Genomic DNA, 61,076 nt, shown 5'->3' on the forward strand with positions numbered 1-61,076 from the left:
AAATTAATATAAATTAATATATATATAATAATATATATTAATATATTTTAATCTATATATTTATTTATTTATATATTATATTTTTATTAATATATATAATTAAATATTTATAAATTTGAAATTATATTTATATATTTAAAAAATATAATATTATATATATATTTTAATTTATATACATAATTGTTTTTATATATTAATATTTAAATAATTTAATTATTTTAATTTTTATTATAAATAATGTTTTATATAATTTTATAATTAATTTTTTTTAATCAAAAAAAATATTTAAAAACCTATATGTAATAGTTATATCAATAGAACCTCCTGATGGTACTATTCCTTATTTAGGATGAACTTCGAAAATTTTACTCTAATTATCCCATTTGAATTCTCCTTCAGAATTACCTGAATTTGTTATTTTGAGAGTTTCTATTGCTTACATATTTGTACTTTCTTCTGAAAATTAGAATTTTACAATTTGTTTAGATAATTCTAGTTTCACTTTTTATATTTTGGCTTTGACTTAAAATTCGAATTCATGTCTATCATTAATTATGAATTTTACGTTTTATAAAAAATTATCATTTAAAACATTACTTTGAAGTTTTATTTCAAATCTTGCCATTTCACTACATGGAATTATTTAAGCTTTTTTATATGTACCAGATAATTCAGGTGCATTTGTAAATAGTTACACTTTAATAAAAATTCTTAAATCGTTTTTAATACAAAATGTTTTCGAAACTTAACTTTAGACATAAATTTCACCGAAATCTAATACTCGGGGATGAATATTTATTTTTTGTAGCATTTCACCTGTTAGCTCTGTTTAGACGTCTCTAATTTCTTTATGAGTTAAAGCTTTTTCATTAAAATATCTAAAAAAATGTCATATATTTATATAGTTTTTTTTTTTTTGTAAGTTACTTTCTAACAGGTATGTTAGGATCAGGATTAAATAATTTACCTTATTCTTCTTTTTAAGGTTCGTAAATACCAATAGGCTTTAATACAAAAAGAGAATCTTTAGTAAATGGAATTAAATCATTTGTGACTTTTAATTTAGTATCAACCATTCCTAGTTCATATTCAATATCTACAGGACAAGTTTTTCTAAAGTCTTTTTTTATTTTTTTAATATAAGATATAATAAATTAAAAAAAATTAAAACCCTTTTCTTCCATTTCATCATTTTCACTTCTTTAGAAATGAAGCCCTTTTTCTTTTAATTTTAATTCCATTTAAGTAAATCTTTATTGAACAAGTTTATCTTTTTGTTTTAAAGATCTTTAACTTCTTTATTCTCTAATCATATTTACATATTTTTATTTATTTTCTTTCATAGATTTTAATTATAAAAGATTTTCTATATTAGTCTCTTAATTATCTATACCTTTAGGTATATCTACTCGATTCTGAAAATCGTTAAAATCTAATAATTAAAACAATCTTTAATTTGAGTTTTCGTTTACAAATTTTTTTTCTAATTAAAAATCGTTAGGTTAACTTTCAGGGCCTCTTGTTCTACGCCTATAAAAAATATATATATATATATATATATATATATATATATATATATATATATATATATATATATATATATATATATATATTTAATATATATACATTTTTGTAGTTAAATCAAGTGCATTTCCGAATAATTATATAGGAATTTAATATTATCCGTTTACAAGACTAACAAATAATTTTTATTTATATTTTCCAACTGTATTTGGCATATAAGAAGCTATAAACGAACTTTTCATTCCTGGATCTAAATTGATAAAATAGGGCTCTACATTACATTAAGGTATTCTGGGAATATTAATTTATATAGATGCAATTGAATTTTTATTTTCGATTGTAAAAGTATCTTCTCTATGATCATTTACTTGGCAATCCTAAAAATCTAAAATTTATTTACTTATTCTTATACGCGGACATATTCCTCTTCCAATTAAAGAAATAAAAATAGGTTCTTCGTTTATTTTTAATTCAGTTGAAAACATATCAAAAATAGCAGTATACGTAAATTCTTCTTCTTCTTCTTTTTTTCTTTGTAATTCACCTGATAATGCAATATTTTTTGTTATAATTAAATGCTCATATCTTACTTTACTTTTGCATATAAATTATATAGGAAACTATATAAAATTAAAATATAAACATATATATATATTAATAGATACAAAAATATTTATATATTTATATATTTATATATTTATATATTTATATATTTATAAATTAACTATTTAATTTATAATACTTAAGAATATGCTTTAATAAACCCTTTATCAGGTACACATCTTATTATTTATTCCGTTTATTCTAATCCAACTTCCATAGGTGTTTATAATTATACTTTTTCATTCTTTATTTTATTTTTTTATAATATTATAGTTATATATATATATATATTATATAAATTTATATATATTTATATATATATATTTATATTATAAAATTTTAAATACAGCTACTGTATGATACCCGATTCTCATTTTAACTTTAAAATTTGAATTATTTGGTGTATTATTAACTAAGAATACTTTTATTGTTTTTTTTTCCCCGAAGAACATTTCTCCGAAATCAAAAGATGTCGAATTGCTTCCTTAATCATCTATAAAAAACTTCGAAAACTCAACAGAAGTTGCATTAACTTCTATAAATCTTTAAACATTATTTCCTTCTTAAACAACTTCTATTTTTCCCCTAAAAACTCCATTGCTTCTACTTTTGAATATCATTTTTACTTCCACTTCTTAATCTGGTAAAATCGCAAAATTACTAGGATCGCATGTAATTTCGTTAATATAATCGTATTTAAGCCTTACTTTTCCTCCTGTTTTTCCTACATTTTTAAATTAGATTTTTTTTACTACAGCATGGTCTGTTTTTACACACTCAATGTTTATAAAAGGCTCAAAAACGATATTTGCTTGAGGGAATAAGGCATGTAAGTGTACTTAAAATTCCTATTTTTTATCTTCAGTCTCATATTATATTACCATTATGTCATTTTAATCCTCTACGACATTTGAAAAGAAATAAACTTGCAGTTTAAGGGATAATCCGGCTGCTATAGAACCTTAAGTGTCATAATCAACCCGAAATTTTTTTGTTTTAGGTTATATAATTTTGATCCTCTTGGGAACTTTGCATAGATTTTTTACTATTACAGTGGTTTCGTATTATTAATTAACTTTTATATCATTAAATACTACTTCGGAAGGAATTACTTATATTTATTCGCCATTGCTTATATTTTTTAAAGTTGTTAAGTTTATTTAAGGAAGTGTTTTATGCATTGTTGATTTGCCATATGCACTCATTTAGCGAGAATATGTTTTTTGGTTTATAGTGTTTATAGTGCGATTTAATTGGAATGAATTTAATTTAGGGTCGTTTGTTTAAAATTAAATGGGTTATATGGGAAGTATTTATTGTGGAATTTTTGCGGAATTTGAACGGTGGAATTATACTTCTTTTTTCATACTTTTTATTTTTTATTTTATTTATCTTTTATTTATTTATTTATTTTTTTAAAAAAAAAAAAATTTAAATATTTTTTTTTATTTTTTTTTTTTTTTAAATTTTTTATTTTTTTTATAAAAAATTTATTCTTTAATATATATTTAGAATTAATTATGCAAAAAATTAATATTATTTTTTGTAAGTTATATTTAATTTAATAGTCTTATTAAAAATTTTAAGAATTTCATTAAACTTTAGTCAATTATGTGCATAAGATTAATTTTTATAATTAATTGTAATAATTAGTTTTAAATATTTTAATATATTAGTTTTACCAATTAGTTTATTATTATACATATATTCTATTTATTAGTCTTATAAAATAAATAAAATCAAAATTATAATTATAATTTAAATAAATAAATAAAATTTTATGGTTTATGTAGTTTTATTCATCCAATATTTAAAAAAAATAAAACTTAATAATAAAATTAATATATTAACATTCTTTAAATATGGTGGTAGTAAAATAAAGATTCGAATTCAAACGTTAATATTTCCAATATTAGTGTAAAAAAAAAAATCAGAATAAAATATGTTCAAAATACTAAAACAAATATTATTTATCAAAACAAATATACCCTATTAATAAAATTAATGAGTTAGATCTTTTTATTATTTTAAAAACACTGCGGATATATAAAATAAATTCAATAAAAATGCCTAAAATATATTTTTTAGTATTAAAGATTAAGTAATAAAAGTTATAAAAATAACAATAAAATAGGTAGAAGAAAATAAATAAAAAAACATAAAAAAATATAAAAAAATAAATAGGAATTATAAATTCAAATTATTCTAAAAATAAGAGGGTTTTATGAATTATTTAAAATAATAAATAAAAAAATGATTTATTTTAAAGTATTTTCATTATAAAAAAACACATTAAAATTCCTGAAAATAATTAAAAATGTTATTTTATATTAAAAAGTGTGTATTATCATTACTTTTTTTAAAAGAAAAAATAAAATAATATTATTATTTCAAAAGCATTGAAATCCAATAAAATGTTAGAGCAAATAAAAATTATAAATTATATAATTAATATAGAATATACACTGAATAATGGCAATAATATCTTTTTAATATAAATTTAAAAGAAAAACAGGTAGACTACTATATATACATTAGATATTTAATAATATGATTAAATACTAAATAAATCAAAGTAATAATTTTAAAATATAAAAGGGAATGAAGAATATAAAAAATAAAAGACTAGAATAAATAATCCAAGAAGAAATGCTTTTTTGTAAAATTTACGAATTGTAGTATTATAAATTGAAACATATTGTTTTAAAAAGAATTACAATATATTTATATAAAATTATAAAGGATTATTACTTAAAAGTAAATAATTAATTATGTTATTAATGAAAATATTTAAGTATTTTGCATTTTAAGATAAAGAAAAAAAGTTTTTTAATAAGAACTTTTTCAAATAGAATTTATTATATTAAACGTGAATATATAGTGAATAGAATATTAAGTAAATAAAGAAGAATTGTTTATATATATAAAAAAATATAATTATAAATAAAATATTATTTATGTACATTTTAACTAATTATTGTAAAATTAATTATTTGAAAAAAAGTAATATAATTAATATCTATTAAATAAAATTAATATTTTAAATATATTATATATTAAATTTGAGAAAAATTTATTAAAAAAAATTAATTTAATTAATCAAAGAAAAATTATTTAATTTATATATATATGTATTTATTTTTAAATATTATTTTATTTTCAAAGCTCATCATCAGAATTTTCACTTATTTTTGTATCTTCACTTTAATTTTAAAATTTTTAATTATGAAATATATATATATATATATATATATATATATATATATATATATATTATATTTATATATATATTTACCTATTATCATATACTATTTAAGAATAATTTGTTTTTTAACCATTTATTGAATTAATCCAGCCGATCAAAGAAAGAATTGCTGCAGCAATATTTATTCCTTAATATATTTTGTATCTAGAACTAAACTTACTTTTTTTTATTTAAAATATAAAATTATTAATTAAAAAAATACCTTTAAAAGAAGTCAAATTCGTTTTTTCTATATAAATAAATATTTAATATAAATATTAAGTTTAATTAAAAAATAATATAAAAAATAATACACATATAAAGATAATATAGATACAAATTCATGATTGTATATCCATATATAAAATATTATAGCATAAACTTTTTGAAAAATCAAATTTTAAAAATAATAATAAAAATACTGAAAATATTAAATAAGGATCTATTTGTATCTGATTTGTCTTAATTTACACTCGGAAGTCCATTTCTTTTGCTATACTAAACTATATATATATATATAAATTATAAACTAAAATGTCAATAAAAATTTACATCTATTATAATTAATTTTATGAACATAAAGTTATCCAAAATAATTAATTAAAGAAAAAATTTAAATAATTTAATTAATTCTTAAAGCACTATTTCCATAAGTTTTTAATAGATTTTACTCATTTTCATCAAAATAAAGTGAATAAGTATGCATAATAACTAATCCTTTTATTTTAAAAAATAGATATCTTTATATAAATATATATATATATATATATATATATATATATATATATATATATATATATATGTGTGTGTGTATTACCGACAACTAATCCTTAAATAAAAATTAATAATTTATAAATAATTGAATTAAATTCATCTATTAATTTATACATTTAAGCATCTTAATTTTCAAATGTATGTTATTATTCATTTTAATTTTTTTCTTATAAAATTTTATTCATAAACTTACTTGTTATATTTATAAATTTTCCAGTTTTTAAATCTAATTTTTTTTTTTTTATAAAAAAAAAAATAGCAAAAAATACTTTCTAAATATGTATGTTCTTATACGGGTAATTCTTTTATTAAATAATTAAATTATTCTTCTTTAAAATCAATATTAAAATCTTCTTATACTCTTTCTTCTTAAGTTATTTCTGGAAATTAAGTAATTCTATTATTTGAAATATTTCTTTTTACGGCAGTTCTTTTTTCTTTTTTGACTTTTTTTTCTTTGTTATTGGCTTTTTAATTGTCTTTATCTTTTAATTCAGATGCATTTCTTATTTAAGATAAAGGAGTTTTGATTTGACTGTTTTATTAATCTTAATTAAATTAGCTTTGGGAAATTACTTGTAAAGGTTTACGTTCGATATTATTTTTGGAAACTTAATTTTAATTTTCATTCCAAAATTGGTTTTAATTTTAATTAGTTAAATTAGATTAACTTTCTTATTAATTATTATTTAATGGTGGAAGCTTCTTTTTTCTTTTTTTATTTTTTTGTAAATATTATATTTTTTGTTTTTTGTAATTTTACAAATTAAGCATTTATTTTTAAGCTTTTGTTTTTTTTTTTTGTAATTATAATATATTTATTATATATATATAATATATATATAAATATATTAATTATTACTTTTTTTTTTTAAAAAAAATAAAAAAAATATATTTTTTATAGCCTTTTTATTTTAAACTAACTTTATAAATTGGTAAAAATTTTTCTGAAAATAATTTTTATTAAATTTATTTTAAAAGAACAAAAAATTAATATAAAGTTTGAATAAAACAAAAAAATTAAATAAATAATTTATAAAATATTTTTTTTTTTTTTTAAAAAAAAATAAAAATTATATAAAATATTTTTACTTTTATATATTTATTATAAAAGTTATATTTAATTTTTGAACAAAATATTTTATTAAAATTTTTTTGTGTATATAAAAAAAATTATAATTCATAATTTAAAATTCAAATTTTACAAATGCACCAAAAAATGTCTTTATAACTAATTTAACTATATTAAAATCAAAATATTAATTACACCAAATAATTTATATTATTTTTTTTAAAAAAAAATCTCAAAAAAATATATAAAATCTATTTGAAAAATATAATTCTCACAAAATGAAAACATCTATATAAAATAATTATTTTAATAATAATTCTTTTTATAAGAAAAAACATTCTTAATCTATATATGTAATTTAATTTATAATATTTTATAATTTATATTATAAATATAAATAAAAGGAAAGAGCAAATTAACATTTAGAAGTATTCTAAATTCATCAAAATAACTAATCTATAATTATTTAATAATTAGTAAATATAATAAGAAATCTTGAATAAAAAAACAAAGAACTTGAAAATGAAAATTATTAAATAAAATAATAAATATAAATATAAAATAATGTAATAAATTAATATATTATTTTATATAAATAAATTAAAAATAGTTAGTATAATCTCCTCTATAATAAAACTTTTTAAACACAAATTAAAAAAGTAATGACTAATTATTATTTTCTAATAAATAATATTCTCAAAAACTAAGGTCATTTAGTTAAAGTCCTATAAATTATTAAGATTCTATATTTAAATTAAGTGATATAGATATTGAATTATTCCAAAACTAAAAAAAAAAGGAAAATTCTAACGAAACATTAAAATAATAACATAGTTTATAAAACAATGAAAATAATTTAGAAAATTTGAATAATAATTCTATTACTTTCAATATTGAAATTTCTGAAAAAAACAAAAAAAGAAATTATATATTTACACCGGCAAAAATGAAATGCATTTATTAAAATTTAGGTTAGAGAAATAAATCAAATTTAGATAAAACACATAATATATACAATAAATAAATAAATAATAATATTAAAAATAGAAGTTTAACAAAAGATAAATTACTAAGTTTTATATAAAAAAATAAAATATAAAGTTGTCCTTAAAAAAAAAAAACATAGAAAAAAACTACATAATAAATTAATTATAATAAGAAAAAAAAACTATTAAAGTTTAATTTTAAAATGAAAATATTGTAAAAAATAAAGAAATTAATTTACGTGTTAATCTAAATAAATAATATTTCTGAATAATATAATATATATATATATATATATATATATTTATATTATTATATATTTATATATCTATATTTAAATTTAATTATTTTTAATATGTATTTATATAACTTAATTTATTTATTTTTTTTTCTTAATATTTGTTATATTATTTAAATTATAAATAAAATTTTTAAATATAAATATTTATAAATATTTAATATTATTATTTTATATACAAATATTTTTTTAATTTTTGTAAATAAAAAAAATCCTATTATATTTGTATAATTATATAAAATTACATAATACATATAAGCAAACTTCTTTAAATAATAATCAATTTTATTATAAAATTTAAAGTTAATTTTTTTTTATTTTTTTAATAAAATATTTTTATTACAATAAAATATTTATTGATACGTAATTTAAAATTATCAATATAAAAGAAATAGTTTTAAAAAATATAAATGATTTATAAGAAAACAAATATTGAAATAATTATATTCTAATAAAAAAAATATCATAAATAATAAATATTTATAATTTAAATATATATTTTTTTATATACGACAATTTTTATTTTTAATTTAAAAAAAAAAATATTAAAAATTAAAAGAAAGAAAAAAAGAAGAAAATATATATTATATATGTATATGTATATGTTTATGTAATTAATTATAATATATTTTTTTATATATATTTTATATATTATATATATAATCGTACTACTCTTTATATTATTTATTGAATTTTCAATTTTATTATTATTTTATAATGTTTTTTTCTTTATTTTTTTATATTCACAAGATAAATTAAGTATGTTTGTTTTCTTTTCTTAAAATATAATTTAATTTTTGTTTTTAACTTAATATTATAAATTAAATTATATATTATATCGAGTTATTCCATAACATATTGTATATATTTATATAATTATATTATTATATTTTTATACTTGATTTATTTTTTTAAAAATGAATCATTTTATTTTCTGATTTAAGAGCTATGTTTAATATTTATATGATAAAATGTTTATTATTTAAATTAAGAAAAATGATTAATAGCAAAATCGTTCATTAATATTAAAGTAATTTTTTTTTAAATAAAAAAAATAAAAATAAAATATCCAAATATAACATTTATTTTAATATATTTATATATTTTATTTTTTTCTATATAAAGATATAAATAGTTATAAATGTAAAAACATTTTCAAAATTTTATAAATGCTTATGATAATTAGAAGTTTAATATTTTAATATTAATATATTAAGTAAAAAATCTATTATAAAGAATAATATTTAAAGATTGATTATATGTATATAATTTTTTATATTTACATAATGTTTATGTATATATATATTATTTTTTATATATAAAAATTATATATAATAATTTTTTTAATTTATAAAAACATTTATTTTTATCATATATTTTAAAAATTTTATTAAATATGAAAAAATGTTTTTTAATTATATAATTATTATGAATTAATTTAAAATTTATTGTTTTGCAAATATTTTTTTAAATTAATGATTTTATTGAAATAAATCAATTAATTATTTATAAAAAAATTTGCAAATTATTTACTTTAGCAACCTTACGACCCGATAAAACATTAAAGATTTACCAGGAGATACAGGCAGCAATAAGATATTTATATATTTTTATTTAAAAAATAAATTATTTTTGCTTTTTTTTTTGCAAAATAAATATAAAAAAAGTTAAATTAATTAAATAATATATATAATATATCAATAAAAAAAATATATATAATATAAAATAATTTTAAACATAAAATATATTTATCCTCATAAAAAAGATATATTATATATAAAAAAAAATATATATAAAAAATTTTATTTTATTTTCTTAATTAAGTTTCTTAATAAAATATTTTTATAAATTACTAAAAAAGAAATATTAAAAAAAACAATATATATATTTTATAAATAATAAACAGATTTTAATATAATTATTTAATTTAAATATAACTATTTAAAATTTCTATTATATTAATAAAAAACAAATATTTATTTAATAAAAAATCATATAAATATATTAAAAACTAAAATACAATATTAATTTTAATATAATAATAAAATTTAAATGTAAATGTATAAATTAAATTAAAGAAACTAAGGAAAATTACTATATTATACAATATAATATACATATAAATGTAAAAAATAAATAATATATTTATCAAAAAAACGCTAAAAATTATAAAAATAAAACGTCTTTTAATTAAAAAAAACATTTATCAAAATATGCCCAAAAATGTAATTTTTATTTCAATAGTAAGCCAATTTTAAAAACTACATAATACAAATCTATATAATAAACTGAAATAATTTTAAACTTAATAAGATTATAATATATATATAGAAATTTCTCGTATTTTTTAAGATTATAAATACTTAAAGAATGAAAAAATGAAGATAAAAATATAAAAACTTGATTATAAAAAATGTTTTTTAATATTTTAATGGCTTTTGCGAATTATGGTACTAAAATTTAATATATATAAGGGATTAATTTGATTGTGTCTTAAATACTTTTATGATAAGATTCTAGTTAATATATATATATTAATGGATTTAAATATTTATAGATGATTCTTTTGGAAAAAAAATAAATATTCCGGATATTTTCTTAATTAATGATAAAAAAATTAAATTAATTTATATAAAAATACTAAGTCAAAAGTTTAAGAATAAATATAATATTTGAGTTTTAAAATGACAAAAAAAATTAGGAAAATTGTTTGCCATATATATTCTTTTAAGATTAAATTTTGTTTATTTTTTATTAGTTTTATTTAAGTTTATATTAATATAATAAAGCTGATATATATCCGTTAGATGGTTTTTTATTTTAATAAACTGATATAATAAATAAAATTATAATTTATTTTTTTATAATAAATTATGAGAAAGTTATGTAAATTAATGATTATAAAAAATCGTTATAATTTATTTATCGAAAATATGTGAATTTTTGATCATTTATTTTTTTTTAAAAAAAAAGAATATTCTAATTTTTTAAATTATTTTTTTATATTTAATAATTTATATATATAATAAAAAGTATAAATGTATTTTTGTATAAATTTTATATTTTAAAAAAATATTAAATAATTTTTGTTTTTTTATAATTATTTTGAAAAAAAAAAAAACAAAAAGATTCTATTTTTTATTATTTTATATTATATTAAATATATTTATAAATAAAATTAAAATATCTTTTAAAAAAAATGAATAGCTAATTTTTTAAATTTGCGAAGTAAAAAATTAATAAAAATAAATAAATAAAAAAACATAATAGGTAATGTTCAAAATTTTAGAAAAATTGCGCATTCAATAAAACTTTTGATAGTTTTAAATTTAAGAAGTTTTCGTTTCTACCTTCATATAGTTTTTCAAATTATTTGGAGTAAAAAATATATATTTTTTAATATATATACATATAATTATTTTTAATAATTATAAAAAATAGAAATAAATATGCCAATAATGAAATTACTTTTAAAAAAAATTGTATTATGAATAATATTAATTTAATATTTTGCGAAAATATATATGAACTTGGATATATATTAGACTTAGAAGAAAGTATTATTTTTCGAATATATTTAAAATATTTTTTTTATTATTATTATTATTTTTTTAACAAAAAAAGCTGAAAATACTACTGAAGATCAAATGTAGAATAATACATAATACATATATATAAATTATTTTTTTATTTTAAATAAAAAAATAGAACAAGAATGACATTGCCATTACAACATTGGGTTTCTGTAAATTATAAAAAGTGATTATAAAAAAAGAATTAATACATATTAAATACGAACTATTTTTTATTTAAATATATTAGAATTTTTATAAATTAATAAGTAATCATTTAATAATATAAAATAAAAACAAGAAATAAATCAATTATTTATATTATGAAATAATTTTATGAAAAACTTTAATTTATATTTTTGGTATTAATTTTTTTGTTTTTTTTTAATTTTTAAAAATTAATCTTTTTTTTTTTTATTTAAAATATAAAAATAATAAACTATTATTTATTATAAATATTATTAAAAAATAAAGTAATAAATAAACATAAAAAAATAAAATATTAATTTATCAATTAAAATGATCATTTTATATAAAATTAAAGTTATTAAATTATGCATTATTTTAGTTTTACAATATCCATTCATAATTAGAATCTTATTATTGGCCTTAATTATTTTAATGTACTTAAGAATTATCTTAATTAGAATTTAATTAAGACGTCAAATTATCGAGTTCTGATTTGGTTTGGGATAGCATAAATTCAAGAGTGCATAATTAATTAATTAAAAAACTCATTTTTTAATTTTCTCCTTCAAAATTATATATTTGATTTTAATCATTAATTATTTTTTGTAATTATATTGAATTTAATTATTAATAACCTTAATTATTTATGTTTTATTATTAATTTAAATTATTATTTAACTATAAATTTTGGCTATTTTCTTTTAATTCATCCTAAGATAAATTATTATTTATTAATAATTATTATTAAGAATTTATTGATTATTATTATTAAGTATAATCTTATTCTAATTTTTGAATTTTATACGAATCTTAATTATTTATATTTTCATATTTATTATTTAAAGCATTTTATTTATTATCATTTTAACTATTTTGCTTATTATTAATAATTTATTAATTTTTATTAGAATTTTATTGCTTATTTAAAAGTATTTCTTACTTATTATTCAAAAGTTCATTTTAATTTAAAATTTTTTATATATTAGAAACATCTTCATTGTCAAAGATTTATTAATTTATTAATATTTCTTCTATATTTTAAATTTCTTTACTATTAAAAAAATCTTATATATTTTAAATTTCTTATTTATTTATAGAATCTTTTTTATTTTAGATTTCTGGGTTATTTAAAGTATTTTTATTTGTATTTTATTCATTTTACTTTTTATGAATAATAATTTTTTAAATAAAATATATATTTTTATTTTACATCTTTTTTTTTTCATTTAAGAATTAAATAAAAAACTAATTCATATTTTTTTTAAAATATTTCACAATTTTTTTTTATAATTATGATTAATATTATTTTTCGGAACTATAAATTTCCTATTCATTTATAAAGGGAAATTCGAATTCCAAATTTGCTTAATCTGGATTAAAAATGATTTTTTTTTATAATTTTTTCTTTTTTTTTCAAATAATTATTTTTATTATTCTTAAATATTTGCATTTATTTTAACATTTAATGTATCTATTTAATTTTCTTTTTCCTATGTATTATTATTATCACAGTCTTAAAATTTAATTTATTAATCATCTTTAGATTCTTATATTTATTACTATTTTTATTAAAGCATTTTAAGTTTTTTATATTTTTTATAAAACAAAGAATAATCTTATAAACATTTCGTACTTTTAATCTCGACATCATTATTTCTTAAAAGCCTATATAATAAATTAGATTATGAATATTCATTTTATTATTTTTTTCGTATATATTTTCTTTTTTAAGTGTTTAAGGCTAATTAACTAATTTTAATTTCTTGAGTTGTACTTTCAATTTATAAATTTTCTCTTTTTTTATGATTATTTATTATTTAAACAAAAAAATAAAAAAATACAGTTTGTTATTATTTAATTTGTTTTCTATAATTAATTTCAATTAATTTTAAGTCATTTTATTTATTAGATTTTTATCTGAGTCACTTAATAATTTCCTAACAGTGCTATAAAATCTATTTTTAACAGAATTTTCAGTCCTTCCTTTATATAAAAAATTAAATACATATATATATATATATATATATATGTATATATATACAAATATTTATACATATATATTAATTTTAGTATGTTTTATTTGGATTGTTTTTTATATATTTATTGTAAGTTTTTTGTTTGTTTAATTACTAACTATTATATAAAAAAAATTTAAAATCTATTTTATGATTTTTTTTTTTCAATAAAGTTTTTTTAAATAAATACAGTAATTTAAAATATAATAATGTTAAATTTAATTATTTTTATGTATTTTTTTAAAAAAAAAAAAAATTGAAAATACCTTATAATTATTTTGCTATATTACTCCAACATGATCCGTTTGTTAAATATCCTCGAAAAATAATATCATCTTCTTCTGGACTCCATAACCCTCTTTTTACATCTGGGCTTAAATTATTAAACCATCTCTCTCTACATTGTTTTCCACTACGACCTTTTATTGTTTCAGAACATAAAGACCATTTTTATGCACCATGTATTGATATCCAATTTTTCAATAAATTATCTTCTTCTTAAGTCCATGGACCTTTATTTTATTTATTTTATTAATTTAAGATTTTTTATTTTTTTAGTGTTTTTGATTTTTACCTTTTCCTTTTTATTTTTATTTTTACATTTAATTAAACACTATTTTTAATAGGAATAAATATTTTTTTTTGTTAAATTTTTTATTTATTTTTTTTAAAGATTTTATAAAAATTTTTTTCTCAATCTTTTTCTATTTTATTAATTTTGTTAAAAAAAATTTTTAAAAACGTATATTTTAATTAAAAATGTATTTGAAACATTAAATAATTTAATTTATAAAAGAAGTAAAGGAAGAAAAAAAAAATCTTTATAAAATTGTAATTATAAAACAAATTTAACTTTTATCATAAATTTAATTTATTAAAATATAAACTGTATTATAAAAATAATTTCTCTTTTTTTAATTCAATTAAGTTATATCTAAAATAAAAAAATAAGAAAAAATAGATAAAAAATAAACATATTAAATTAATTATAATAAAAATTTTATTTATATAAAAAATTAATTAAAACTAATATTTAATTTAGTAAAACAAAATTATTGTTTTAGTAAATAATAAAATTATAAATATTTAATAGAATTTATAATTATAAAATAAGTTTTGCCCTATAATAAAACATCATATGCAAATTTTAAGGTGTTAAATATTATATAAAAATTTATAAATGTATAAATTAAAAATATGAATTAATTTTATTTAACAATAACAAAAGAATAATTTCTACTTAAAATATTTTATATATATATATATATTTTCTTAAAAACTATCAAAATAATTTATAATAAATAAATAAATATATTAATAGTAAAAAAAATTGATTTATAAATATTAAGATACATATTTTATAATTACATTAAATTGAAGTAAAATCTATAAAAAATTTATATAATTATAGATAGAAAAAAGAATATAAATTATTAATTATATATTAAAATTAAATTTAATTTATAATATATAAAATATATAATTTAAAAATAAAATTAAAATAATTACGATTTATTTGATTAATTTATGCAAAAATAATAAAAAATTAATAACTCATATTTTATTAAAAGAATCAATTATTATAAATAAAAAACATTTATTTTATATTATAAAAAATATATAAATTAATAAAAATAAATTGTATTTTTATAAAAATTATAAATAAAATAATATAGTAAATTTTAAAATAAAAATATTAAATTGTTATTATTATTAATAAGAATTTATAATTTATAAATTTTTAATAAAAAAAAATAATTATTTTATAATTGTATATCAAAGTAAATAAAAAAATATAATAAAATTATATTAATTGTAATAAAATAAATGGATTATTATAAATATAAAATAACAATTTAAAAATATATTTAATTAAATATAAAACTTTTTAATTATAAATATATATATATGTATATATATATATAAATATATTTATATATATTATTAAAAATTATTTAATAACAATATTTATATTATTTATATATTTTTTTTTTTTATTATTATTATTATTTTGCATTATATATGTTTTTTTTTAATATTAAAATAATATTTTTTTTTTAAATATTTTAATTTATATTAATTTTTTTATTTTAATTTCTAATTTTTATTAAGTTTTTAAATTTACAATTTTTTTTTATAAAATAAATGTTTATTTTGTTTAAAAATCTAAAAACATAAATATTTAATGACAATTATAACTTTCATTTAATTTATATATTATATATGCATGCAATTTATTATATAAGTTCTTATATAATAATAGGTTTTGTTACAAATCCATCACATCCAGTATTTAGACAATCTTATTTATCAGATTAATCTGAAAAAGCTGTTACAATAATAACTTTATTTTATTTGTTTATTTTTTTAATTTCTTTAGTTGCTTATAGACCATCCATTACAGGCATATTAACATCCATAAAAATAATATCATAATTATTATTTTTGACTTTTTCAATAGCTTATTATCCATTATATGCCTCATCAATTTATATATTATTATTTGTTGCTTTTGATATTAATAATTTTAAGGCTAAAATATTAAAAAATATATCATCTACGATTAATATTTTTTTATTTTCGAGTAGTTTTTGTAAAATTACATTATAGTTTTTTTATTTTATTTCTCCTTTTATTATTTTTAATGGTTATTGCTCATTATTTTCAAATATGATATCCTTATTTTATTTTTCCACATCTAATATAAATTTATAATAATTTAAGTTTCTTGGAGATGAACTATTTTGTTTTTCAATATAATTTAATTCCGAAATTTATTAGGATTCTTGACTATTAAAGCTTTATAATATGTCTGTACTTTTATATGATTTTTGATTTTCTTAGTATATTTTCTGATTTTAATAATATATTTATTTTTAATTTTTTTCATATATTTTTTAGTTTTATTAATTAATATTTTAAGGTTCTTTGTGTTTTGTAATATTTATAAATTTTTCTTTTTCAGATTAAAGTTACTATTTTAGGTTTTATTTACTAAATTAAAGACTTTAAGATATGCGTTGGATATTTTTATTTTTTGTGTCTTTTAGTGTATTAATTTCTCTCGTAGTATTCATGGGAAATTAAGAGTTAAAACATTTATTGTTATTTATTAAAGAGCTAAAACGAAATCTTATTTATTATTAAATAGCATTTAAGTTAAATTAATAATTCGTTTATCTTTTTCTGTATATGTTTTTATATATATAAAAGGATATTTTAGTCCCTTAATTCTCAGTCGATTATATGAATAATTTCGGATAAGGGCCTATTTTAAATATTAAGCATTAACAAATATTAAGTCCTATACCTGCTCCTTTTATATTTATATTATTATTTATATTTTGTTGGTATATTTTTATTTTTTACCATGCTTTTTGTTTAATTTAAATTAATTTGTAATATCTTAACCTAATTATATTATATTATATTAAATATCGTAAGGAATTCCTACTCCCGTATCAATGACATTTACTTCGACTATATTTTAGTCTACATGTGATTGTTGTATAACTATTTTTATATATCCTTCTAGGGTAAACTTTAATGCATTTCCTACCAAATTTATCATTATTTGTTTTAATCTTTAATAATCAGTATTAAAATTGATATTATTTAAGTTATTTATATCTATTATTATTAGTTTCAATTTTTTTTTTTATGTTGAAGTTTAAAATAATCTTGTTATTTCCTTTAATAATTTTGTTATTTTAAATTGTTTTATAAAAAGTTAAAAATCTCCTTTTTATATTTTAGAATAATCCAAAATATCATTTATCATCGCAAGTAAAAGTTCACTATTTATATTTATATTATGTAGTAAATTATTTATATCGTCAGGCAAGCGTTATTCTTATTAGAAAATGCATTAAAGCAATAATATTATTCCATTTAATGGTGTTTTTAAATTGTGAGTTATTGTAGATAATGTTTAGTTCTTATATTCTTCTATTATTTGCTGTCTTTAATTTATTACTGTTTAGCTTATATTATTTAATATACATAATATCGCATTACTATTATTCCATTAACAATTTACTATATTTATATCAAAATAACTTTTTTTTTTTAAATAATATATATTTTTTTTTTAAAAAAAATTATTTTTTATTTTTTTATCTAAAGTAAAATATATTTTTATTTATTCTTTAAATAAATATACCTTTTATTATTAAAATTATTTTCAAAAGTAATGTTTAAATATGTTTCTATATAATTAATTTAGTTAATATTTTCATAGAATTCATAATTATTAAATTTATTTAAAATAATTTATTGAAGATTATTTTAATTTTTTTTAGCTTTAAAATCAATATAATAGAATGACTTTGATTTAGAAGTTAATTAAGTGGAATTAATTTTTTATTTAGAAATTATATTAATATGATGATTTTCTTTTAATTACTTAATATTATTAAAAAATTTTAATTTTTAATTAATTTATTCGGCATTTTCAGCATCCAAATCTTCCAAACATTTTTTATTTGCAAATTTAATTTAAAGGTTTTATTCTTTAGTTTCTTTATTTTCGTTTTTTGTACATATAAAAAGTCCACAAGGCATAATGTTTTTTAATAAAACTCTAAAATCTTGATTTATTTTATGTTCTTTTAATAAAACATAAAATTTAATCCTAATTTGCTTTTCATCTAAATATTATCTTCCAATGTATTGAAAAATGCAAAAAATCAAAATAAGTCTTGGTTTGATTTTTTCGCCTCTAAATTCCAAATAAAAGATCATTATTATGAATAAGAACACTTTAAGATGCCATTTGTTTATATGAGATAATATAATATTTAGAAAAGTTACATAAACAATCGCAAATTCTATAGTGTCATCAAATTTATTATATAATGAACTTAAGTAATAATATTCTACGAAAAGTATCAGGCTTATACAGTTTATTAAGTCTATGCATATTGTTGTGATTTTAAATTACGTATTGAGTTTTTTATACAAAAATAAAAGAATTATTATATTTCCAAAAAGAATGTAAGATATTATTATTTATTTTTAGAAAAAAGAAATTACTATTATAGATATAATTAGATATGATATCATTTGAATTTGTAAGAAATATTTTAATTATTCTATATGGTAGAATGATTGAAGTTTTTAATATTCTTCTTCTATTTGTAAGGATGTGAATGCGAGTGAATATTTTTTTAAAAATTTAGTGTTTATTTTTTCAAAGTCTTTTAATATGTTTGATTTTAGCATTTTTTAAAATATGTTACTTCTTGAGTTATTTTTTTTTTTTCTTTATATAAAAAAAAAAACTAAAAAAACAAAACCAAAACAAATTAAATTTATAATCTTTTTTCTTTATTAATATTTTTTTTAAAATTTTTATTTTATATATTATTTTTTTTATTAAAATAAAAAACCAATTAAAAAATTAATTTATAATAAATTTTCAAAAAAAAAATAAATTTCAATCATTTAAAAATTTCTAAAAAAATTAAATTATCTAATTCCATATATCAAAACTAAAATATACAACTACTCCTAAATGATCTGTATTTCCTTTTTCATAAAATTTAAATTTTTATATGTTTAATATTCACAAAATACTACCAAAATCCCTCATATACGCAATAACTCACTCTAAAATTTCAAAAGATTAAAAAAAATTATAACCAATAGTAGTTTAGCTTAAAACTTCAATACATACTACTCCTATTAGACCACAAACACTGGCTTAAAGTACTTTTTAAGTGTTCATATTTTTATTTTTATTTTTAAAAAAAGCTAATAAATTTATAATCCCAAAAATATAAGTACTTATAGTGATTGATATAGGTAAAACTTCAGGAATTCAAAACAAAAAATATCGATGAATAAAGTCCAAAACTACTCATATTAAGTGTATTGGAAAATATTATTGGAAGAGTATTTTTGGAAATATGATAAATTTCGCCTCTTTATTATTATTATATAATAAACTATGTTTGTGTTTTTATTATTTAAGGGCTCAAATACTTCTTAAACATACTGTAATTCCACCGAATCCACACAATATAAGATTCGAGAGGACTAAAACTTTTTTTATGGCAATACTGGAGGTTTTTAAGGCGGTTAATAGACCGAATCCTGTAGATTTATATATTCGATAAAGAAATGCATTTCTTCTAGATATTTATGGAGTAGAAGTTTGCTAAAAGATATCAATTTGTAGTATATTTGAGTAGTTTTTACTATTATCTAGTATTATATTTATGTTATTTACATATTCTAAATTTAAGTTTTTTTGGTTATTTTTTATTGTAGATTAGAGTTTATAGAAATTCATTTTTTTTTTTAATTTTAATTTTGATTTTTTTTTTTAATTTTGATTTTTTTTTTTTTTTAATGTATTTTGATTACATTTTTTAGGGAAAAATATTTTTTAATTCAATACTTAATTGCTATTCAGTTTTTTTAAAATTAAATCATAAAAATAAAAAAAATTATATATGTTTATTTTTATCTATTATAATCTAGTTAAAGGCAATAAATAATTTGCTTTTATTTTTAAATAATATTTTCTATTTTTTTTTGTTAGGTTAAAAATAAAAAATACAAATTTTTAATAATAATAAATATAAAAAAAAAATTATTTAATATTTTTTTTTATTTTTTCGATGTAATCAAAATTAAGTTATTTTTTTAAAATCTATATAATTTATATATTATAATCAAAAATATATAAACTTAAGTTTATTTTAAAAATTTATAATATTTTATTTTTATATTAATTATATTTTATATTCATTAAAAAGTTTTTTTTTTTTAATATTTAACATAATATATATATTAAACGTTTCGATAAAAAAAAGTAATTTTATACTTAAATAATTTATTTATCAAAAATATTTTTATTTCTTTAATTAATTATTACAAATAATTTTTAAATGAAAATAGTTTTTTATATTTATTTTAAATTTATGTTTTTTTTATTATATATTGCACATATATAAAATTTTTTTTAATTAATTAATTTATCTTTTTCAAAATAAATTATTAAAATTTTTAAAATAAATAATAAAAACTTAATATTATATATTTCTTTCTTTCTTTTTTTCTATTAAAAGTAAATATATAAATCAGTTATTTAAATATGTAATCAAATAAAATAAAGTCAAATAAAATAAATTAAAATAAAATAAAATTAAAAAGTCGCTTATAATCAAATAATAGGTTTTATAGCTGGAAAAAGCAAAACTTCTTAAATATTAATATTATCAGTTAAAAGCATAATAATCCTATCAATTTCAAATCTACACCCAGCCGCAGGACATAATCCATGTTCCAAACATTCACAAAACTCCTTATCATATAGTATAGCTTTATTATCTCTTTTATTTTTATCACTAATTTATTATAACATGTTTTTTCTTTAGACAAAAGGATTATTGATTTCAGTAAATCCATTACAAAGCTAATAAAAATTGGCAAAAAGTTAAAATTTTTCATTAACAGAAGGTTTATTTCTATGATATTTAGCCAAAGGAGACATAAAATTAGGGTAATCAGTAATAAATGTGGGATTTCTGCAATCTACTTCTATAAAATTATTTACGAGTTTATCAATAATCTTTTAAATAGTAAGAGGTTAAGAACAGAACATTCTAAATTATGTTTTTTAGCTAAATTATCAAAAAACACTAAAGCTTCTTTACTTTCAAGATTTTCAGGAAATTTTATTGCACCTAATTTTTCACTTAAAGCTGGCATAATTGGAAGTCTTTTAAAAGGAGGAGTAAAGTCTATTTCGTAGAAATTTTCAGTTTTATAATTTTTCTCTTATGGATGAAAATTAATTTTATAAGAACCTGTTATTTCCTTTACTAATCCAGAAAGGAAAGTTTCGACAATTTCTATCATATATTCATAATCTGCATATGCTTGATACAATTCACATGAAGTTTATTCTGGATTATGGGTTCTATCTATAGATTCATTTCGGAAACTTTTTCCTATTTCATATACTCGTTCAATACCTCCTACTAATAGTGTTTTTAAATAAAATTCAGGAGTAAGTCTCATATACATGTCAACCTAAATCATTATGATGAGTTATAAATTGTCGAGCTTTATATTTAAATTTAATATAATTATTTTTATTTATTTATATTTACATGTAGCCTCTCCTGCTGGAATCATGTTTATTTGTGGCGTTTCTACTTCAAGATAATTTCTATTATTTAGGAAGTTTCTTAAGTATTAGATAACTTTAGTTCTAGTAATGAATATATTTCTTATTTCTTGATTAGTAATTAAGTCTAAATATCTTTTCCTATATCTTGTATCTTAATCTTTAAGGCCACTCTGTAAAGAAGGGAGCATATGAAGACAGGGAGAAAGGAGAATTATTTTATTTACAAAAATTGAAAGTTTTCCATTTTTATTTCTGTGGGGTCTTCCTGTAACTCCTATAATATCTTCTGTTTTGAAAAGTGAATTAATTTGGTTAAAATCTGATTCTTTTTCATAAAATTGCTTATTGCAGAGAATTTATAAATGTACCCCTTCTTGTTAAACATCGTAAAAAATAAGAGATTTTCCAGAAGTGTGAATATTTGTTATACGAACTCCTAACTATACTTCTTTTTCAATAAAAGTATTATTTTCTATAAGTTGTGTAGAAAACTCTTTTACAAACTAAATAATAGTATGAGAAATTTAAAATGAATGAGGATAAGGATTAATGGTTTTTTCTTCTAAAAATTTTTATATTTATTTTTATCGATTTTCGAAATAAACAATCTGACCTTATTAATTGTTGTTTTTATTTTTAAATTAATTATTTTATTCTTATTTTTTTTCTTGATAATTTTATTTTTAGTTTTCCTTTACATTTTTTAAGTTTTTATTATCTAATACAAAATTTGGAATTTATTCTTCTCTTTTTATTAATTTTCATCCTATAAAGGTAAAGAATACAAAACTCGAATTTTTTTCCTTTTTCTTAAGCTCTTTAATTTAAACAAAGCCAATATCTCTAACATGTTTTACATGAGTACCTCCACAAGGACCTCCTTCATCAAATGAACCCAATTTAATCCACCTAATATTGATATTTTTAGGTATATAAGACGGAATATTAAGATTATTTTTAACAGCTTGTTCATATGTGTAGAATTATATACTAACAGTATCTTCTTAAGGAGTATTAGTGATTATTCTATTTATTTCTTTTTGTAGCTTTTCTTGTAAATCTTTTATGTTCTCTTCCAATTTTTAGAATGATTATTCTACATAAGGAGAATCTTTGAAATGATAAGCTTTTTCAGAAATCCAATTTAATCCTATATTTCTAATTACCGAGTCCATTAAGTGTCTCCGGAATGTAATTGCGCACACTATATTCTAAAAATATGATCTATTTGTAATTCTAGTTTTTATCCTATTTATAAATTGGGATTTAGGATATTTCGTGCCAGGTTTAGTTTTTTTCTCGTTCAAATATTAGATTTTAGACTTATATTTGCACACCCGTAAGAGTTTTCAAGTATCCTTTATCGGCAGGTTATCCTCCTCCTTAAGGATGGAAAATTGTTTGATCGAAAAGAAGTAGTGTTTTGTCATTTTCATGTACTATTTGGATTATTTCTACAATATGAGTGTATTTTTAAGAGTCTAATAGATATAAGTTAGGTATTTAAATGCTTTACATAAAAAAAAATTAGATTTATTTTAATAAATTTGATTTTTTTTATTTTGAATAATTATCTGATAAAATAAAATTATCAAATTTATTTTTTTAATAAAATAGAAAAATATAATTTTATATAAACTTATATTTATTATAAAAAATCTTTGAAGCGATATTGATAAATTTATAATTTTATTATATTAGTATTATTTATTTATAAATTTATAAATAATCAAAAAATAAGTAAAAAAATTAATTTAATTAAAATAAATGGCAAATATTTATAAAAATCATTAATTTGGTGAATAAATACTTTAAAAAATAGAAAACTTAAGAAAATAAAATATGAACAACTATTCTGGACTTCTTTAAATTCTTGAAGATTATTTGTATGTTTTAATTTCTATTATCGTATCTGAATACTTTTATTATAATTTTACATTTAAAATGTTTTTATTTGTCTACTTTATTAGCCTTATCATAATAGGGGCTAGATAAAGAGGAATAACTAATATTTTACATTAATCTTCACATGAATGCCTTGCACGAAATCCTCTTTTAAACTATATATTAGGTACTTATTTTTCAGCTTATTTAATAATGTAGACTTGGACTGGATATAGAGTTTCTCATTGTGAAAATCATCATCCTGAATTTAGGAAATGTAAACAAAGATCCTGATTTATAAGAACTTTCTAAACTCAAGTTATACAATAAGAACAAATAAGAATAAAGAAAAGTTGTTATAAATTATATGATTTAAATTATTTCGCCTAAATATACTTTTAGGTATTTAAAATATCTTATTAGGCATAGAATATTATAGAAAAATGAAGATAAAAAGGAATCTTTTAAAGAATAATTTACTATTTTTTTTTGTGCGTAATTTTCTAAAAATTTAAAATATGGAAATTCGTCATTTTTTATTGGATTGTCCCTTTTTTGACTTCTACAAATTGGTTTGGAAGTTTTATTGAGCTTATAGAGCATTATCCATTACTTGATTATACAGTTTTTGATATGCCTCATATTGAACTTAGTAATGTTTATAAAACTAAAAATAGAATTATTTCTCCTTTTTTTAATTTCTTTATTGGTATCCATTGGGAAAGCTACCATTTAGTCCACCATCTTTTCCCAAGAATGCTTTCTTGGGCATATGAAGAAGCTCATAATATTTTAATGAAGGATTCTGTTTATGAAAATCTTAGTTTTCATAAAAAAACTGGATTTATTAATATGATTAAGTCTATTTTGGAAACTCCTTATAAATAATTAATTGAATAATGAATGTGACATGTGACATGTTTTAATTTTAATTTTTATTTTAATCTAATTTTAATTAAATAGACAAAAAATATATATTATATTATAAATAATTTTATATAAAAAATTATTATTTTATTTTAAATAAATATCTTTTTAATTTATATTCTATTTATATATTTTTTTAAATAAAATTATATGTAAAAATTTATGCTTGTTTAATATTTTATTATATTATTATCAAAAGTTTAAAATTTTATTAATTTCTTATTGCGGATTATTTAATTATTATTTAATATTATTTAATTCACTACTATTATCAATAAAATTATTAATAATTTATTATTATTAATTTGTATATTAATTTTTGGCATAATTACTTATTTAATTTTCATATTTCTTATTATTAGTTAAAATATCTGACTTATAAGCGTAATACTAATTTTAATTATGTTACTAATCTAAATCCTGTACACTAAATTTCTTATCTTTTCCATTTGGTAAAGAGTTAATTTTGAAAATCTTTTACTTTTCAATTTAATTGAATTCATCAACATTATTTAAATCTTCATTTTTATTTTTTATTTTTTTAAATCTAATTTAATTATTATTTTAAATATTTTATTTCTTAAAATAATCACTAGACTTTTATTTTTTTATTTTCTTAAGTTGTTTTTCCTTATTTAAATCCTATCCTTAAATTTAAAACTAAGGAATAGATTGCATTATAATCGACTCGTTTTTTACATATTATTAATTATTATTCCTTTATAAAGAAGCAATACCTAAATTAAAATTTTATTATTAAAATTATTATTATTTAATATTTATATTTTCTTTTGATAAAATGAATAGATTTTTATCAATTTTTTTATCGAAGATTCTCAAATTCATATTTTTTCTATGATACTCTAATTAATGAATTAACTCTTTTTAAAAAATATAAGAAAAACACTTCTAAAACTATCTCCCAATACACACACTCCCCACAACTAAACCATAAACAAGCCAAAACTTAAAATTTCCAATAAAATCATTCAAATAAAGCTACAAAGGACCCTCAAATTAATCCCAAACATATGCAAAAGAAGGGAAAAAAAGGACCACAGTGCCTAAGATATAGGCTATAAAAGTCAATGGAGTCCAATATTTCGTATCTAAAAAATTAACAGCCCAAACTACACCTACTGTGCAGAAAAAACATGAAATAGAAAGCTACCAAATACCATCGTTTTTCCCGTTTATGTTTATAGAGAAGTTTTAGTAGGAATATAGAACAAAAAAAAAAGTGAAGACCGATAAAACTACTCCCATAGAAAACCAAACTAAAAATGTTTTATAAGAAAAGGCTTTTTTAGTTTTTTGGCGTTTGTATAATTTAGGTAATAGGCCTTAAATGTGTTCAGATTCGTAAGAATTAACATCTTACTCAAATGAAGCGAAGTATACAGGGGCTATGGCCGTTATTATGCTATTAAAGTTTAATAAATAACCATCTTCCCAGAAGGTTTAGCCGGAAAAGCCTGAATAAAAGCCAAAAAAAAACTACTAGAGGGTAAAAACAATGTTTTTAAATATAAAATAGTTCAAGAAATATGATGTCCTTAATAAATTCCATCTACCATGTACAAATAAAAGACGCTATAAAAAACGGAATTAACCGAAATAATAATCACTACTTAAAGCTGCTTAATTTCCTTCTTTTCCTATTATTCCTATTTTTCACATTTTTTTTTGTAATATTTATTGGATTTTTTTTTACCTACTCCTATATCAGCTTCTTGTATCATATTAACATCATTTCCACCATCTCCAATTGCTAGAACAGTTTTTCTTAGGTTTATTTTAATGAATTTAACTATTAAGGCTTTTTATGTTGGGGTAGATCTACAGCATATTACCGTATGACATTCTTGGATTAAATTTAGGAATTCTTATTTAGAGTTTTAGTTTGAGAATATGAAGGAAATCGCATCTCCTTGAATTATTATAGCGAATTTTCTATAGTTTTTGGATGGTTTTTTACTATTGAGAATTTTTTAGTCAGTTTCAATGTCTTTCATTTAATTGTTTAATTTTATTTGGCTGATTTTTTCTTTTATTTTTAACAATTTATTTCTTACAAAAAATATTATTTTTTATTTTTATATAATAAATATATTTAAATATATAAAATTATTCAAATACAATATAAACGAAGTATTTTCTATCTAAATTTTAAACACTTTAGTCTATTTAGTTAATAAATTACATAAATATCCAATATTTTCAGATGTTTCTAATTTATCTCCTGTCAACATCCACACTTTTATATTAGCTTGATGTAATTTCTATAATGTTTAAGGTACCCCATCTTATAGTTTATCTTCTACAGCTGTAGCACCTAATAATTCGAATCCATTTTCTATTTAATTTTCAAGCTTTTATTATTTCTTTATTTTTGTTATAACAAAAAAAATACTTCCTGGAGTTTTTATTAATTGGTATCGTTTTGTAAATTTCCAGTTTCGATATTTGTTTGAAGACGATTGTATTATTAAAGCCAGTCTTCATATACTTTTTGAGGAATTTCTTTTTTTCCAAGACACAATGTTCTTAAACCCTTTTAAATATTTTATTTTAAAAGTATGACTTTTTACAAATATTTTTTTAGTTTAATTTTTTTTTTTTATATATTATAAATTTACTTTTTAAGAATATTTTTGTAAACTTTATTAAACTATTTATATCTATTCTTAACTTGTAAAATTACTTAAGTTTTACATTAAAAAAGAATCAGCTCCTTTTGTATAAATTATTATTTTATCATCATTAATTCCCTATATTAAAAATAAACTATAAGTATATATAAGGGTATATAAAAGTTTACCTAAATTATAATACTCATTCTTTTTCTTTCACTTGTAAAATCGATTTTCTATAATAACTTATAAGTCAAAACTTCTCCTCCGACTTTTATAAAAATCTAATTTGAAGTTCTTTTCAAAAATTTAAAATTATACTTAGCTGCAGCCTCAACTAAGCAAACTTCATCAGGAGAAGAGCCTTAAAATTATATTTTTTCTTATTTTTCTTCTACCACTACATCATGACATAAAATAATACATAACCAAAAATCATAAAATTCCTTATATTCTTCTCCATTATGAAATTAATCAGATTCATCTATTTTTGAAAAAAGACTTTTTAATTCGCTATCAGAATGCTCATTTCTTCCTATAATAGCATATTTAAAAATCATATTATTACATGTAAGTGTTCCTGTCTATTTTATAATATTTATTTTTATTTATTTTTTTATTTTACTTTATCAGTAAAAATATATTCTATTTTTCCCAAATCTTCATGGATTAATGTATTTATTACTTTAATAGGATATTTAATACCTTCATTATAATAAACCATTTCAGAATCAAATTCTATTGTGGTAGCTTATATTACTTTTACAACTTCTAAAGAAATAATTAATGATATTGGAATTAGAGAATTTAAAAGTAAAAAATAAGTGAAATAAATCAAAATTCCTTATACTTCAGGGTCAAATAATATATATTTTTAATCATTACTTGATTCATAATATAAATAATAGTGATCTTCTTTATTATCATATTTTATGTTTTTTTATTTCTTTAATTATTTTTTAGGTTTTATTTTTATTTATTTATTTATTTTTTTACATAAAAACTAACTGATAGTATAGAAGAAATTAAACATAAAATCGTTTAGATTATAAATGTGATAATAATTATATTATTTAAAATTTTTTCAACATCTGTTACTTTTTATTTTACCTAACTTTTATTTATTTTTTTATAAAAAAATAAATTAACAGTATATATAATATATAAATATACCCTTGATTCTACATTATTTTTGTATTCATACCACTATATACAACCATTCCTACTACCCATTCTGTATTTTTAAGTGTACAACCCTTTAATTTATTTTGTTATTTCTTCTTTAAAAAAAAATACACTTAACAAAATATTGTTATTATTTAAAATTAAAGGATGAGATTAATTTTCGTCAATATAAATAATTCCTTTGAAGTTATGTACTCTATTATTTGGTTTTTCGCAAACTAAATGTCCTTTAAAATCTATTAAAGGATATTCTCTACCAAATTTATTTATTTATTCTAAAGAATATTTTGATTTTAAATTATTTTCCCTTTAAAAATATAAAATTAGTATATATAAATATATACAAAATATACCCATCTAAATTTGATGTTTCTACAAACGCAATTCCATTCTCATCACTTGAAGTAATTAATAGTATGTCTGAAGGTATAATCTATATTTTTTTAATTAATTTTTATGAAAAAAAATGCTTTACTTATCCATTATTAATTTTTATTATATCTCCAATTTAAATATCTTTCCACTTAATAGAAACAAAGTTTTTATTGTTAAAAACATAACATATTTAGTCATTCACAATATCATCATTTCTATGCCTTTTCTAGATTTTTTTATAAAAAAAACATTATTTTTGAAAAAAAAAAAAATACATAATCTTCAATTGCTTCTCTTGATAAAGATACACATAAAACTAAAACTAAAGGACCTATAGCTGAAAAAGGAGATAATGGAGAAATTATATTTATACATTAGACTATAGTTGCTGATAAAAAATAAAGGTTCGCTGCTCGCATAAATTATAGAATTAATGATTTTGGGGCGAAATTCCACCATGTGTATTTCGATGTACGGATTTCGTTTGTAAAATATAATGAATTTTATTGATTTTATAATCTATTGTTTAAATATACAGTAATTTTATTTGATTCTTATTTTTAAGTCCTCATTTACTTTTTATATATGATATTGTGAATATTGATAAATAAAATTTTAATTAATAATTTATTTATTTAAACACATTAATAAGTATTTTTAAATATATATACTACTTATTCAGATTTTTTTATTTTTCTCTAATTTTTTTTATATATTCAATCAATAAAAAAAGGCGTTTACATATTATTTCTGGCTTTTTTTGTTTATTTGATTATATTTTTTTTTAAAAAAATATATATAAAATATAAAATCAAGTTAATAGATGCATTAATATATTAATCATTTCATTATTTATTTTATATTTAAAAAAAATAAAAAATATTTAAATAAACAAATTTATAATACATATTAGTGATACACATATAATAAAAATTCATTAATAAAATCTTTTAATATTATATCCTTAAAATAATTTTGGTAGACATTTCTTTTAATTATTCCTTTAAAACTAAGGATAAAAATAAAGCATTTATTAAAAATATTTGAGCCCCCCCATTTATTACTTGATTAGATATATATTTTTAAAAATAAGTTAGATATTTTTTTTTTAGACACATTTCTTTAATATTGAATTCTATATTTACATCCTAATCTATTTACACAGACATAAATCATACTACTTAATAATTTATATTTTTAACAAATATAAAGGAATGGAAAAAAATTATCTATAGGACTTCTTAAAATTATTCATTTAAAATATTTCCATACACAATAAAAGATTTAAGTTTTATTCTAAGTAAGTTCTTATTTGAAATAATCAAATGCAGGTTTATATTTAATTTTTCGAATTCAGTTCTAGTTATATTTTCAGGAATAAGTACAAAAAGCCTTTTTATATAAAAAAAGCAAATTCCAAAAAATAGAAATCAGTTTTATTTTTACTTAAAATACTAACTATTTGGAAAATCTTCGAAATTCTTTTTAAATTATTTATATACCAAAGTTTTTTTATATTTATAAATATTTTAGTATGTAAATGTAGATAAAGTTTGTTTATTGTTTGGGTAATTTATTAATGGATTTTCTTTATTTTTTTCGATAGAATTTAAAAATAGAAATTTTAAGGGTTTTTTTATTATTTAAATATGGGAGGGAGAGTTTAGTTATTATATTTATAGATTTTTTTAATAGCTTTTTGCTAATACCTGTAATTTAAAATTTTAATTTTTTTTTTATATTAAGATATTATTTATTATTTTTTTAAGTTTATTATCTTTTTAAAATAAATAAATAAACAATATTATGTATATGAATTCATTTTTAAATATAAAAATAAATATATATTATTTTATTTATTGATATAAAAAATTCAAAATATTATTAGTATATATTATTATTTAGAAGAAAGTTTAAATAAATCTTTAATAAAAATAATAATAATACATATACAAAACTTATTTATTAAATATTATTATCACTCTATTGCTTTTTTTATCTCTTTTAAAATAAAAAACAACTACTTTTTTTTTTTCAATTTTTAACTTTGAATGCACATCCAGGAGTAATTTAAGCTTTACCCCCACTTGGTTTACATAAAATTGCAGAGCATCTATTTATATTATAATATATATATATATTAATAAAAAAAATGAATATACTTTTCACAAAGAATAGTTGATTATGCATGTGAAAAAATCATTTAAACGCTTTAGCAGTTCATACATTTAATATCCATGAAATATGAATTCGGAGTTTGAATAATTCTTTTAAATTTATTTTTTTATTTTTCTTATTCGTAATGAGGGTTTAAAAGATCTCTTTCCATTTTTTTTTTTTTTTTTTTTATAGAATAAATAATTATAATATAAAGGCTTTTTTGTTAATAATTTTATTTTATAATAATTTTATATATTTATTATTTTAATCCTTTCTATGAAAAAAAAAAAAAAAGATATTTATATATATTACAAATTTTTAAATAAAATTTTATTATATAAATAATTTTTAAATCATAAAAATAATTAAAATTCAATCGAAATTATTTTCTAATTATTTTTTTAATTTATTTTAACAAAATTTTCCCTATTATCATAACCCAAACTAAGGTTTCTTAAGAAAGCTAAAATACTCCAAATTTTATATAAATCTTTTATAAATTATGAGAAGAATATATTCCTAAAATTCTATTTTTTAATTATTTTAAAAAGGCAAATATTTCAAGTAAAAAAAATAGATAATTATCATTTTAATTGTCAGCATATTATACTAATTCATCTATTAATTCCAAAATGAAAATTTTAAAAGATAATTATATATAATTATTGCATTTTTATTTATTTATTTTTATGAAAATCTTAAATATTTTAAATTATTTGATAAAAATTCGAAAAAACGTCATATTCATATTTTTTTTTCATTTAAATATCTTCTTTGTAAGTTTTTTTAAAAAACAAGAAATTATTCACTATTGTAATATTTTTCTAAGTTAATTTAGTTGTTTAATTTCTTACTTTTTTTCAAATAAAATTCTTTGATTTAGTACAGTAAATATTTTAGTTTTCTTCCTCTATTAATGAGGCAATCATTAAATTCACTGTCTTATTGAATTTTAGTCCAGTTTTAATTATGGTTGTAAGCTAAATTATAAAGAGTATAATTCTTTTCACATTTATCTATAAAAAACACTATTTTGTCAATATATAATATATATTGTTTACGTTTTTTAGATTTTAAGCCATTATAGGGCCATTTATTATTGCTTAAGGCTAATTAGTTTGTGCATTTGGCTTTTTTTGTTTTTGTACTCTTCTAAGTCTTTTAAATTCGGATTAAAACTGCTTAAGCTGGACAATTTGGTTAATTTTGATACTATTTTTTAACAGTTTGAATTGAATTTATTGCTTTATTAATTTAAGCATTTATAGTTTGTGATTTATTCCCATATATATTTTCTATGATATTTAAAATTAAATCATAAACAAATTTAGATATTATAAATTTATTAATTGGGAATTTTATTTTTAAGTATTTAAGCCTTTTATATATATGTTAATATAAATAACATAATATTCTTAAAATAATATATAATAAAGACAAACACCAACTGATTGAATTTTTCTTTTTTTCAAATCATAAGAAGGATTTCCTTCAAGAGCCTATGGAAACATAAATATTGCCAATCCAATAAAAGTATGGGATTTTTAGCAAGAATCTAGGTTATTAAGTTCCTTTGCAAATTCAAATTTGGTGATTTTTAATTAGCCGTTTTTTAAGAGGATGTGTTAGCTAATTTTAAATCATAACGAAAGATGTTTATTTTGGCTAACATTTACTATGGCTTCTTCTATTTGTTTTAAAAAAGTCTAAACATAAAGCCTTGGTTATAAATGAGATATATTTTAGGCATTATTCTTGCAAAAAAATAAACCTTGTATTTTTATATTTTTTTTTACTAATATTTCTTTTTTTTTATATATGAATTAATTTCTGTTTTTTAATAATCATAAAAATTCATAATACATGGGCACATTATATATAAGATAGTCATGTTTTATTTAATATATTATTAATTTTAATTAATATTATAATTTTGCTTAAATTAATCGATTTTATATTGTTAACGAATTAAATGATTTATTATAACTATTTCAACTACGGAAAATCATATTTGGCAGTTGGTTATACTTTAATAAACTTAATAAAATTTTCATAATAATTTGTTTATTATTCTGTAATTTGTTTATTTTCTTTTCTTGTCATTTCAATATTTTTTTTCGTTATTTTATTTTTAAAAAGATGTGGGTTTGCCAATAAATATTTTATATATATTAAATATTTTAGATTAATATTTTTTTTATATTTAAATAAGAAATTATATTAAATTTTTTTGTTTATATTTTTATTAAAAATTAGTAATTATTATTTTTTAAAAAATAATAATTAGAAAATATAAAATATAAAGAATTTTTATCACAATTTATATTATGTGTAATAATTAAAATTTAAATATTTAATAATTATTATAGTATATAATATTAATAAATTAAAATTTAAGAAATTAAATACAATGCAAAAAATAACTTTGATATATATTTATTAATAAATAAAATAAATTAAAAATAATAATAAATAATAAAATATAATTGATATTTTTAATAAAAAAAATATTTATTAAAAATAAAAAAAATTATATTATTTGTAATTAATTTAATATTAAAAAAAAATTAATTATTAAATAAAATTTATAAAAAGATAAATAAATACTTATATTAATAAGTATTTAAAAAAATATTTTGCATTTATTATTGATTTAATAATTATTTTAAATTTTTTAAAATATAAGTCAATATATATTTAACATAATTAAAGAAAAAAACTTTTATTATAATTTTTATAAAAAAAAATAACATTATTAAAAGATATTATAATAATTTAAATTATATTTATATATATATAAATATATTTAATAATTATATATATTAAATATATATATTTTATATAATTAGTTAAATATTATAAAATTAAAAAAAATAATTTTATATTAATAATAAAATAAAACTTATAATGGAAGACGTAGAATAAGAAAAATTTTTAGACTAAGCTCGTCAAAAAGTAAAAGAATAATCATATTTTATGAAAAAAGGTTTAGAACAGGTAAATCTAAAGGAAGGTTTGCGACATAGTGCAATCATGTTGGAAGAACTAGGCGTAAAAGATCATTAATCATTAAATCCTAAAAATTATTATATACTTTTTATGCAAATATTTGATGAATTACGTCTATTGGAATAATACTTCAAAGAAGACTACCGCAGAGGTCGCAAAATGATTTATTTATATGAGCAAGTTTAACATTGTAAAAAGTTAATTCCTAGGCTATATCTTTTGATTACAGTAGGTTCCGTATATATATAAACACATGAGGTCGGGGCTAAAGAAATTCTTATGGACCTTTTAGAAATGATAAAGGCTGTATAACATCCAACTAGAGGGCTATTTTTAAGATATTATTTCCTTAAAATGTGCAAAGATAGATTACCTGATAAAGATTCGGAATATTGTGGGTAATATATTTATTATTAATATTATTTTTTTTAATTTTTTTTAAATATATAGAGACGGCGGAGATATTCATGATTGCATAAATGTAATAACGAGAAATTTAGGAGAAATGAATAAATTATGGATAAGAATGAGCGGTAAATCCAAAGGTAAACCGAAAAGAGAATAAGAAAGAATCGATTTAAAACTCACAGTAGGTGAAAATTTGCATAGACTAAGTTCTTTAGAAGGAGTCAATTTAGAACTTTACAAATCAACTGTTTTACCAAAATTAATAGAAATTGTGACTTCTACAAAAGATGCGATTTCTTAATAATTTTTGGTTGATTGTATTATTTAATGCTTTCCTGATGAATACCATTTGTAAACTTTATAAGATATGCTTTAGGTATGTACGAATTAACTTGATGTGAAAGTAGATACTAAGACTATTTTTATTAATCTTATGGATAGATTAGCTGAATATGCGATTAGGTATGAAGAAGTTTAAAGTACTTTTTATTCAGATAACAATATCTATGTTATGTTTAAAAATAATATTGATAGTGTAAATTAAATATATATTTATTTTTATATTTTGTTTTTTTAGATGGTTGAAAAATCTTAAAATACAGAATTTAAAAAAGTGTTAGATTTAATGGCAGCTTTTTTGAAATTTTCATTAAAATGCTACAAATCAAATTCAAATTATGTTAATTAAATTCTTAAAACATGCGCTATTATTTGTGAAAGATAATAAGAATAGGATTTTTAAGATGATTGTTTGAAAAATATTGTTAAGTTTTTAACTATGCCGTTAGAAACTATGTCTTTATTTATTTTAACTATGGATGAGTATCCGAATTTGATGAAATATCTACCATTTTCGAAAAGAAGATAAGTTGCTATTAAAATATCTTAAGTAAATTTATATTATTTTTATTAATATTGATTTATTCATTGGTAAAAACAGGCTGTTGTTAATTCAAAAAAACATATATCTGATATAAATTTAGCTAACTAATTAATTTTATTCATAAATCCACTTTTAGAAAGTTGTAAAGACTATGAAGAAGTAGAATAATATGAATTTGAGCAAGAATAAAATTTAGTAAGTAGAATGGTTCACTTAGTTTTGGGAGAAAATGCAATTGATTATTTAAAAATATTGCAATTATTTTTAAACAAATTTAAACAGGGAGGAATTAAGAGGCAAAAATACACTTATCCAGCTATTATGTTTGCTTTGGCAAAATATACACATTACGTATATGATTCAGGATTTGTAGATGAATAAATTAATTTCTAAACAATTTTTTAGACTATGAAAATTCTCATAGATGCATTGGTTAGTGAAAATCCTACTTTTGCTATGAAACTATATTTGTAGTTTTTGTCAATTATTAATTAGTTTGATTAATAGAAATCAGTAATATTTTATTTTATATTATATATGCATATAAATTACATATATAAAAAGTTGGATGAATTTACATATGAAATAGCATCTTAAATTTTGACTATTTTCCAAGATGAGCTAAGTGATGCAGATATTAAGCTTTAAGCTTTGTAGATTATTATAGGTACTTTATCTAATATTACATGCTTAGGAGATGAAAATTATGATACTTTGGCTACTAATACAACTTAGTATTCCTCTAAATTATTAAAAAAATAAGATTAAGTTATTTCGATTTTGAATTGTGCTCATTTATTTTTTAATGATTAAATTGTAAAATAAAATATATGTTTTTTTTTTTAATTTTTTTATTTAGAAAGATTAAGATTCAGTAATGAAATGCTTTTAAAAATCAATAAAAATTGCTGCTACTTTATTAAAAGCTAGCCCAAAAAATATTGGAGTTTATTTATATATCCTTAATAGATTTTTCGTGTTTTGGAATCATTTCGAAGTATATATAATTTAGTATTTTTATAATTTACAAATTTTTTAAGGTTAAATATGATGAGATATAATAAATTATTAATTTAATTAAAGATAATTTTGGAAGTTTAGATGATTCTGAAGAATCTTAATAATTAAAGTTATATTGGAAAAACACAATTACTTATATTTAAGAAAAAAAAGATAGCAATGTTTAAGGATTTTAATAAATAAATGTTTGATAATTTTAGTATGAATTTTATACGATTTTATTTATACATATTTATTATTTAATAAACTTTATTAAAATAATGTATATGATAAATATGATTTTGTATTATTAATTTAATAAAATATATTATTAATTTAATCATTTTTTAAATTTTTTTTTTTATTAAATAATATATTTTTTTTTATATATATATAATTTATTTTTACAATAATTATTAGCCTTAATTTGTATTATAAATCAAATTAAATATTTTTTATGTATTAAATATATTATTTAATTTAACTTTTTTTAATTTAAATTATTTTTCTCCAACCTAATATAAATAATTATATCTTTTTTATAAAACAAAATTTTAATTGTTTTGAACATTCAATCTTAAAAAATAAAAATTAAATAAATAGCGGAAAGTTAGATTGTTTATTTATTTTTAAATGACGAAAATAAAATATTTTGTAGTTTTTTATTTTATTTTTTATTAATTTATAGAATAAACAAAGAAGAATAATTATAAAAAAAACTAAAAATTAAGTGTATAAAAAAAGAATAAAAATATATATAATATAATATAATATAATATTAATGTAAAAAATATAAAAAAAAATAAGAAATTTAAATTATTTATATTTTTTATGATAATAATTAATAGCAATAAATTTATTTAATGAATCAAAAAAAATATTAAGAAGACAATATATATTATAAATTAAAAATTATTATACATCATATATATTTATTTCCATTTTATTATTTAAATTAAGAATTAATATTAAATTAGTAAAAATTTAAATTAATATATTAATTCATACTTATTAAAAATACATATATTTAATTATAATTATATATATAAAAAATTATGTATATATATTGTTTTAATAATAGTTTTTATATTAGGTTTAAATATAAAAGTAATAATTTAATAAAAATATTTTTGTATAAAATTTCATTTGAATTAATATCTTTTTGATAATTAACATATTATTTATAATAATATACTATACTTAAATAAAATATTTTTTTATATAACATTTTTATAATGATTTATTTTTAATTTGATTTAAAAAACTTTAAAATTGACCAAAAATAAATTAAAATAATTAAAATATGAAATATCAGCCAATATTTTTTTTTGATGAATTTAAAAAAAATTATAATAAAATACAAAGAAAAAATAAAAAATTTATTTTATTAGATATTTTAAATATAAATATAAATTTATATTTAAATTTTTATTTTTATACAAACAAATAATTTTATTTATACTATATTTTTATATTAGTTACAATTTAAATTGATATTTTTTTTTTCTTTTTTGCATTTGTATATTTTCTCAGACAAAGAAAAACCATTAATTTATTCATTTTTTGAATTGTAGCAATGATTAATATTAAATAAATATTTATATAAATAAAAAAAAATCTTTTTAAAACGAGATATACTATATTAAATATAATAAAGTAAAGATAAATTTATATTACTATTAATTTTATAATTTATGTAAATATACTACATCAAAATTTATTTTAATTATTTTAAATTAGATAAATTTAATGGTTATTTATAATAAAAATGTTTACAATGTTAAAAAAACATTACTATATAATAAAAAAAATCATAATAAAAAAAAAAAACTTAAAGTAAAAAGAAGAGAAATTTAAAACTATAATGAAATAATAAAGTTCTGTAAAAAATACTTTCATTTAATCAAATGAAAAGATATTCAGTATAAATATTAATTAGAAAAGAAGATACAAAAGAATATCTACGGTAAAAAGATAATAGTTGATTGAAAAAGTATTTTTCAAAAACAAGAAAATAAAAATTGTAAAAAATTAAATATTTATATAATTAAATTTTTATTTTTTATTATATTAGGCTGCATAAGAATTAAAAATAAATTATTCTTCTGCTAAAACTATTCTTCATGTACACAGAAAAAAGTTTAGAAAATTTGAATAAAGCTAAAATTAATAATAAATTCAATGTTAAATTAAATCTATTGAATCCAATGGTAGTAATAGAAATATTGAAATATTTACTACATAGGGTGGTAGATTTATTAACAAAAAATAAAGATTATTTTTATAATAAAATATTATTTAAAAAAAAAATGCTGAAAATAAATAAATGAATAATATTTAATCTAAAAATTAATCTCATATATTAATACCTTAATAACAATAGGTTTAATAATAATAACCATAGTATTTTTAAGCAAACTACTAATATGTATTTATTCCTATTTTTATTTAATAATCTCCTTTATTAAAATAAAACATTAATAATTAATATTAATACTGATTTCCTTAAAAAAATATTAATATTTAAAAAATTCTAATCTTTCATAATTAAAAAACATATAAAAAATAAGTTTAGTATTATTATTATATATTAGAAAAATGTTTAAAAAAATATATATAAATATATTATAAAAATCTTTAGTATATTTTTTACTTATTTTCTAATTAAAAAAAAATTAAATAGAAATATCTTAGTATATTATAATATAATATATAATTATTTTATTTACATAGTATTTAAAATTTTTAATTATTTTTGCTTAGTAATATATTTTGATTTTCCCTTTATTTTTATTTTTATTTATATTTTATTTATATTTATATTTTTTATTTTATTTTAATTTAATTTTTTTTTAAGTATTTAAAAATAAATTACGATTAATTTTATTTTTTATGTTATTATCTATTCTTTTTAATTAGACAGAAATAATAATAATAAATAAAATTAGTATAGCATTTTTAATCCAGATGTAAACATATTTTATCAAGTTTATCTACTTATTATAAATACAGTAATTTTTTTATTCTTATTTCCTCTAAATATCTTAAATATATTTATAATTATATATTTAAAAGTATCTAAAATATTTTTTTCTTTCTTATTCACATGAGTTTTCTTCTTTATTATATTTATTATAGTTTTCTTTATTACATATATTATATTTTTCTTATTAACATAAATTTTCTATATAATTTGTAAAAACCATTTTTTGATAAAATTTGTTTGCAATATTTTTATTAGAAAAAATATCTTTGTTATAAGAATCTTTTTTTAATAAATAATATATTTGAAATAATTTTTTTTAATAATACTATGGATAAAAATATGTTAATTAAGTTTTTAAAATAGATATTAATACTATTAAAATTTAATTATAATTAATTAATAATTTTGTAATACTCATAATTATTAGTGAAATAAGGAATTAAATATCTAGAATTTCAAATAATTTTAAGTCAATTTTAATTTTTTTTTGCGACTTTTTAAGGCCTTGTATGCATATTTAATTTTTTCTAATTATACAAATTCTGGATAATTCTTATTATATTATTTTAGGAGTTATTCACTATTTTTTCAAGATAATACTATATTTAATTCTTTATTTTTTTTGAAAAGTTATTTAGGTAAATAACTAAACATAATTTAATTTAATCTTTATCTAATACTATTTTTAGTTTATCTATTTCAAAAATTTTATTAACTATATATTCAATATCTAAATGTCCAACTGTATCAAACTTCGATTATTCATTTTTTTTCTTTTTTAATTTTTTTCTCACAACCACCTTTATTTTTAAAAAATTTTCGATTTATTTATTTTAAATTTTTTTATTAATTAATAATATTATTTTTCTCATATTTCAGTTTGCCTATTCTATATTATTTTATTATTTAATTTTACCAGCATTCTTTAACTTATTTTTCCATTTACTAATTAAAATACAAACAATAGTCAATGATTAAAACTTCATTAATGCATCTAATATTAGCCATAAATTCTTATATTTTTAAGATTTTCTCAACTATCTCGTTTTTTTCTCTTTTCAGACCTTAAAACAATATTTATGAAGCTCTCGCTTTCACATGCTAAATAGCTATTTATCTTAGTAAAAAAAAACTAATTAAGTCTTTAAAAATATGCCCAAAATCACTATAAATAGAAATATTTATCATATAATGCATAATATTTTTAATGAATACTAATGCAACTTTCTTGTGTTATTTAAAAAAGGTTTTTAAAATTTTAAGAATCTATATTTATTCTATAAAATAGACCGCAATTTTGTATTTTTTAGTTATTTATCGATTTCATCTTATGATTTACATTGATTCTTATAATCATTTATACATTTTCTTACTTATAAATAGCAAAAGAATGTTATCATCTGAAAAATCATCATCAATATAAATTTCTTTATAATAATATAAAAAATACTTATTTTCAAATTTTTATTTTTTAAAATATTCTTGTATGTTATCTGTTTAAAAATCAGAAAGCTAGTATTTTTTTGGGTCGTAAATCTATTAGTTTTTATATTTATTTGTATTCTTTTTTTCTTAATTACATATTTTATTCAAGTTTAGTTTGCTTACCTTTGTTTTTTATATTTGAGTGTTTATGTGCTGTTCAAAATATGAATTTTGTAAAGCGAAAGCCAAATCAAATGCTTAATTGCTTATTTAGAATTTTCGGGATGAAGTAAAAAGGTATTTAGCAAATATTATGATTAAAATTAAAATTGTTATATTTATTTAATATTGAGAGTAATCATCTTAATAAAGTTTTGTTATTGCTAAATTATTATAATTATATTTTAAAACAAAAGTATTCTGATTATATGAATCTGTTTCTTATATTTTGGTTGATATTTATTAAAAATTGTTTAGTTTGTTTTGAAATTTGTTAATTATAAAATGTTTTTTTAAATAATTATTTTTATCATTTGTTAATTATCTAAATATAATTATAAATTTTTGTATATATAAAAAAATTAATTGAATTTTAAATATTATAATTTTTTGTTAACAATATTAAAATCGAAATATTTTAATTATTAAAGTATTTTATAAATAAATGATATTAAGTAAATATAATAAAAATTATATTTATTTATAATAATAAAAATAAATGTTTAATTATTACTTAAAAATCAATCAAAAAATTGATAAATTGAATTTTTTTTACCATTGATTTACATAAATATAAATAGCATTATTCTAAATATAATATAATTTTACTATAATATATTATGAATTAATATTATATTTATGAAATTAACTTATAATTAATAAAGAAATCTTATTTTATTATGCCAAACTGTAAAAATAAATTATATTTTAATAATAAAATATTAAATAAATTTATTGCCATTTTGCTTTATATGATATTTTTTAATAATGTATATTTTCGAAAATATATTTTTTAAATGATAAACATAAAATCAAAATATGTTTCTTTTTTAAATTATTAATGATATAAAAATGCAAGATTATTTATATATTAATATAAATACATAATAAAATCTATTCAATCATCTTCCTCTTCACCTTCTTCTTCTTCTTCTGGTTCTTACCAATTTAATTTAGTTTTAAATTAAGAAATGAATTATGATTAAGTTTTAAGAACATTTTAAGCGCATACATCTAAAAATAATATATAATTTTATTTATAATTTGTTTATTATTATATTTTATTTTAAAAAAAAAACCAAAGCAATCTTGATCTTGTTTTGATAATAATTAGGTCTTGCTTGCGAAAATATTACAACTTAAAGCACATATTTTACTTAATTTTAAATTAAGTAAAAACTTATCTCTTATTCTTATTTAATCTTATACTTCTTCAGTATATATTCTTTCTAATGACATTTTTAATTTTTTTTGTTTAATTTAATTTTTTTCCTCTTTTTGTAATTTTATTTTTGATTGAATATAAATTATTAAAATATTAGATTTTTTATTTTTATTAATAAATATAATTATATATGTGTTGAAATTTATTAAATCATAAAAAAATTATGTTTTTTTACATTTTATAGTATAATATTTTATTTTAAAAGTATTAAATATCTAAATTATTTGTTTTTAGTCTATTAAATTTTAATTGCTATTTTTAAAGATTTTTTTTACATGTAAATCCTCAAGATAAAAATAAATAAAAAAATTAAATTAGTAAAAATATAGTTGAGTTATTGATAGAATATTTAAATATATTTGCAAACAAATTTATTAAAATTATATACTATTTAATAAAAATTATGTAAATAAGTATATATAAAAACACATATATATATTTATATATTAAAAAAAAATTATAATATGTTTTTTTGAAATCAAATAAATTAATAGGATTTAAAATAACAATGGATTTTTATAATATTTTATTTTCAATTAATTTAATTTTTTTAATTTTCATTTAAACAATAGCATATAAATTATTTAATTATCATCAAAACTTTATTTAGAACAGATTTATATCCAATCATATATTAAAGTATTTCTTAAAATTTTAAAACTATTTTTATTTTAAAGTCCTCTATCTTTTAAAAACTCATCAATACTTTTTTCTGTAATTGTATCGTATCCATGAAAAACAAAAGAAATGTCTTATTTTTTTATAAACTTAATTTACTTTTATATTTAATATTTTAATGTCTCACATTTTATAAATTCTAAAATTCTTCCTATTCTATTTATTCTTAATATTTTTTATATTGTATTTGTACCTGTTATATATTACATACAAAGAAATTTACATATGTTTTCAAGTTCTTAAGAATCGAAATCCAAATAATTTAATTTTATATTGTTTAAGTTTTATAAAAATATATCTCTTTATAGTAATTAAGGATTATATTTTTTTAAAAGTTAAACTAAGTATTTATGTGCCTCATCTTACTATGTTTCAAACTGCTCTTTTTTTATTTCATGGCCTAATGCAAAATATTAAGGAATTGAATTTGGAAATAAATATAAATAAGCGGGTAATAATAAGCTAGAACCTGGAATAATAATAAAAAATGAAAAGGGAAGCAATTTAAATAAATTAGATTTTATTTTTTATTCTTCTTTTAATTAAAGAGGATCAAGTTTTTGATTCTTTTTAATTTTTATAAAATGAATTAATCTATGTGTACTTTAATAAGATTAAACACATCCTCTTATAAATAATTTTATTTAATTAAATAAATTTTATTTGTATTTTTAAAATTAAAAATACATTTATAAATAATTATAATATAGTTTTATGAATTAACTAATTAAAATATGATAAAAGCTAATTAATTTTTTTTAAAAAAAAAAAAAAATTAATATTTTAAAATATATATTCATAAAAAAAATTAATTTATAATATTAAATAAATGCAAGTAAAATATTTAAAAAATAAAAATAAGTTATATTTAATTCACATATTTATAAATTTAAATAATTATAAAAATAATAATTAATAATAAAAATAATTTTTTTTTTAATTAATATATAACATAAAAATAATTTAATTTGTATTTTTATTATATTTTATGTTTTATATATTATATTATTAAATTAAATGTATTTATGTTAATATTTTTATTTAAAAATAAATAGCTCTTAATTATTTATTATTTACTAAATTTTAGTTTTTTATATATAAAATTATATATTTTATATTTTGGTTTTTATTATGAATATTATTTGTATTTATTCAAATATATTAAAAAAAAAGTGAAGAAATATTAATTCTAATATAAATATTTCTAAAATTTGTATTTCAAATAATTCAAAGTTTTTAAGTATTATTTATTATCTAATAATTTTTTTTTTTTAATCAAAATACTATTTAATATTAACTGAATTCTAATTATTTAAGTTTAATAATCTTTAAAAATCGCAATATTTTTAAAACTAATTCATATTTTCAGATTTTTTTAGTATTATGCGACTAATAGAATAAATGAAGATAGTTTTTATCCAAAACCAAATCAAAGTGTTTAAAATAATTAACACTAATACATTATAATTTAATACATGATAAAGTTTCTCATAAATCCAATTAAATAATGAAAATATAAAGACCTATCAATTAAATTCAAAAGGAAAATATTTAAAATTGCAAAAGTTGAAAAAAAGACTATTTTATTAATAGTCGAATATTTAGATATATTTATCTATAAGATTTTTTAAATACTATTCCTTATAGTACTTTTAATAATAATTTCTTGAAAAAAAATAACTTTAGCACATTTTACTAAATCCTATAAGTAGCTATATTATTTTTAATAAATATATTAATAAAAATAAAATCATTTTTTTTTTGAGAATATTTAATAATGGTAAAGAAGTAAATAATATACAATTATTTACAGAATTAATTACTTTGTGATTCAATTTTTATTATGTAGTTTGATTATTTATATTATTATTTAACGTAAAGTATAAATACAATTTTTACGTTTTATATTTTTTTTGCTTTAATTTATTTAATTATTACCAAATTAGAATTTTTAATTAATAAAATGATTTTACAAATAACACATTTTACTCAACTTTTTATCTCATATTTTTAGATTATTATTACTGTTATTGTGCCTTATAACTTGTAAAATTAGACTTGAATATAAATAAAAATATTATGAATATTAAAATTTGGACTCATTTAAATTAATATTATTTTGTTTTTGGTACTATTATAACTGTAGGATATTGAAATATTAACCCTTATAATGATTATGAGATGGTCTTATGTTTGTTTATTATTTTTATAGTTTGTTTCCTTTGCTTTTGTGTACACTTTAAATAGTATAGGATATATATTTAATGATTTCTAAATAAAGTTAAAATAAAGAAAATAAAATATAAAAGTAATTTGGAATAAAACTTCTATAAGAAATACAGTAGATTAAAAAACTTTAAATAAAAATATTTAATTTTAAAAAGAAAAAATATATATTTTATTGTATAATTAAATATATATATTTTTTTTGTAAAAATATATTTATAAATTATTATAATAATAAATTTTTTCTAAATTATTAAATCCTAAATATAAATACTAATGTTTTTTTTTAATCAATTGTTAAATTTTTAAATCATTCTAAATTAAATTTAAAATTGAATCCCCTTTTTATTATCTCGTATAACATAGTATTTTCCATATTTGCATAAACAGAATTGTTATTAACATTATCATATATTTCTATAGATGGTTTTCTTTTTAATATATATATATATATATATATATATATATATATATATATATATATATATATATATGATTAAAAGAATTTTAATTCTTTACTTAAATTCCACTTAATATTTTTAATTCTTATGTTCAATTTAAAAATTAAATTTTTGACGTCTATATTATTCTAAATTTTCTATTGAAAATTCCTCGAAAGAATCAATTGATATTTATTACTCGTTTTAAAATTGTAAATCTACTTAGTTTCTATTTTTTATATTTTATATTTATACGTTTTATTAAACTATTTCTTCGATAGTTTTTTTATTGTTTATAATATTTTTAAGTATAGTATAAAATTAATTGAAATTAAGGACTATTTTTGCATTTCCTTTTAAACTCTTATTTTTTAATAATATTTAAGCTGAACTTTTATTTTATTTAAAAAAATAAAATATAAATAATTTTTAATAAATACCAAAATGTAGCTGTATAATATAGATTATTATAAGAAAAACTTTATTTATAAACTTTATTTTATAATATTTATTCATTAAATTGTTTAATTGCTTTTTTTTTTTTGGTATATAATTTTATAATTTTTTGTTTTATTTTTTGCTTACAATCTTCAATTAACAATATAGGAAAAGCTTATTTTTATTCATCATATTAAGTATATTTTATTTTATAATTACTACTTTCTTTATTTTAAGTTTAAACTTCATATTATTATTAGATTTGAATATCTACATTGTCTTCATAACTTTAATATTAAATTTAATTGATATTATTTTTTTATATGTATTTTTGGCTTGGTAATTTTTCATTTTATGCTTTGAAATTTAAATATTCTTCATAAGAAAAGTATGAAAGCTTTAAAAAAAAATATATAAAATAATTTAACAAAAAAAATTACTATCTATTTTTAATCTTAGAAATTAAATTTAAGTAATTAGATAATTTGATGTTTATTTAAAAAAAACTTTTGCGAATAATCATTTTCTTAAATGTAAAATTCTAAATAAGGAAATATAACATTAAGCTCATTCTCTTCTGTTTAAATTTAAATTTATTCAGGAAATTACTCATTTATATTATTATTTTCATCTTAATTTGGGAGTAATTATGAAAATGCTTAGAAATCAAAAATAAATGAATTATGTTTTATATTTGTACAAAATTTAAATAAATCTAATATTTCATGTAAATTAAAATTATCAATTAAATAAAATAAATCAGAAAAATTTAAATATTCTTCAATTTCTTCACCTTCATGTTCAACTTTAATTGATTTGAAAATAATTTATAAGTCAAATTATTATTTATATATAGTTTATAATTCAAACTAAATCCTATTATCAATTTGTTCCATATTTTTTTTTGCTCTGGTTTTCGCCTATTTTTAATTGCCATTTTTTAAAAAAAATTCTTTATAATATTGTAATCTTTTATTTTATTTATCTTTTTCTCCAAATTTTTGCTTTTATGATATTTTTGTAATGTCTCTAAATGGTCTTTTTTAAAATAATAATTATCTTTTATTTTTAAAAAATTATACCTATCACATAAATTTCCAAAATTTCTTGAAGTATAATCAAAATCTTAAAATATTGACTCTTTTTTTAATATATAATAAATTTTATATTTTCTTAGTATTTAATTTAACATCTAGGAACATCTAAAGGAGAAATATTAAAATCTATTTATTCAAAACCTCCTTTTGTTACATGTTTATTTGATCTTTGTGATCTTTTATGTTTTTTGAAAAAAAAGAAAGTTTATTTTTAGAAGTTTCATAAAAAATTTGTTTTTATATTTTTTAAAAAAGTATATTTTCATCCAATTTTTAGTTACTTTTGTGAGTTAATCATAAAATTTCGATAAGATGAAGATTCTAATAACTTTTTAGTTTATTTTAGTACATCCAATAATTATGAAGAATTGTGAATAAAATCTTAATTTTACATTTTTTTGATATCGTTATTAAATGTTAAAAATATAATTTTTAATAAAATAAAATTTTTTTGGAAATTATTATATTTTTGTGTTTTTTTATATTTGCAATAAAATTAAATAATAAATATTTTAATTAATTATTATAAAAAAAAATATAGATAAGAATATTAATTTTGTAATTATATTTTTATATAATAAACAAAGTTTATTTTATAAATAAATTTATTTAAATATATTTTTGTATGTAAAAAGTTTTTTATATAAAATAAATACTTAAATATTTTAAATAAATAACTCATACAGTAAACAAAAGCTTATTTATATTATGCTATTTTTTTTTTAATAAAATTTATTTTAATATATTAATATATTTAATAATTTTAAAATATTGGCTATAAATAAATAAATTCAATCCTTCATATTAAAGTATGAAAATACTTTTGATGTCTTTATTTCACTTTTAAATAGTTTTTAATTAATATGTTAAAAAAAATTTTGGTATTTTTATTTATTCTCTTTATAGCTTTTTGTAATGCTTTAGAAGTTTCATTTTAATTAAATCATAAATAATTTAGGCTGTTAGGAGTATAGGCATTAATAATGCAAAAACTTTTTTTCGGTAATTGTTTTTGTTAATAATTATTTTCTCCTAATAATATTTAACATTATTTAAAATCAAAAAATTTATAAATGTAATCTTACTCTTCATTTTTATTATTTTTTAATTTATGTATATTTATATTTTAATTAGAACTATAATTATTCACATCTTCATTTTATTTAAGAAATTAAAATTTTATTTAATTAATTCTATTTTAAATTTTATTGATTTTTATATTTTTAAGTTAAAGAATTTTATTATTATGAATTTTTTAATCACTAATTTACGTTAATTTTTAAAAATATTTTTCTTTATATTCATTTTTTTCTTTATCTTGCTTTTTTAACATTTTATAATATTTATGATTTTCAAAATGTAGAGTAAATTTTATTGACTTTTAATTATTTTTACTGAAATTCTCCATCAAATTATTATCAACTTCTTTGTTTATTTAAGTTTAAAACACATAATAATACTAAACTTTATTTTTTTCAAATTTTTAAATAAAAATCTAAAGATGAACTTGTCTATAAATTTAATTTAAAAATAAATAGTTAATCATTATAAGCGTAAATACAAACTTTTTTTCTTAATAAATTTATTTTCTTTAACTAAATGATGTTTAATTTAATTCATATTTTATTCTAATATTTTTTTAAAAATTTATTAATTCTTAATAGGTAAAAAAATTAAATTATTTATAAATAATTTTTAATATATATTATATATATTTAATAAATATTTTTTTTAATATTTTTTTATTAAAATTTCATATTAAATATACTTATATTTTATATATTTAATTGTATGTCTAATGCATATTTAATTATCTATTTATTTACTTGTATTTATAATATATTAAAAATTAAATATTAACTTTAAAGCATGGTTATGAACAAAATTTAAACATACAATGCTTTACGATAAATATTTTATTTACCTTATTTTATTTTACCTCTAAAACAATTCGTGCACGTCAAAATTTTATCTGATAAAAATGGCTTATAAAATATTGTTTTTCACTATGATGTTGTGTTTTTGGTATTTAAAAAACAATATCTAATCTATTAGAAGAATAATTTATGTCAAGTAAAAATCTAATTTTATATTTAATTATATTAAATATTAAGGCTAACTAAAAAAATTGAGATAAAAAAGAGCCTTTTTAAAATGAGTGAAGCTGAACAAAAAAAAATATAAATATCTAAATATCTAAATTAATAAAGAAAATTTAAAAATAATAAAAATAAAAAGAAACAAAATTAATTATTTATAATTATAATGATTATATGAAAACTTAAAAATATGGAAACTGAAAAAATTATAGAGATAGAATTAAATTAAGAAGATTAACAGAAACATATAAAATTTAAGAACTTTAAAATCTTTTGTAATTTAAAATATCAAAAAACATTAAAAACTATAAAAAATTATTTAATATTATTTAAATTAATAAAAATGAATAAAATAAAACTTTCGATTAATTTACTTAATAAACTATAGAAAATTCAAAGATATAAACTCCTTATAGATAATGAAGAAATAATTTATAAAAAAATATTAACATTTATAATTATATTTTAAATATTATTTTAATTTATATTTATAAGAAAAGTGAAAGGAAAAATTATATTTTTATATTTTAGAAGAAAAAAATTTAATATAAAATAAAATAAAAAAAAAAATTTTAATGTAAAATAAAAAATAAAAAAAAAATATTTTTTTTTCTTTTATAAACAAATAAAATAAAGTAAAATACATTAATAAAAATAAAATTTAATAGTTTCAATTAAAAATAGAAAGAAATAACAAATATAAAATATGCTAATTTCAATAAATGAAATTTAATTTATTTCAAAAAACCAGAAAACAAATATTAGTTTTTATATATTAATTTAAAATATAAAGAAAAAATTGTTTAATTATATAATAGAAATAATTTAAAAATATAAAAATTTTATTTAAAAAAACTATAATATATAAATAAAATTCTAAAAAAATATATAATATTTATATGAATAAAATATTAATTAATTAAATATTGAAAAAATATTAATTTTCGTTAGAAACTCTATAAGGATTAAATATTTTTTTTTTTCATTCTTAAACAAAAGAAATATTTAATTCTTAAAAAAGTTCATTTAAGTTCCAAAGTTTGATACGTAGATGGAATTTCTTGTTTAATTTAAAGAAAATTTATAATTTTACATTTCATAATCAAAAAAAAATTCGGTTATCCTATTCCCTATTCACTTTTTTATATAAATAAAATAATATTATGGTAGAAAGAAATTTCAACAATGATAGTTAAATTCTTAGTAATTTTAAGAATTTAAAATATTTTAATTGAAAAGTATATATTAATTGTTAAAAATATTTCTTAAATAGTTTGTTTTTTATATTTTAGTATTTTATGATACGATGAAAATTACCCATTAAAATTAAAAAAAAAAAATTGTATCACATATAGCTATTCGTATTTTTACACATATATTTATGGAAACTTCGCATTTTATGTATTTCTACACTAATTATAAATTTAAATATATTAGAAAGTTCTTAAATCCCAAAGTTTTAGAATGCCTTCACCATCATTTGATATGCATATAGGAGTGTTTGCTATATTTAAAATGCAGTTTAAGAGACAAATATGTCCTTTTAATTAAGAAATATGTGTATAAATTTTATTTTCATTTTCGATTTTAAAAAAATGTATAGTATTTTCGAAATCTGAAACAAGTAAATAATTAAATTTTGGGATTGTCATCAAATACACACGTTTTTGTTAAAAATCAATCCTATGTTTTAAGAAATCTATTATATATATATTTTTTTGTTCTCAAAGAGACCAAATTTAAATTCTATAATGGAACAACTTATGCTATTTTTCCAGAAAAACCAAAATCATATGCTTTTTAAATTTTTTCATATACTATTTTAAAATTATTTTATTTCTTTATTTAAATGAGAAATATAATCAGTTAAAAATATTCTTTTACAAATTCTTGCAACATTTGTTTAAAAATATTTTTCTTACATTATATACATTATATTTTTTATGGGTTTAAATATAATTAATAATTGAAATCACAAATTGAGTTTTTTATATCAGTGAAAGTTATTTATTTTGAACGGTAAAATTAAAGGTTCAATTTATAAATAAATATTATATTATTAAATAATTAGTTTTTAATTTTAATTAAAACAATTTAACTATAAAATTATTATAATTAATTAAATAAATGATTATTCTTATAATCCTTTTTTATATTTTAAATATGATAATTTTATTTTTGTTTTACTTTTCTATGATCTATGATATTTTGTTAACTATTCATTTCTATATTTTGATATTAAATTTTTATTATAAATTAATAAGTTTTTTTCTTATTTATTATTTGCTATATGGTTGAATTGAAATAATATTATTTTCGCACTATTTTATAATTGAAAAATTTAAATTAATTTCTAAAATAATATATAATGTATAATAAATTTTTAAAATTCCAAACTACCAAATTTTATTACATAGAATCCTAAAAATAAATAAAAAATACGTATCATTTTATATTTTAGAAAAAAAAAAAAAAGAGGAAAAAAAAAATCTAAATTAGAAATAAAATAAAAATTAAAAAAATAATATTAAATGACTCCGCCTAAAAAAGATAAAGACAACATAAATAGCAATCTGCAAACACCCTAAATAATTGAACAAATACCAAAATCCCCAAATTTAGATTGCGATTCACCTCTTCAAAAATTTCGAACACATTAAATAACTACCTTAACAAAAGACTTAAAACTAGATAACCAAAACCTAAACAAATATCAATTTATTCGAGAACCATGTACACGTAAATTCACTCCTGACTATTCTAAGTTAGTTTCCATCGACAAAATATATAAAGCATATAAAAATATCAGAAATACCGTTGTAAGGACTCCTCTTACACATAGTTATTTCCTAAGTTAAAAATATGGAGCCAATATATATTTAAAAAGGGAAGATTAGTAGGTAGTTCGTTCATTCAAATTAAGAGGAGCTTACAATAAATTCCTTTAACTTTCTAAAGAAGATAAACAAAAAGGCATTGTATGTGCCAGTGCGGGTAACCATGCTTAAGGAGTGGCTTATTGCTGTAATAAATTGAAAGTATAAGGAATTATTTTTATGCCAACGAATGCTCCTAGTATCAAATTGAGGAGTGTACGTAGTTTTGGAGGTGATTATATTAAGATTTAATAGGTAGGTGAAAATTTTGATGAATGTTCTAAAGCTGCAAAAGAATATAGCAATAAAAATAATTCTACTTTTGTTCATGCATATGATGATGAAGCAATAATTGCAGGATAAGGAACAGTTGCAGTGGAAATACTAGAAGATTTTAAAGGAAATATTGATTATGTATTTTGCTGTGTAGGAGGCGGAGGGCTTTGTGCAGGTATAGGAAGCTATTTTAAGCATGTTTCGCCAGATACCGTACTTGTGCCATGTGAACCTAGTGTATATTTATATATAATAAATAAGTTTCTATTTATTCTATTTAAAAATAAAGGGATGCCCTTCGATGAAATTAGCTATAGAAACAGGAAAACCGGAACCTTTGCAAAAAGTGAATCCTTTTGTAGATGGAGCAGCAGTGGGAATTCCGGGTATCAGAACTCATGAAATTTTAAGTAATTTAGTTGATTCTATTTTGCTTATACCTGAAGGGGTTGTCTGTTAATCTTTATTAGAATTATATAATATGGAATCTATTGTATGCGAACCTGCTGGGGCTTTAGCTATTTCTGGAGTATGATTTTATTTAAATATATATATATATATAATATTCTATAAAATAAAATAGTTAAATTATTATTAAGATGAAATTAAAGGAAAAAATGTTGTATGTATAATTAGTGGGTCAAATAATGACCTTTCAAGATTGACTGATATGAAAATGCTTTCATAAATTGAATATGGGATTTTGCATTATATGTTGGTAGATTTTCACTAAAAACCGGGATCATTAAGAGAATTTATTATGAATTGCATGGAAAATGAAGATGATATTGTTAGTATTGAATACACAAAAAAAAATAATAGGGAAAGAGGACCAGCTGTTGTAAGTATTGAATGCCCTTCTAGAGAAAATTTTGAAAAAATCAAAGAAAAAATGGCTAAAATAAATATTAATTACAAAATTTTGCTTCCAGGAGACCAAATGTTTAATTTGTTATTATGAAAAAAATTAAATACATTATAAGAATATGAAAACAAAATAATATAATTTTTTATATAATCACATCTATAATTAAAATCTTAAGAAAAAAAACATAGTCTTATTATATATCAGTTCAAATTTTATCTTAGGATTTTTCTTCTTCTTCTGGCACTTCTTCAAGTTTATTCAACTATTAATAAGCTTCTTTTTTATCTTAAGTAATTGAAACATTAAGTATTCCACTGTTTTCATTAAGCATTCCAGTATTTTTCGATAAATATTCCCATTATTCGATGGAATTATTTAAATTATTAATATTAACTTACAGTTCTCCTTCATAAAAGTCATTCAAATTCTACCATAAAGGCAATACTATTACATTTAAAAAACTTTTTTCGGCTTTTGACATAATTGGTAATTAATCTAAATCTTTCATAAAGGCTGTTTATGAAACTCCTCTAAGTCCTTCTTCTTAATATTACATAAAAAACTCTTAATTTATTTTTTCTGACCATTGTTTTGACAAAGGGAATTTTTTCGATGCTCCAGTGAAATCGGCTGTATGAATGATCATTCCAGTTAATAATTCTATTTCATTTTCATTATTTTCTTTATTCATTATTTCTGTTACTTTATCTCCGGCGTTTTTCCAGTATATTTCGAAGTCTTAAAGAAGCTTAAAATGCTATTTTATGTCCGTCTATAAAATGTTAGACACCATTTATCGCCTTACATTGGCGTATTATAACGTATTCAACCCTCCCAGTACATTACATTATTATCTTTTCATTATTTTAAATGTTTTGGCCAAATGGTGTTATTCCAAAACTGATTTATCATGGTATCTTATCGCCAATTTGGATAATACGGCGATTTCAAAATTATTATTTTTGCCTGTATGTCCCACATCATGACATAATCCAGAAAATATAAGTGCAAAAGATTCTAAATTTTTTAGTATTTATTTCACTTTTTGGCAATTAGCTAACATATGGCAACATTACATGACTGCCAGACCATGTGAGAAATTATGGAATTTATTTTTATTTTTATTGTATCCTTTTTATAATTATACAATAAAATTTACAAAAACAGATTCTTGAATGTTATAAAGAGAAACAAAATTTCCTTTTTATAAAATTTGCCAGGCAATTGTGTACATTTGTTCGTTTGTTTAAAGTTCCAAAACATTAAAATCCCATTCATCTATACTTGAAGAAGTCCTTATATTTTCATGTAAAGATGTTTATAAATTATTTAAATCTATTTTTTCAATAATCTGAGATTATCTAGTATTATTAGTGTATTCATTTAATTTAGTATTAAAGAATAAAGATTTGTTTTTCTGTTATTTTTCTGTGAACAATTCTATTTGTGTATTTCCATATTTTTCCTACACTTTTTCTTCAGTAGTTTTAGTATTAAATTTCGAGTAAAGTTTCTTTAAAATTCCCTTTAACCTCGGATCATTATATTCTTATGTATTTAAATTATATAAAATATCATCTAATTAAAAATTAGATTCCAAATTAGCACATGTTTCTCCAAAACTGTCATCTTACATATTAATAAAAGCCCCTTTTACAACCATATATTCATTACTGGGTACTATCTACACATATATTTAGGCTTCAGGGAGGCTTTGTAAACTTATCCAGGTATTAGGACGTTTCATATAGGATTTCAATCTCGAATTTTTGCTTGTATTCGATATAAAAGACTTATTATTAGAAGCAATCTCATTATTATTTGAATGAATATGGCTTAAATCTTCATCTTGAAAGAATATGTCCTCTTTTTATTTTTTTTCTTATTCGTTTATTGATAGGCCGAAATATTCGATAATTTATTCGAATTCATTACAAAAATATTCCTTATTTTGAAAAGCTTCTCGTATAGAGAGCATTCTTTCTTGTAGAATTTTACTGGAAATCTCCATAAGAGAACTTTTAGAACTTGAAATGAATTTAAGAAAACCTTTTTTAGAAATATCAAGGAAAACCTAATAATTTGATCTCAACATCATTTTATAAATGAAAGTTTTTTCTTATATTTTTATTCTGAATTGTTTGAATTTATTATAAAAATGTTACATTTCTAATAAAACTTCATATGTTTGGTCATCTTCTTTTTCCTAAAAATTAAAAATAAAATTAAAATCTAAATCTTCAAAAATATTTTCAATTTTTTCAACTTAATCTTCTTTTTTTTAATTTCTATTTGACATTTTATTCCAAAAAACTCTTTAAAACATTAACAAAAAGTATCAATTAGTAAATGATTTCCCAAATTTACAAAATTAACACTAATATCAAGAATACATTACTAATAATAATTCTAAGGCATCAAATTCATATTCGAAATGAGAAAATTAATACCAAAAAACGCTTCTTTTTAGTTTATTTCTAGAGATAAATCATTTTTTAAAAAACCTGTTTTAAAATCTTTTTCGAAGTCTTTTTTTTCTAAAAATTTATATCCAATTATTGATATTTCTCTATTTTTTTTAAGTTTTATTATATATGTTTTGTAGGCTTTTTCATCAAATAAATATTTATAAATTATTGGGTATTTTTATTATAATTAAGAGTCAATTAATATGAAATTATTTTCATTTTAAAAAGCATTTATTTCTTCCGAAAGATTTTAATTATGCATTTTTTCAATTTAAAAACCATTAAAATGCACTATTTCTTCAATTAGTGAATCATCTGAAATCACTAAAGAATTAGAAATTTCAGCTGAAGATATTTTTTATGTATTCTTGCATTAAAGGAAGACGAATAAGTCAGCATTTGTTAATTTATTTATGAGAAATTTGAAATTATGTATTAAAGATTGTTAAGAAATATCTTTTGTGAATAGTTAAGAAGCACAGAGAAGATTTTTGTAAATTTACTTGATTTTTTTGTAGGATTCATATAAAAATAATATGCTTTTTTGAGAATTGGATGATGTTTCAAGAAGTTTTTAGAGCTTTTTATGTATATTTTCTAATAATTAAGGATTTTATTGTAGTTTTGCTCTATTTATTTCTATGTATTTCAAAAACTCTTATATTTATGTGCTTTTTTGTGTATACTATTTTTTTATATTTTTAACTTTCTTTAATATATATTTTTTTTTATTGAAATAAAACTTTTTACAGTATTGTTTTACTTAAATTTTCCATTTATTTATAAATTATTTAGTTAAAGTTTTTCAGGCTGGTTTTCGTTTGTGGGTAAATCTTTAGAAAAATATTCAGAATTAAGATAACTTAATAATTCTTTAGTAATTTATTGTTTTGAATAATTACTTAATAATATAATTAATTATTTTTCATTCTAAATTAATTACTTTTTTAATTTCTACCTTTAAAGTTATGTTATTTTTTACTATTTCCTTAGTTATTGTAAAGCCCGAAAAAAAAATTAATAAAATTTTGTATCTTAACTCATATTTCTATTTTTTAAATATAGCTTAAGAATATTAATAAATATTTATATTTTTATTTAAAACTTTATTTATTATAAATAAATTAAATTTTTGAAGAGGGAAATAAAAAATAAAATAATTAAAAATATATGATATATGATAATATTGTAAATAAATAAAAATATATAATTTAAAACCATATTCGTTCTTTTTTTGCTTTAAAAATATTTATCGATAATTTTTTTAGATTAAAATATTTAATAAATTTATATTAAAAAGTTAAATTAAATAATCTTTTAAATATAAAAATACATAAAATTATTGTCTATCTATTTTTTATATAAAATAAAAATAAATTGATCTATATAAAAATACAAATAATTAAAAATCTAAAATACAATTATATTTAGAAAAAAAAAAAAATTAGTGTAATATTAAATGTAATAATTTAAATTTTTTAATTAATTATTAACTTTTATTAATTAAATATTTAAAAATTTTTACTATTAATATACTTCATAATATTATTCTAAATCAATTTTTTATAATTAATTTTTTTTCATAATTAATATATTATAATATTTTTTTTAATTCATATATTTAATTTATTATTTAAAAAATGAATTTGTTAAATAAGTTTATAGATTTATTTATCATATATATAAAATTTATTTAATTTTATTTCATAAATCTTAATTAATATCTTCATTATTATTATCTTAATTTAACTCTTTATTTTGATTATCTTTTTATTCATCATCTATATCATTTATTATTTATTCTAAGCTTTTAGGTGGAGGTGGCTTTTATATTATGATATAAATTTTAATATATAAATTATTATACCAATTTATGCTCTAACTTTTAATATCCCCAGTCTAAAATATCATCAAATGTTTATTATCCAAAACCTTCAAAAATTAAATATAAGAATATTATTAAAAAAAGTCGATGTACTTTAAATTTATTTTCTTTCTTAGGATAGTATATAAATGAAGTATGCCATAATAAAAAATCCAAAAAATCTTGCAATTATTTCTATTTTACCATCTTGACATCTTTTGCATGACATTAAAGGCTTAAATGTATCTATAATTCCAACATCCTTTATTTTTTTAATTTAAAAAATAATTTATTTTTACCTCAAAGAAATTAGGAAATATATAAAACTCAAATCCAAAAACCCTTAGTAATAAAAACAAAAACAATCTAATAATAATAATTCCAAGCTTTTTAATATTTTAAGAAATTAAAAAATAATACTTTTTTAATTTTTTATTTATACCAAAAAATACAAAAGTATTAAAGAAATATAAAATATTATTCTCTTAAACGATAAAGGCCATATAGGGAACAAACATATTAAAGCTACTGCTAATAATATTGCAGTCATATAGAAATATGTTCTTTTGCTTTTTACTTCAAGTGTGAAAAAATATAAGCTTTTTTTAATCTCGCTTTAAGGTGAATGTTAAATCTATTTTTTAAATTTTTATTTATCACATTTTTTTTAAAACTTTATTAAGAAATAATTTTGTAGGGTATTTTAATTTTGTTTTAGCTTCTGGATCTCTATCTAATCTTGCAATCAATTTAATGTCTATTAAACTTATATATTTAATTTTTAATTTTATTTTATTTTATTTTCATTTTTTTACTATTTAATAAATTCTTGATACTCATTTTCTTTGATTTCTGTTTTCGGTTAATAATAATCTTTAATAATAGAATAAATTTAATCTTTATTATTTTCGAAAATGTTCGATAAATCATCACCTTTTTTAAAAAAATAAAATAAAAAAATAAATTAAATTTTACTTCTGAAAAGTTAATTCTTTAATCATAAAATATTGCTTATTTTTAAATAAGTTTTTTTTAATTCAATAATATTATTAAATCTTAGTATGCTTTTTTTTCCTTAGCTTTTTCTTATTCTATTTTTTAAGTGATTTATTATTATTGCTAATCTTATTATTATTCTTAACTTTTTTACTTTTCTTATTTCATTTGGATATGCTAAAAAAAATTAAATTTTTTAAATAAATAAATTTATACAAATACAAAAATATATTTTTATTTAATTTATTTATTATCATATAATATTATTAACTAATATTATATTTATTTAATATTAAGAAAAATTATTCATAATTTAAAAAAAAAAAAATTGAATAATAATAGGCACATTCATATTTTCTTGAAAATTTATTATTAAAACTTTGAATATTTATTTTAATAAAAAATATATATATTAAAAAAAAAATCACATTTCAATTAATTATAGTATTAAAAAGAAAAGTATAAATTTATTTCTCAATAATTTTTTTATATAAAAGAAATATAAATTTATTTCTCAATAAATTTTTTATATAAAAGAAATATATTTTTAAGTTTTTATAATTTTATATTATTAAGTATTTAATATATTTTTAATTTTATAATAATGAATATTTATATAATTATAAATATATAATAAGTTTATACAATTGAATGTAATTATATTTTAAAGTTATTAATTAGTATAATTATAATATAGAAATTAAAAATAAACAAGATTATTGGATTTTATAAATATTATAATGAAATTAATCTATTTCTCTAAACAATTTTTTAAATAATTAAAAATATACATATTGTGGTTTGCTAATGCAGTTTTATGATTTCCAACAGTTCAATTTTTTTCCAGCCCGCAATTTTTACGAGAGGAATATATATTTCAACTACAAAAATGCTATTTGTATTATAATCGTGTATTATTTATGCTTAAAATCATAAATTAGATATAGGTTTGATCAGATGTATAAGGTAATCAATAAAATTAAAGGAATTTTTCAAATAAATATATGGTTCTTTGCTAATATTATAAAAAATTTTATGGCTCTTAGATTGAACGAAGTTCGCTCTTTAAAGATTTCAGAGGTTCAAAAGATGGAGATATATTTCCGAACTGATAAGGTAGAAAGGTGTTTAATTTATCGATTAAATATAATAGAAATACTATATGCTAGGCTTTTTTTATTCATAATTTACTTTAATTTTTCTTATTTTCTACAAATCTTAAGAAAACTAAATGCATGCAGGATTAAATAACTTTAAATCTATTGTTTTGAGAGTAGGTTTTGTAAATTTTTTTACATAAATATTTAATACATTAAAATATTATATATATTTATAATACATATTAATATGTATATTTATTAAAAAAAATTATTTCTTTGTATCTATTTAATTTTTTCTTATTTTTAATTTAAAAATTAACTTTTTGATTAAAAATATTTTCAATAAATAAAAATTAAATATAAAAATAACTTTCATAATCTCAATAATTTAATAATTAAATTTATTTTTTTCTTTGAAAATTATTTTTTTATAATAATGTTTTAAATAAAGAATTAAGTTTAAATAAATACATTTTTTTAAAATGTAAAATGTAAAAAGTAAAAAATAAAAATATTTATGTATATTTTTAATTATTTTATTATGTTTTATATATATATATATATATATATATATATATATATATATATATATATATATATATTTGGAGAGGGTAATTATAGATTATAAATATATTGAGACAAGGCAGTTATAAATTTAAAATAATTAGATAATTTAAATAAATATATATAATTAAATATATAAATATATATATATTATTGAATAAATTAAATAATATAAAAATATATCTAAAAAATAAATAAATTAATGTTTTTGATAAATAAGCACATAAATATATTTGGTATGGATATTTAGGGTTGGGGGTTGGGGTTGGGGTTGGGGTTGGGGTTGGGGTTGGGGTTGGGGTTGGGGTTGGGGTTGGGGTTGGGGTTGGGGTTGGGGTTGGGGTTGGGGT

General features: G+C 16.6%; 13 protein-coding genes across 13 annotated transcripts, besides 87 other annotated features; 5 read left to right on the top strand and 8 right to left on the bottom strand. All coding sequences in view use genetic code 6, as the record gives it.

Annotated features, from left to right (window-relative positions):
* The first annotated feature begins 4 nt into the window (after positions 1-4).
* Positions 5-43: a microsatellite.
* Positions 6-162: a microsatellite.
* Positions 13-111: a microsatellite.
* Positions 21-97: a microsatellite.
* Positions 32-138: a microsatellite.
* Positions 163-812: 650 nt separating the features above from the next.
* IMG5_130960 (hypothetical protein) lies at positions 813-1,184 on the bottom strand (the record flags this gene model as incomplete). Its single annotated transcript, XM_004032009.1, has 3 exons — positions 813-861; positions 928-1,120; positions 1,172-1,184. 3 exons carry the CDS (start codon positions 1,182-1,184, stop codon positions 813-815), a joined length of 255 nt encoding a protein of 84 aa, XP_004032057.1.
* A 355-nt stretch (positions 1,185-1,539) lies between these two features.
* Positions 1,540-1,625: a microsatellite.
* A 568-nt stretch (positions 1,626-2,193) lies between these two features.
* Positions 2,194-2,242: a microsatellite.
* A 153-nt stretch (positions 2,243-2,395) lies between these two features.
* Positions 2,396-2,467: a microsatellite.
* Positions 2,402-2,461: a microsatellite.
* A 276-nt stretch (positions 2,468-2,743) lies between the features above and the next one.
* Positions 2,744-3,322, bottom strand: IMG5_130970 (hypothetical protein; the record flags this gene model as incomplete). The annotated part of the gene is made up of 1 exon (XM_004032010.1): positions 2,744-3,322. The coding sequence occupies one exon, from the start codon at positions 3,320-3,322 to the stop codon at positions 2,744-2,746; it is 579 nt and encodes a 192-aa protein (XP_004032058.1).
* A 176-nt stretch (positions 3,323-3,498) lies between these two features.
* Positions 3,499-3,545: a microsatellite.
* Positions 3,506-3,542: a microsatellite.
* An 18-nt stretch (positions 3,546-3,563) lies between the features above and the next one.
* Positions 3,564-3,613: a microsatellite.
* Positions 3,567-3,610: a microsatellite.
* A 655-nt stretch (positions 3,614-4,268) lies between the features above and the next one.
* Positions 4,269-4,308: a microsatellite.
* Positions 4,276-4,306: a microsatellite.
* Positions 4,309-5,132: 824 nt separating the features above from the next.
* Positions 5,133-5,174: a microsatellite.
* A 183-nt stretch (positions 5,175-5,357) lies between these two features.
* Positions 5,358-5,418: a microsatellite.
* A 696-nt stretch (positions 5,419-6,114) lies between these two features.
* Positions 6,115-6,173: a microsatellite.
* A 778-nt stretch (positions 6,174-6,951) lies between these two features.
* Positions 6,952-6,990: a microsatellite.
* Positions 6,953-6,998: a microsatellite.
* A 1,476-nt stretch (positions 6,999-8,474) lies between these two features.
* Positions 8,475-8,535: a microsatellite.
* Positions 8,536-8,617: 82 nt separating this feature from the next.
* Positions 8,618-8,656: a microsatellite.
* Positions 8,657-9,754: 1,098 nt separating this feature from the next.
* Positions 9,755-9,820: a microsatellite.
* Positions 9,795-9,856: a microsatellite.
* Positions 9,857-10,405: 549 nt separating this feature from the next.
* Positions 10,406-10,444: a microsatellite.
* A 1,210-nt stretch (positions 10,445-11,654) lies between these two features.
* Positions 11,655-11,700: a microsatellite.
* Positions 11,701-12,435: 735 nt separating this feature from the next.
* Positions 12,436-12,504: a microsatellite.
* A 482-nt stretch (positions 12,505-12,986) lies between these two features.
* Positions 12,987-13,033: a microsatellite.
* A 246-nt stretch (positions 13,034-13,279) lies between these two features.
* Positions 13,280-13,380: a microsatellite.
* A 210-nt stretch (positions 13,381-13,590) lies between these two features.
* On the bottom strand, positions 13,591-15,833 carry IMG5_130980 (myb-like DNA-binding domain protein; the record flags this gene model as incomplete). Its single annotated transcript, XM_004032011.1, has 5 exons — positions 13,591-13,630; positions 14,102-14,243; positions 14,566-14,787; positions 15,644-15,661; positions 15,830-15,833. 5 exons carry the CDS (start codon positions 15,831-15,833, stop codon positions 13,591-13,593), a joined length of 426 nt encoding a protein of 141 aa, XP_004032059.1.
* Positions 14,262-14,321: a microsatellite.
* Positions 14,266-14,321: a microsatellite.
* Positions 14,909-14,955: a microsatellite.
* Positions 15,255-15,330: a microsatellite.
* Positions 15,834-15,938: 105 nt separating the features above from the next.
* Positions 15,939-15,978: a microsatellite.
* Positions 15,979-16,135: 157 nt separating this feature from the next.
* Positions 16,136-16,217: a microsatellite.
* Positions 16,169-16,217: a microsatellite.
* Positions 16,169-16,249: a microsatellite.
* Positions 16,250-16,304: 55 nt separating this feature from the next.
* Positions 16,305-16,392: a microsatellite.
* A 705-nt stretch (positions 16,393-17,097) lies between these two features.
* Positions 17,098-17,147: a microsatellite.
* A 201-nt stretch (positions 17,148-17,348) lies between these two features.
* IMG5_130990 (hypothetical protein) lies at positions 17,349-17,827 on the bottom strand (the record flags this gene model as incomplete). The annotated part of the gene is made up of 2 exons (XM_004032012.1): positions 17,349-17,591; positions 17,645-17,827. The coding sequence occupies 2 exons, from the start codon at positions 17,825-17,827 to the stop codon at positions 17,349-17,351; spliced, it is 426 nt and encodes a 141-aa protein (XP_004032060.1).
* A 508-nt stretch (positions 17,828-18,335) lies between these two features.
* Positions 18,336-18,389: a microsatellite.
* A 1,392-nt stretch (positions 18,390-19,781) lies between these two features.
* On the top strand, positions 19,782-20,482 carry IMG5_131000 (hypothetical protein). Its single transcript, XM_004032013.1, has one exon. The coding sequence runs from the start codon at positions 20,115-20,117 to the stop codon at positions 20,463-20,465; it is 351 nt and encodes a 116-aa protein (XP_004032061.1). The 5' UTR covers positions 19,782-20,114; the 3' UTR covers positions 20,466-20,482.
* Positions 20,483-20,568: 86 nt separating this feature from the next.
* Positions 20,569-20,631: a microsatellite.
* Positions 20,576-20,618: a microsatellite.
* Positions 20,583-20,624: a microsatellite.
* Positions 20,632-21,000: 369 nt separating the features above from the next.
* Positions 21,001-21,034: a microsatellite.
* Positions 21,035-21,263: 229 nt separating this feature from the next.
* Positions 21,264-21,308: a microsatellite.
* Positions 21,309-21,383: 75 nt separating this feature from the next.
* Positions 21,384-21,427: a microsatellite.
* Positions 21,386-21,434: a microsatellite.
* A 12-nt stretch (positions 21,435-21,446) lies between these two features.
* IMG5_131010 (lysyl tRNA synthetase family member krs-1, putative) lies at positions 21,447-23,593 on the bottom strand (the record flags this gene model as incomplete). The annotated part of the gene is made up of 4 exons (XM_004032014.1): positions 21,447-21,823; positions 21,940-22,266; positions 22,399-22,890; positions 23,284-23,593. The coding sequence occupies 4 exons, from the start codon at positions 23,591-23,593 to the stop codon at positions 21,447-21,449; spliced, it is 1,506 nt and encodes a 501-aa protein (XP_004032062.1).
* A 667-nt stretch (positions 23,594-24,260) lies between these two features.
* Positions 24,261-25,205, top strand: IMG5_131020 (hypothetical protein; the record flags this gene model as incomplete). Its single annotated transcript, XM_004032015.1, has 3 exons — positions 24,261-24,326; positions 24,522-24,579; positions 24,928-25,205. The coding sequence occupies 3 exons, from the start codon at positions 24,261-24,263 to the stop codon at positions 25,203-25,205; spliced, it is 402 nt and encodes a 133-aa protein (XP_004032063.1).
* Positions 25,206-25,457: 252 nt separating this feature from the next.
* Positions 25,458-25,489: a microsatellite.
* Positions 25,490-25,818: 329 nt separating this feature from the next.
* IMG5_131030 (p-type ATPase, putative) lies at positions 25,819-29,994 on the bottom strand (the record flags this gene model as incomplete). Its single annotated transcript, XM_004032016.1, has 14 exons — positions 25,819-25,966; positions 26,233-26,896; positions 26,944-27,266; positions 27,378-27,645; positions 27,708-27,783; positions 27,869-28,000; positions 28,051-28,446; positions 28,488-28,774; positions 28,867-28,976; positions 29,036-29,118; positions 29,159-29,354; positions 29,401-29,480; positions 29,523-29,648; positions 29,698-29,994. The coding sequence occupies 14 exons, from the start codon at positions 29,992-29,994 to the stop codon at positions 25,819-25,821; spliced, it is 3,186 nt and encodes a 1,061-aa protein (XP_004032064.1).
* Positions 25,971-26,002: a microsatellite.
* Positions 28,791-28,848: a microsatellite.
* A 1,180-nt stretch (positions 29,995-31,174) lies between the features above and the next one.
* Positions 31,175-31,207: a microsatellite.
* A 249-nt stretch (positions 31,208-31,456) lies between these two features.
* IMG5_131040 (40S ribosomal protein s27, putative) lies at positions 31,457-31,751 on the bottom strand (the record flags this gene model as incomplete). The annotated part of the gene is made up of 2 exons (XM_004032017.1): positions 31,457-31,535; positions 31,585-31,751. The coding sequence occupies 2 exons, from the start codon at positions 31,749-31,751 to the stop codon at positions 31,457-31,459; spliced, it is 246 nt and encodes an 81-aa protein (XP_004032065.1).
* A 1,887-nt stretch (positions 31,752-33,638) lies between these two features.
* Positions 33,639-33,674: a microsatellite.
* A 346-nt stretch (positions 33,675-34,020) lies between these two features.
* Positions 34,021-34,069: a microsatellite.
* Positions 34,023-34,061: a microsatellite.
* A 2-nt stretch (positions 34,070-34,071) lies between the features above and the next one.
* Positions 34,072-34,109: a microsatellite.
* Positions 34,110-34,129: 20 nt separating this feature from the next.
* Positions 34,130-34,170: a microsatellite.
* Positions 34,171-34,344: 174 nt separating this feature from the next.
* Positions 34,345-34,411: a microsatellite.
* Positions 34,370-34,419: a microsatellite.
* Positions 34,420-34,489: 70 nt separating this feature from the next.
* IMG5_131050 (vacuolar sorting protein, putative) lies at positions 34,490-36,933 on the top strand (the record flags this gene model as incomplete). Its single annotated transcript, XM_004032018.1, has 5 exons — positions 34,490-34,989; positions 35,042-35,534; positions 35,577-35,888; positions 35,940-36,714; positions 36,758-36,933. 5 exons carry the CDS (start codon positions 34,490-34,492, stop codon positions 36,931-36,933), a joined length of 2,256 nt encoding a protein of 751 aa, XP_004032066.1.
* A 299-nt stretch (positions 36,934-37,232) lies between these two features.
* Positions 37,233-37,287: a microsatellite.
* Positions 37,288-37,631: 344 nt separating this feature from the next.
* Positions 37,632-37,660: a microsatellite.
* A 2,004-nt stretch (positions 37,661-39,664) lies between these two features.
* Positions 39,665-39,724: a microsatellite.
* Positions 39,665-39,736: a microsatellite.
* Positions 39,667-39,735: a microsatellite.
* Positions 39,690-39,745: a microsatellite.
* A 245-nt stretch (positions 39,746-39,990) lies between these two features.
* Positions 39,991-40,050: a microsatellite.
* Positions 39,998-40,059: a microsatellite.
* Positions 40,060-46,078: 6,019 nt separating this feature from the next.
* Positions 46,079-46,134: a microsatellite.
* Positions 46,135-46,556: 422 nt separating this feature from the next.
* Positions 46,557-46,585: a microsatellite.
* Positions 46,586-47,000: 415 nt separating this feature from the next.
* Positions 47,001-47,357, top strand: IMG5_131060 (hypothetical protein; the record flags this gene model as incomplete). The annotated part of the gene is made up of 1 exon (XM_004032019.1): positions 47,001-47,357. A coding segment is annotated over one exon (336 nt), but the record flags the coding sequence as incomplete, so codon positions are not given.
* An 835-nt stretch (positions 47,358-48,192) lies between these two features.
* Positions 48,193-48,226: a microsatellite.
* Positions 48,227-49,527: 1,301 nt separating this feature from the next.
* Positions 49,528-49,556: a microsatellite.
* A 692-nt stretch (positions 49,557-50,248) lies between these two features.
* Positions 50,249-50,321: a microsatellite.
* Positions 50,322-51,503: 1,182 nt separating this feature from the next.
* Positions 51,504-51,549: a microsatellite.
* A 677-nt stretch (positions 51,550-52,226) lies between these two features.
* Positions 52,227-55,036, top strand: IMG5_131070 (threonine dehydratase, putative). Its single transcript, XM_004032020.1, has 3 exons — positions 52,227-53,103; positions 53,156-53,395; positions 53,450-55,036. Exons 1-3 carry the CDS (start codon positions 52,246-52,248, stop codon positions 53,825-53,827), a joined length of 1,476 nt encoding a protein of 491 aa, XP_004032068.1. The 5' UTR covers positions 52,227-52,245; the 3' UTR covers positions 53,828-55,036.
* On the bottom strand, positions 53,940-54,812 carry IMG5_131080 (hypothetical protein; the record flags this gene model as incomplete). The annotated part of the gene is made up of 1 exon (XM_004032021.1): positions 53,940-54,812. One exon carries the CDS (start codon positions 54,810-54,812, stop codon positions 53,940-53,942), a length of 873 nt encoding a protein of 290 aa, XP_004032069.1.
* Positions 54,035-54,076: a microsatellite.
* Positions 55,037-57,664: 2,628 nt separating the features above from the next.
* Positions 57,665-57,718: a microsatellite.
* A 43-nt stretch (positions 57,719-57,761) lies between these two features.
* Positions 57,762-57,793: a microsatellite.
* Positions 57,767-57,839: a microsatellite.
* A 73-nt stretch (positions 57,840-57,912) lies between these two features.
* Positions 57,913-57,971: a microsatellite.
* A 1,034-nt stretch (positions 57,972-59,005) lies between these two features.
* Positions 59,006-59,035: a microsatellite.
* A 410-nt stretch (positions 59,036-59,445) lies between these two features.
* Positions 59,446-59,485: a microsatellite.
* A 27-nt stretch (positions 59,486-59,512) lies between these two features.
* Positions 59,513-59,606: a microsatellite.
* A 9-nt stretch (positions 59,607-59,615) lies between these two features.
* Positions 59,616-59,699: a microsatellite.
* A 1,010-nt stretch (positions 59,700-60,709) lies between these two features.
* Positions 60,710-60,764: a microsatellite.
* A 58-nt stretch (positions 60,765-60,822) lies between these two features.
* Positions 60,823-60,877: a microsatellite.
* Positions 60,823-60,900: a microsatellite.
* Positions 60,831-60,870: a microsatellite.
* Positions 60,837-60,876: a microsatellite.
* Positions 60,901-60,975: 75 nt separating the features above from the next.
* Positions 60,976-61,076: a microsatellite.

The sequence above is a fragment of the Ichthyophthirius multifiliis genome, assembly GCF_000220395.1.
Source record: "Ichthyophthirius multifiliis unplaced genomic scaffold scaff_1120509251025, whole genome shotgun sequence".
NCBI lineage: Eukaryota > Ciliophora > Oligohymenophorea > Hymenostomatida > Ichthyophthirius > Ichthyophthirius multifiliis.